The sequence below is a fragment of the Chrysemys picta genome, chromosome 20 (assembly GCF_011386835.1).
Source record: "Chrysemys picta bellii isolate R12L10 chromosome 20, ASM1138683v2, whole genome shotgun sequence".
In the NCBI taxonomy this organism is placed as follows: Eukaryota; Metazoa; Chordata; order Testudines; family Emydidae; genus Chrysemys; species Chrysemys picta.
The window spans coordinates 9845310-9913624 of record NC_088810.1 but is presented as its reverse complement, the minus strand read 5'-3'; the positions used below and the strand labels follow the sequence as shown (position 1 = coordinate 9913624).

At 55.3% G+C, this 68315-nt stretch overlaps 6 protein-coding genes across 8 annotated transcripts in view; 4 read left to right on the top strand and 2 right to left on the bottom strand.

Moving 5' to 3' along the window:
- The window catches only part of LOC101953405 (trypsin-like), an 8244-nt gene extending 8013 nt beyond the window's left edge, over positions 1 to 231 (top strand). The window contains exon 6 of the mRNA XM_024113669.3: positions 1 to 231. This exon is cut by the window's left edge and continues 33 nt beyond it. Within this exon, the coding sequence (XP_023969437.2) occupies positions 1 to 120 (120 nt within the window). The 3' untranslated portion in view covers positions 121 to 231.
- Positions 232 to 16193: 15962 nt separating this feature from the next.
- LOC101953120 (trypsin-like) lies at positions 16194 to 21071 on the top strand. Its single transcript, XM_005313614.4, has 5 exons — positions 16194 to 16270; positions 17854 to 18016; positions 19635 to 19888; positions 20066 to 20202; positions 20873 to 21071. Exons 1-5 carry the CDS (start codon positions 16231 to 16233, stop codon positions 21023 to 21025), a joined length of 747 nt encoding a protein of 248 aa, XP_005313671.1. The 5' UTR covers positions 16194 to 16230; the 3' UTR covers positions 21026 to 21071.
- An 894-nt stretch (positions 21072 to 21965) lies between these two features.
- LOC101952485 (synaptophysin-like protein 1) lies at positions 21966 to 42736 on the bottom strand. 2 transcript variants are annotated; one of them, XM_005313613.5, is made up of 6 exons: positions 42593 to 42736; positions 40964 to 41035; positions 34598 to 34716; positions 33096 to 33300; positions 28802 to 28990; positions 21966 to 25074 (listed from the first exon to the last, which is right to left on the bottom strand). In XM_005313613.5, exons 2-6 carry the CDS (start codon positions 41030 to 41032, stop codon positions 24949 to 24951), a joined length of 708 nt encoding a protein of 235 aa, XP_005313670.2. In that variant the 5' UTR covers positions 41033 to 41035; positions 42593 to 42736; the 3' UTR covers positions 21966 to 24948. The 2 variants fall into 2 exon arrangements, with proteins under 2 accessions (XP_005313670.2, XP_065430371.1); XM_065574299.1 differs by lacking the exon at positions 42593 to 42736 and adding an exon at positions 41905 to 41964.
- Positions 42737 to 44017: 1281 nt separating this feature from the next.
- Positions 44018 to 50778, bottom strand: LOC103307096 (kallikrein-15-like). Its single transcript, XM_065574669.1, has 5 exons — positions 50754 to 50778; positions 48244 to 48400; positions 47715 to 47956; positions 46056 to 46189; positions 44018 to 44170 (listed from the first exon to the last, which is right to left on the bottom strand). Exons 1-5 carry the CDS (start codon positions 50776 to 50778, stop codon positions 44018 to 44020), a joined length of 711 nt encoding a protein of 236 aa, XP_065430741.1.
- Positions 50779 to 53927: 3149 nt separating this feature from the next.
- Positions 53928 to 56060, top strand: LOC122173024 (E3 ubiquitin-protein ligase RNF19B-like). 2 transcript variants are annotated; one of them, XM_065574297.1, is made up of 4 exons: positions 53928 to 54073; positions 54196 to 54245; positions 55034 to 55183; positions 55296 to 56060. In XM_065574297.1, exons 1-4 carry the CDS (start codon positions 54004 to 54006, stop codon positions 55779 to 55781), a joined length of 756 nt encoding a protein of 251 aa, XP_065430369.1. In that variant the 5' UTR covers positions 53928 to 54003; the 3' UTR covers positions 55782 to 56060. The 2 variants fall into 2 exon arrangements, with proteins under 2 accessions (XP_065430369.1, XP_065430368.1); XM_065574296.1 differs by having other exon boundaries at positions 53930 to 54073; positions 54196 to 54293.
- Positions 56061 to 67649: 11589 nt separating this feature from the next.
- The window catches only part of SAP25 (Sin3A associated protein 25), a 7564-nt gene continuing 6898 nt past the window's right edge, over positions 67650 to 68315 (top strand). The window contains exon 1 of the mRNA XM_065574165.1: positions 67650 to 68315. This exon is cut by the window's right edge and continues 388 nt beyond it. The gene's annotated coding sequence lies outside the window, so the exon portion shown is untranslated.

The window sequence follows — 68315 nt, the reverse complement described above, 5'->3', positions numbered from 1 at the left end:
AAGCCGCAGGGCCTGGTTTCCTGGGGAGATCACCCCTGCGCCCAGCCCAACAAGCCTGGGGTCTACACCAACATCTGCAAATACCTAGACTGGATCCAGGAGACCATCGCGGGGAAGTGATGGCCCCGGGGGCTGGGACTGGGGCCAGGTGGGGCAAAGGGGGTAATTACCGACCCCAGCCTGGAGCCGGGTTCAGGAGCGACCGAGACGCAATAAATCATCTGGAACTCACCTCTCCTGCCTGGCTGCTCTGCAAAGCCCGCTTGAATAGGGCAGCGTTTATAGTCTCTGGCCCCAGGCAGGGACTGGCTGGCTCAGGGGGGTGGGGAATGGGGCACGGGGCCTTTTCCCTCTAGGGGGCGCCGGCTCTGATCCAGCCCTAGGGAGGGGGGCTGTCTGGCTGACAAAGTGGGGAATGAGACCTGGGGCCTTTTCCTTCTACGGATCGTTGGCTCTGATCCTGCCCAAGCCCCACAGTCAGAGGGCCACCTTCAAAACGTTGCTTAAAATGGGGGACTGGCCCTGTTTGACCCCTGCAAGTGGGAGGGCTTTCAGGGTGAAATGTCACACAAGGCTATGCTCCAGGCCCTTTGCATCACCCACCTGGGTGCACTGGGTCTTGGCCTTCCATTTTCCAATAGGCTGGGCTCTCGGATGGATATGTCATGCACCCAACCACCGGGATCTGGTATCCATCATGTACGTTGGACCCTCCCTTGCCCCCCCCAGCAGGTGGCATTTCTCGCTGGGTTTCATAGAATCATAGAATCTCAGGGTTGGAAGGGACCTCAGGAGGTCATCTAGTCCAACCCCCTGCTCAGAGCAGGACCAATCCCCAGACATATTTTTGCCCCAGATCCCTAAATGGCCCCATCAAGGATTGAACTCACAACCCTGGGTTTAGCAGGCCAATGCTCAAACCACTGAGCTATCCCTCCCCCCTGAAAAGGTGGAGTGACTTGTTTAAGATGCTCTAAACCAGAACACGAACCCTGACCCCTCTTTCCCCCAGCTATATTTATCAGTGATACAAGCCCATGAGTACCGTGACCTGTAATATATCCCTGCTGATCTGGGGCTGCTTGGGGCTGTGAAGTACCAGATGCTAAAATTCTGGCCTCTACGTGCCCCCACCCCACTAGAATCCTTCCCATGAGCCTCTGCCCAGCAACTCCTGCCTCCTCAGCTAGGCACAGAAGATGCCTCCCCCCCAATTATTGAACAGTCCTTGATTGCCCCCCTTCACTATGGCCCCCACTTGATACATGCTCCCACTGCCTCCCTCTGCTATGGACCCCACTTGGTATGTCCCCTCACTACCCTCCCCCTCTATGGCCCTCACTTGGTAAATGCCCCACTATTCCCCCCTGCTATTGACCCCATATGCTACATCCCCCATTGCCCCCCCCTCTGCTATGGACCCCACTTGGTACACGTCCCTTGCCCTGAGGGCCTCAGCAAAAGTCACATACCCAATCCCCACCACCTAGGCATTGGTGCAGCACACAGGGAAACTGAGGCGCACACAGCATTAGTATAGGACAGTAAGACTTACATGCAACATAACAAGGTGAATAAAACCCCACTGTGTCACATCTCTCTGTCTCCCCTCTCCGAGACTGAACTGAGCGGGGCCACTTTAGCCAGTGGCCTGGGGAAGTTCCGGCCCCCCTCTCCGGGACAAAGCATCTGCTATAACGTTGGCACTCCCCTTCACATGGACCACCTCCATGTCATAATCCTGAAGCTCCCGGGGAAGCAGCTTCTTGCTCAGGTGCACGATGGGATGTCTCTCCTCCTTCTCATTAACCTGCATCAGCACCGCGCCCAGCCCTGTGTCTGAGGCATCAGTGAACACCATGAAGGGCTTGTCAAAGTCTGAGTTTACCAGCACTGGATCCCTGACCAGCGCCTCCTTCAGAGCACAGCGAGCCCTTTGGCACTGCTCAGTCCAGACCACCTTGCCTGGCTCATCTTTCTTACATAGCTCAGTGATGGGGGCGGCTATGGAGCGAAAGTGGGGCACGAACCTCCGGTAGTGCCCCGCCATCCCAATAAAGGTCTGGACCTGTTTCTTAGACTGGGGATCGGGCCAGTCACTCAGGTATGACACCTCTGCTATCCCCATCTTGCACTTCTCAGCTTTTATAGTCAGTCCTGCATCCCGGAGCTGGTCCAGCATTTGTTTAACCTGGGAAACATGGTCCTCCCAGAGCTGGCTAAAAACACAGATATCATGAATATATGCCAGGGCAAAATTCTTCATCCCCTCGAGTAACCAGAGTCCTGACTGACTTCGTATGGAGCAGTTCCAGAGCATTGGTCCTGTGACTCCGTAACAACTGGTGGCAGAAGTGGGATGAACTGAGCATCCTGCAGTAAGTGACTGGGGACCAGTAAAACTAAGGGGGATTAGTGAGAGGTGGGCGTGCTGAAGGCTCAGAGAGGTGCGGTTCCAGGAGGTGGAGGAGCTACAGTTTAACCCCGAGAGAGAGTGGACCCCCTAGAAGGGCTGTCGCACTGAAGGGGTTCCTCCCAGGGATCATGGGGAGCTGTGAGTCTGTGACAACTTGGGAACAGCGTGGAGATGGCCTATAAGCATCTCCTTAAGAAGGACCTTGTGGAGCTGTGCAGAGAGAGGGCTGCGCATTGGAAAGCTCACCAAGGCACAGCTGATTGCTCAGTTGGAAGAGAAGAATCGCTCTAAGGAGCCAGGTCCTGACCCAGCTGCGGCCGCGAGAGAGGCTGGGAGCAGCCAGGCAACACCAGGGCCCACATCGGTTCCAGACCCAGCTGCGGCCGCGAGAGAGGCTGGGAGCAGCCAGGCAACACCAGGGCCCACATCGGTTCCTGACCCAGCTGGGGCCGTGAGAGTGGCTGGGAGCAGCCAGGCAACACCAGGGCCCACATCGGTTCCTGACCCAGCTGCGGCCGCGAGAGAGGCTGGGAGCAGCCAGGCAACACCAGGGCCCACATCGGTTCCTGACCCAGCTGCGGCCGTGAGAGAGGCTGGGAGCAGCCAGGCAACACCAGGGCCCACATCGGTTCCTGACCCAGCTGGGGCCGTGAGGGAGGCTGGGAACAGCTGGGTGACCCGGAGACCCATGTCCCCGACCAGCAGGGGGTCTCCACCGGGTTCCTTATCGGTGGATCTGAGACGGATGGAATTGGAGCTGAGATCGAAGGAGTCAGAGGACCATGAGAGAAAAGGGAAGGCATGAGGCAGAACAGCAGGAGAGACAGAGGCAGCAGGAACTGGCGATGGCTGAGCTGAGAGGCAGAAGGACCCGTCCAGGGATGAGGGGGGATGGACCTGTTGCCGGAACAGGGGCCCGAGGACAGCAACAGTGAGATTCGGTGCCCGGAGTGCTTCACGCCAATAAACATACCGGGGTGGAGAAACAATCAAAGTTTATTTGAGATCTCAAAGTGGTGCAAGGAGACAGGCAAGTCTCAAATCGAGCACACCAGCAAAAAACAGTTTCTCTCTTCTTTATACATTTTACAACTAAGCCCCCCCTCTCCCCCTCTCTACCACACCACCCCCTTTACTCCCCCTCCCCTCTCTATCAAAGGCATGTTTATACATTTAAGCAACTAAATCATTCTAGGGCTATAAATCTAGCTTGTTAGTAACTTCTCTCTAAACAGTTATTTGGTCCTGTTTACCCTTAGTTTATTACCCCTTCCCCAGCTAGAAACATGCAAACCTCATCATTATCGTTTGGTACCTGAAATGAGCAAGGTCGTAATTGCTAACTGGCTATTTACACATTCCAATTCCTGTCCTTGGCTGTTAAGGCCGATCAGAGTTAAACATGGAAGAACAGAGTTAAAACATGGAAGAACTCTGGCTCAGGCAGGCATAGTAACCCCAACAGACCCCAAGGTGCCAATTCCGCTGGGAACCTCGACACTAAATTGCTGCCCCAGGTTAAGGAGGGGTGCGGTAAAGATGCCCGTCTCGCAGTCTTCGGGAGGTTGGCAATTGGAACCAGGCTGGCCCTACAGAAAGGCTCTGGTGTCTAGCCCCCTTCCTGGGTCCCAAGGCCATATAGCTGTTTAGCCAGATGGGTGGGGGGCAGACTGGCTCTCACACCTGGCCCCAGCATATATGTCTGCGCAGACTCTCCTGGGCTCAGGCCCCTCAGACCCCCAGTGGGAGCGGAAGGTGGTCAATGGGGAGACATTCCTGGGGTGGCGAGACCCTGGGACAGAGAGAACTGTTGTCAGGCCCCGGGTGGTGCAGCCGCAGATGCTGAGGGGCTGTGTGACCTGGGTGAAGGTCCCAGGGATGAAGCCCCTCGCCCTGCCTATGGCCTGGATCCCTGTGCAGACCCAGGAGGGGTCGGGCTGGCTGGTAGTTGGGGTTCTCCAAGGTATCGGCTGTGACGTCCTGTTGGGGGATGACTGTGTCTCTTTGGGACAGGATCCAGGCCCTGCTCCTGTAATGGCCAAGGATTCAAGGGAAACAATTGTCTGAGACTGAAGTGGTGAGTGAAAATGCAAATGATCTGGCTGGCAGGGAGGAGGAGCTGCTAGGCTCAGGATACCTGCCTGTCTGTAACCAGAGCCCTGGAGCTGAGTGGGGCAGAGAGATACTTCTCACCCCCCTGCACACGGGGCAGGTGGCTCACGCTGGCTCTGATGCTGGGACAGCAGAGGCAAAACTGAGCCCAGGGGGATCGGAGACCCCAGCTGAGTGTGGGGAACTGCAGCCAGGGTGGGTCAGCTGCCAACCAGGGCTGCCTTGTCCAGAGGTGAAGAGGCCCCAGGACCGGAGGAAGCAGCTAAAAGGGTGACAGAGACGCCTGGTCAGAGGGTGGCCCAGCTCAAGATGGTGGCTCTCGGCTCTCCGCCAAAAGAGACCGAGTCCCAGTGATCCAGTCTGGAGGGCTGTGACCGCAGGCAGCAAGAGGCAACTGGTTTCACTCCCCTCTTCAGCTGCTGAATTCCAGGCCGAGCTGCAGAAGGATCCCTCTTTAGAGAAGCTGAGGGAACTTGCTGGCCCCAGTGCCATGAAGCCCCTGGGGGAAGGCTGCCGGGAAAGATTCCTACGGGAGAAGGGATTCCTGTACCGGGAATGGGCTCCCCCAGGGGAAGTGGACCCATGGGGGATCAGGAGACAGCTGGTGGTCCCCCAGAAGTACCGCCGCAGGCTACTGTACCTGGCCCGCAATATCCCGCTCTTGAGACACTAGGGAATCCAGTTCATCAGGCAGAACTTCTACTGACCTGGGGTCTTTGACTCCGTCCAACAGTACTCCAGGTCCTGTGACTCCTACCAGAGGGTGGGGAAGGTCCAGGATAAGGGTAAAGCAGCCTTCAGGCCCCTGCCTGTCATAGAGGAGCCTTTTCAGAAGGTGGCCGTGGACATAGTGAGACAACTGGGACAGAGAAGAAATACATTCTGGTGGGGGTAGATTTAGCTACTCGCTACCCTGAGGCAGTGGCTCTGTCCTCTCTCGAGGCAGACACAGGCAGACGCACTGCTGACCACCTTCAGCAGAGTGGAGTTCCCCAAGCAGATCCTTACAGACCAGGGGTTCAACTTCATGTTAACCTTGCTCCATTGTGGTGTCCAGCACACCTGGACCTCGGCGTATCCCCCTCAGTCCAACGGGCTGGTGGAGAGGTTCAATGGGACTCTAAAGTTGATGCTGAAGACCTTTATGAACCAGCACCCGCCGGACTGGGACAAATATTTACCCCACCCTGCTATTCGCATACAGGGAAGTGCCCCAGGAATCCACAGGGTTTTCCCCATTCAAGTTGCTGTACGGGAGGAGAGTGAGGGGACCCCATGGCTTGGTGAGGGACGAATGGGAGGGGAAGGCCTCTCCTGATGGAGGATCGGTGGTGGAATACATACTGACTTTCCAGGAAAAGCTCGCTGAGCTCATGGGCTTGGCCAGGGGAAACCTAGCAGGGCCCAAGAGAAGCAGAAGGTCTGGTACAACTGCTCAGCACGTGCCCGCTCCTATGCCATCGGGGACCAGGTGATGCTTCTCATCCCCGTGAGGAAGAACAAGCTGCCAGCTGCCTGGGACGGGCCCTTCAAGGTCACCAGGCAGGTAAATGAGGTGAACTACGTGGTGAAACTGTCTAACTGGGCTCACAGCCACCGAGTGCACCACGTCAACATGATGGAGCTGTACTGTGAAAGGGAGAGGCTGATACTGGTTGTGGGAGAAGCAGAGAGATGATCCCTTGGCAGATCTCTTCCCTGAGACAGGAGCCGGCCCCTCACTGGAACCAATCCCCCTCTCTGCACAGCTAACCCTGCCCAGGGCCGGCTCTAACTTTTTTGCAGTAACAGGCAAAAAAAAAGAGCGCCGCCACGCCGTAACACCCCGCCCCCCCGAGCAACACACCGCGCTGCCGAACCCCCCGCCCCCCCCGAGTGCCACGCTGTGCTCCTGAAACCCCCGCCCTCCCCGCAGCGACACGCCGGGCCGCCCAAACCCCCACCCCCTCCCGAGTGCCGCGCGGCGCCACCAAACCCCCCACCTCCGCCCCAGAGATGCGCCGGGCTGCCGAAACCCCCTCCACCCCCCCCCCCGAGCACTGGGCCGCGCCGGGCCACCCAAATCCACTCCCGAGCATCGCACCGGACCGCCCAAACCCCCAAGCGCCGCGCTGCGCCAACCCTCGCCCCAGCGCGCATCGCCGAAGCCCCTGCCCCCCCCCCAGTGCCGCGTCACTGAAACAAAAACAAACAAACAACCTCGAGCGCCGCCCCACCGAACCAAAAAAACAAAAAACCCCAAGCGCCCCCCGCCACCCCAAGATTGGCCGCCCCTTCCAAGGTGCCACCCCAAGCACGTGCTTGGTCGGCTGGTGCCTGGAGCAGGCCCTGCCAGCAGGCAGAGGTCAAAGAGGTGCTAGTTCGGACCAGCAGCTGTTTTCCAACCGGCCTGGGCTCACTAACCTGCCCGTCCACCGGGTGGAGACGGGAGCCAACCTCCCCATCAGGTGTTCCCCATTCAGAGTCACAGGGAAAATTGCCTAAGTCCTGGAGAGAGAGGTCACAGTCATGCTGGCTTTAGGGGAGATTCAGCCGTTCTCCAGCCCTTGAGCCTCTCCTGTGGCGTTGGTCCCCAAGAAGGACGGGTCGAGCCTCTCTCTGAGCACACTGTTGGCGCATTCAGCATCCCTGTTCTCACCATGTGCTTCCCACAGTGAGTCCGCCTGGGCGGGACCCCTGGGGAAGCCAAAGAGCCCTGCACCCCAACTCCGTGGCCAGCCGTGACTCTCAGCCAGCATGTAACACAGAAGGTTTATTAGTCGACAGGTACATAGCGTAGGACAGAGCTTGTTAGCACAGAAATCAGTGACTTTCAGCCAAGTCCATCTTGGGGGAACCCAGGCCAGACGCCCTGGACTCCCCCTCTTCCAGTCCCCCACAGCAGACTGCCCTGGACCCCGCTGCCTGGCCTCCAACACGCCCATTCTCCTCCTCTGGTCTTTGTCCTGCATCCCAAGCAAAGTGTCACCTGGTCGCCTCCCCCTCCTCAGTCTCAGGTTACGAAGGGCATCAGACATACCTTACTTGCCGGCAGCTGGGCAGCCTCACCTTCCCTGAGAGCCTCAGCAAAAGTCATGCACCCAATTCCCACCATAAAGGGAAACTGCAGCACACAGGGAAACTGAGGCACACACAGTATTAGTACAGGACAGAAGGACTTACATGCAACATAACAAGGTGAAAAACCTCACTTTGTCACAGGATCCCATTTGGTACATTCCTCACTGCCCCCCTCTGCCATGAACCCCATTTGGTATGTCCTCCATTACCCTTCCCCTCTATGGACCCCACTTGATACTTCCCCCAGTGCCCCTCCACTATGGATTCCATTTGGTACATCCCCCACTGCTCCCTCTGCCATGGACCCCACTTGGTACATGCCCCACTACCACCCCATGCTATGGGGGGGCAGAGTTAAGGGTGTGCAAAGGGAAGATTGAGTGGGCAGCATTAAGGTTTAAGGGGTGGAGTTAAGGTTAAGAGGCAGTGTTACCTTTGAGGCAAAGTAGTTAAAGTTGAGGGAGTAGACATAAGGTTGAGGGGACAGAGTTAAGGTTGAGGGGGAAAGTTAAGTTTGTGGAGGCAGAGTTAAGGTTGAATACCTCATTGTGGGAAGATGTGAGCTAGAGCTGTACTGTTAGGTAACTTCACTTTCCAGGTCCTCTCTGTGTGGTGGACGAGGCACATGTGCTGCATGTGTGTAACCCAGATGGTTTCACAACAAAACATCGGCTGTGCAGAAACTATTATTTCTATTGCAACAATGCCCCAAGGCTCCGTTGTGCTGAGCCCCGTGGGAGAGCTCCGCACCCTGGAGAATTCATAGTGTAATTACCTGGGGCAGACAAAGGCCGGGAGCGTAAACAAAGGCACAGAAAGGGGAGGTGGCAATGTGGGTCCATGGCAGACTGGGGGATAGATCCCAGGAGTCCTAAGTCCCAGACCTACTGCTCTAACCACTAGACCCCACTCCCTCACCGAGCTAGGAACAGAACCCAGGAGTCCTGGCTTCCAGCGTCCCCGCTGTAACCCATTAGACCCCACTCTTCTCCGAGAGCCAGATGAGAACCCAGGAGTCCTGGCTCCCAGCCCCCATGCTCTAACCACTAGACCTCACTCCTCTCCCAGAGACAGGGTAGAACCTAGGAGTCCTGACTCCCAGCCCTACCCTCCATCCACTGTCTTCTACCCCCTAGCCCACACCAATTGGCCCAGCTCCCGGCCCTGCAGCCTCCTGGATATTGGTGGTCCCCACTATGGAGCCCCCTGAGAGCTCAGGGGGGTCAAGAGCCAAGAACAACTCCCCCCCCCCCCACACACACACACACACACACCACAGGAGCAGGGAAGTTTTCGGCCTGGCATCTCGCTGCACAGCCTAGTGTGCGCCCTGCACGCGCTGGGGTGGAGCGCTGGCTCCCCCTACTGGGCCCCAGAGCCTGTGATGGGCTTGGCTAACCCAGCAGGCCCTTAGCTCCGGCTGGGAAGGCACCTGCTTGGAGAACTGTGGTTCAATCCCCACCCAGGGATGCGCTGGCAAGTCGACACCGTTCCCCAGCCTGAAGGGGCAGCTCCCTCCATGCAGCTGGCCAAAACCAAGCAACACCAACCCAGCCAGAAGGTTGCACTCCTGGGCCTGTGGAGAGGGAGGGCGGGGCAGCAGTTAGCAGGACCGCCCCGAAGATTCAGGGCGTCTGGGGTCATCGGCGGTGGGTCCCGGGGCGGAAGGACCCCCCGCTGCGGGTCTTTGGGGCACTTCAGCGGCGGGTCCCGGGGCGGAAGGACCCCCCGCCACCGAATTGCCACCGAAGACCTGGAGTGGAAGAAGCTCCAGGGGCCCGGGCCCGGGCCCTGCGAGAGTTTTCCGGAGCTCCCGGAGCGAGTGAAGGACCCCCTGCAGGGCCCGGAGCCTGGGGCAAATTGCCCCAATTGCCCCCCGCCTGGGCGGCCCTGGTGGTTAGAGCATTAGCCGAGCAGTCACAGTCAAGGCCCTGCTCTGCTGGCCTCCCTGTGCCACCTTGAGGAAGTCACTTAGCCTCACCGTGCCTCAGTTTCCCCCCTGTGCTTCAGTTTCCCTCTCTGTAAGGGAAGATAAAAGCACTGCCCTATGGGGCATATGGGAAGGGGAGGGGAAACATGAGCGAGGTGAGGGGTGGAATCAGGGCCCAAGTCTCGCGCAGTGCAGTGCCTATAGGCCGGGGAGCAAAATGCCACTGAGCCCAGGGCCGCCCCGGGGGGGAGGGGGCAAGTGGAGCAATAGGCCTGGACCCTGCAGGGGCCCCCATGAGAGTTTTCGGCAGGTCTTTGGGGGCAGGTCCTTCAGTGCCGTCGAACACACCCAGAGCTTCTTCCGCTCCGGGTCTTCGGCGGCGGGTCCTTCACTCGCTCCGGGACGCGCTGCTGAAGTGCCCCGAAGACCTGGAGCAGAAGGAGCCCCGCCGCCGAAGACCCCAGGCCCCCTGAATCCTCTGGGCGGCCCTGACTGACCGAGGCGAGGAATCGGAGACAGCATCAAGCTGGCCTGCCCCAGCATGAGCAACGTCTCTTATGTGCATTACGGTAGCCGCCCCAGCTGAGATCAGGGCCCCATTGTGCCGGGCGCTGCACAGACACACAGCAAGAGACAGTCCCTGCCCCAGCTGAGATCAGGGCCCCGTTGTGCCAGGTGCTGCCCAGACACAGCGAGAGACAGACCCTGCCCCAGCTGAGATCAGGGCCCCGTTGTGCCGGGCGCTTCACAGACACAGCGAGAGACAGACCCTGCCCCAGCTGAGATCAGGGCCCCATTGTGCCAAGCGCTGCCCAGACCCAGCAAGAGACAGTCCCTGCCCCAGCTGAGATCAGGGCCCCGTTGTGCCGGGCGCTTCACAGACATACAACAAGAGACAGTCCCTGCCCCAGCTGAGATCAGGGCCCTGTTGTGCCAGGCGCTGCCCAGACCCAGCAAGAGACAGTCCCTGCCCCAGCTGAGATCAGGGCCCCGTTCTGCCAGGCGCTGCACAGACATACAGCAAGAGACAGTCCCTGCCCCAGCTGAGATCAGGGCCCCGTTGTGCCGGGCGCTTCACAGACACACAGCGAGAGACAGTCCCTGCCCCAGCTGGGATCAGGGCCACAGTATGCCAGGCGCTGCCCAGACACAGCCAACCAGGCCCTTCCCCAGCTGAGATCAGCACCCCAGTGTGCCAGGTGCTGCCCAGACACGCAGCCAGAGACAGTCCCTGCCCCAGCTGAGATTGGGGCCCTGTCACTGCCAAGACACACAGCGAGGGACAGTCCCTTCTCCGACACGCAAACACACAATCACACTCGCCCGACAGCATGTGCCCTGCTCGATTCTCTAACTTCCTGCTACGACGCAACTAGCCAGCGGCTCCATTAGCGCCAGTCTGGCGTGCCCTCTAATTTCAGGGAGACCTACACAAATCATCCCTGCTTCGCCTGGTGCAACCCCGAAAATATGACAGCTCTGGCTTCCCTCCCCTGCATCTGGACCATGTGAGCCGCCCCTAATCCCCAGCTTGCGTGGGCCCCACAAGGTGACAACACCCCTTATCCCTTTTGCCGGTGACACCCAGGCTTTATTTGATGTCAAGGCAGGGTGAGAGAGGGTTAATGACAGGCTGAGAGGCGTGGGCCAGCCCTGCCCTGCACGCTCCCTCGGGGCAGCTGGTTCCAGAGCCGAAGGCAGGTTATAAGCCAAGCACACGGAGGATCCAGCAGAGAGGAGACTGTGGGCACCAGCCAACACGTCGCCGCTTGCTGGGGAAGCCAAGGTGCCAGGGGAAGTTCCTCCACCCAGTGCACGGATTACCTAGCTCCGGTGAGGGCAGATTTCTGGTTGATCTCTGGGCTGAGCCAGTTTGGGGGGCCCACAGTGGAGAGGGATGCCAGGACGGCTCGGTGGCCGGTACAGATTGGTGAAGGGTAACGCTGCCGCTGCTTCATCTCGGTTCACTCAGGAGGGGAACCACACGATGGATGATTCCTGTGGCCTCCGCTTGATGGAACTCTGGGCCAAGTGCTCCGGGGCAGACCCTGCTCTGTTATCGGATTCGTAGACTCCAAGGCTAGAAGGGACCACTGTGATCATCTAGCCGGACCCCATGTATGACCCAGGCCGGAGAACTTCCCTCACTTAATTTCTGGTGGAACCAGAACAGAGCATCTGGCGAAAATGGCACATCGTGATTGCAAACTTGCCACTGATGGAGAAGCCATCAACAGCCCTTTGATGAAGGGCAAGGGAGTGGTTGTGGATTTGTGTTTGGTGCTCGGTTAACAATATGAAGGATTAGCTCAGATGATCACAGAGGTTTCCATCTGGCTTTATAATCAGTGAAGCTAGGAAAATCGCGAGATTGGCATGAAAAATCATGAGATTTAACACCAATAATAATCCAGGCAAATGAAATCCTGTTGTACAAAATGGGAGCATGAAAAAAAATCACTCTGCTTTGAAAGCAAACAAAGGAACTGTTTAAATAACATGCAAAAAGCCTTTTAGCATTGAAAATGGTTTGGTTTTAACACTTTCCTGTTTTGAAAGTTTCTGAAATTGTTATTTTTTTAATGTGGTTTTGAAATTGCTGCTTAATTGATAGACACCCAAAAAAATCAATTCTGAAAATTGCTTATCTTGGAAATAGAAGTCAAGAAATGTTTCAAAATGGAAAAAAAATGGTACTAAATTGCAGTTAAAAATTGTCATGGAACGTTTCAAATGAGGCAAAACTGTTCCAGTTTGAAGAAAAAAAACTATATGAAAACGGTTTACAAGTTTTCAAAACTTACCCAATGTCTTGCATCCCCCCGGTGAAATATTTAAAATGTCCCACAAATTCTTGAACATTCCCCCTCAAAATTTGCAAAATTTTCTCAATTCTTGACATTTTCTTCAAAAATTTTGAAAATGTCATCTAAATTCTTGGAATTTTCACCAAACGTTTTGCAATTTCCCCCAAAAATTTTTCCTTTTTAAACGTTTTGTGTAGTTTCTTGAAATTTTCTCCAAAATCCTTGAAATTGTCCCCAAAATATTTGAATTTTTCCCAATATTTGAAATTTTCCTTCTAAGTCTCAAAATGTTTTCTAAAAAATCTTGAAATTTCCCCCATGTTTGATATATTCCTACAAATTCTTGAAACGGTCTCCAATCGTTTTTGAAAATTTCCCACCACAATGTTTTGAAACATTTCCTGCACATTTCTTGACATTTCCTGCTAATTCTTCAACAGTTCCCACAAATTCTAGAAATTCTGCCCAACTTTTCTGAAATTTTCTCCCAGGTTCTTGCTATTTCCCCCCAAATTCCTGAACTTTTCCCTCTCAAAACTCTTGACTTTTATTTTCCAAAATTCTTGACATTTCCCCCAAAATTTCTGATTTTTTATTTTTTTTAACTATCTCCAGTGGTCAGACTAATTATCAGCAGCCTGTTGAACAGGGAACCCCTATTGCCTAACAGCTAAAGCTGCTTCGACGTTGTTTGCTCCAAAGTCTTTCGTAAGTAGCTTTTCACTTCTATTCCACACCCATCTGGTGGCAAGCGGAGGGTTGGGAAGAATCTATCTCAGTGTCGCCAACTGTTGCTCTTTTATCACAAGCCTTGTAATACTTAGCGATTTCCTAAATCTCCAGCTCCTGGAGGCATGGCATGAAGGGAGAACTCCTAGATTTTACTGTGAGGGCAGTGAGCCTTCATTGGGGCCATGCTTGTAGAGTGGGAATGGGGGCACACAGAGCCCCTGGCATGGGGGGAGAGGGAATGGGGCACACAGAGCCCCTGGCATGAGGGAGGGGAATGGGGCACACAGAACCCCTGGCATGGAGGAGGGGAATGGGGGCACACAGAGCCCCTGGGATGGGGGGAGGGGAATGGGGGCACACAGAGCCCCTGGCATGGGGAGGAAGGGAAATGGGGGCACACAGAGCCCCTGGCATGGGGGGAGGGGAATGGGGGCACACAGAGCCCCTGGCATGGGGGGGAAGGGAAATGGGGGCACACAGAACCCCTGGCATGGGGGGAGGAGGAATGGGGCACACAGAGCCCCAGGCATGGGGGGAAGGGAAATGGGGGCACACAGAACCCCTGGCATGAGGGAGGGGAATGGGGCACACAGAGCCCCAGGCCTGGGGGGAGGAGGAATGGGGCACACAGAGCCCCAGGCCTGGGGGGAGGAGAATGGGGGCACACAGAGCCCCTGGCATGGGGGAGGGGGAATGGGGCACAAAGAGTCCCTGGCATTATGAGAGTGGGAATGGGGCACACAGAGTCCCTAGCATGGGGGGAGGGGAATGGGGCACACAGTGCCCCTGGCATGGAGGAAAGCATGGAGAGGTTGTAGCAGGAGATGGGAGGTGGCCCCATGTGCGTGGGGGGCTGTGATGCCCCTGGTGAGCGCAGTGAGAACTCAGGGGGACACAAGCACCGAAGCACACGCACCCTCCAGCAACACGGGTCAGTTTTCTGCCCAGACGGGGCTGCTGCACTGGCCGGGGTTCTCTGCCGGAGAGACATGGTTTCTCTCTCCCTTGGGTTTTGGGGAGCTAGGCTGGGGCAGGCGAGCTCCCAAAGGCGCAGGAGCCCGACACCCAGTGACACTGCCCATCGGTTAAAAAAAAAAAACCCACAGCTCCCGTGCTTTGGGAGCCCCATCTGGGGATTTCTGGAGGCCCAACGGGTCAGTCTGGCAGACATCAGGCCAGCGAGGCAGGTCCTTCCGTTTCTACACTGCCCATCTGAGTCATGGGCTCGGGAGATCCCCACACCCTGGGCCAGACCTGACCTTCATTTGGGCATGAGCTAGTCATGGCAGGCCCTGCCACCCAGAACCAGATGCAACAACCATTCCTCTGGCTTGGCTTTCCAGGAACCATCCAACCGGGAGGGCGTGGAAGAGCGAGACGCTGCTCCCTCTTCTGCTTTAGTCCTGGGGGCTGGACACGGAGTGAAATCTTTGGCGGAGACTTTCAGAGCTTCCTAGGGAGGTTAGATGGGTCCATCCTGTTAGGGGTACCTAATTCTCCAAGATGTGTACCTAACTCCCCTAGAGAGCTCTGAACACTGAGACAGAGTAGATAGATAGATAGATAGATAATGTGTAAGTATGGAGATGGAGGGGGATGGACACGTATATGGATGGTGTTTGGGGATGGAAGGGTGGGTGGATGGAGGGATGGGTGGATGGATGGATGTGTATGGGGATGGTGGGTGGGTGGACGTATTTGGGGATGGAGGGGTGGATGGATGGACAGACATGTATGGGGATGGGTGGATGGAAATGTTTGGGGATGGAGGGATGGGTGGACAAATGTATGGGGATGAAGGGGTGGGTGGATGGACGTGTATGGGGATGGAGGGGTGGGTGGACGGATATGTTTGGGGATGGAGAGGTGGGTGGATGGATGGACGTATATGGGGATGGAGGGATGGACGTGTATGGGGATGGTGGGTGGGTGGACATATTTGGGGATGGAGGGATGGATGGATGGATGGACATGTATGGGGATGGAGGGATGGGCGGATGGACATGTTTGGGGATGGAGGGGTGGGTGGGTGGACATGTTTGGGGATAGAGGTGTGGATGGGTGGATGGACGTGTTTGGGGATGGAAGGATGGGTGGACAGACGTGTATGGGGATGGAGGGGTGGGTGGGTGGATGGACGTGTATGGGGATGGAGGGATGGGTGGACGTGTTTGGGGATGGAGGGGTGGGTGGGTGGATGGATGTGTATGGAGATGGAGGGGTGGGTGTGTGGATGGACGTGTTTGGGGATGGAAGGATGGGTGGACGGACATGTATGGGAATGGAGGGGTGGATGGACGTGTATGGGGATGGAGGGATGGATGGATGGACGTGTTTGGGGATGGAGGGGTGGGTGGGTGGATGGACGTGTTTGGGGATGGAAGGATGGGTGGATGGACGTGTATGGGGATGGAGGGGTGGGTGGGTGGATGGACGTGTATGGGGATGGAGGGATGGGTGGATGGACGTGTTTGGGGATGGAGGGGTGGGTGGGTGGATGGATGTGTATGAAGATGGAGGGGTGGGTGGGTGGACAGACGTGTATGGGGATGGAGGGTTGGGTGGGTGGATGGACGTGTATGGGGATGGAGGGATGGGTGGGTGGACATATTTGGGGATGGAGGGATGGATGGATGGATGGACATGTATGGGGATGGAGGGATGGGCGGATGGACATGTTTGGGGATGGAGGGATGGGTGGATGGACGTGTATGGAGATGGAGGGGTGGGTGGGTGGATGGACATGTTTGGGGATGGAAGGATGGGTGGACGGACGTGTATGGGGATGGAGGGGTGGGTGGGTGGATGGACGTGTTTGGGGATGGAAGGATGGGTGGACGGACGTGTATGGGGATGGAGGGGTGGGTGGGTGGATGGACGTGTTTGGGGATGAAGGGGTGGGTGGATAGACGTGTTTGGGGATGGAGGGATGGATGGATGGACGTATTTGGGGATGGAGGCGTGGGTGGGTGGATGGACGTGTTTGGGGATGGAAGGATGGGTGGACGGACGTGTTTGGGGATGAAGCGGCATCTAACCCAGAGCAGGTGGTGGATGTTGGTGGGCGGAGTCTGTTTTGAAGGGGTGAGTTATTTGTTAATTTTCCCTTTTCCTTCTCCCCCCACCACCGAGCCAGCTGCCGCTAGCCCTGTGCATTACCGCGCCTGAGCCCCATGGAGCTGATGGCTATCGCGCTGCTACTGGTGACTGCAGGTGAGGGGGGTATATAGGAGTGGGGGGCTGTGGGAGGGGAAGAGGGTGTGCAGGGAGGAGGGGGTTGTGTGCACATGGGGGGCTGTGTGCGCAGACAGGGACAGAGGGCCCATGTTAGGGGGGTGCATGTGTGCAGGGAAGGATTGTGTATGTGGAGTGGGAAGGGGAGGTGTGGGGGGTAGGGAGGGGGTTGCAGGGAAGGGGAGGTGTGGGGGGCAGGGATGGGGATTGTGGGAGGATGAGGAGTTGTGGGGGCAGGGATGGGGATTGTGGGAGGATGAGTAGGTGTGGGGGGATGGGGTGGGAGGCAGGGAGAAGGTTGTGGGGGGATGGGGGTGAGGGGCAGGGAGGGGGCTGCAGGGGGATGGAAAGGTGTGGGGGGCAGGGAGGGGGTTGAAGGGGGATGGGGATGTGTGGGGGGCAGGGATGGGGATTGTGGGGGGATGGGAAGGTGTGGGGGCCAGGGATGGGGATTGTTAGAGGATGAGTAGGTGTGGGGGGATGGGGGTGGGAGGCAGGGAGACGGTTGTGGGGGGATGGGGGTGAGGAGCAGGGAGGGGGCTGCAGGGGGATGGGAAGGTGTGGGGGGCAGGGAGGGGGTTGCAGGGGGATGGGGATGTGTGGGGGTCAGGGATGGGGATTGTGGGAGGATGGGAAGGTGTTGGGGCCAGGGATGGGGATTGTGGGAGGATGAGTAGGTGTGGGGGGATGGCGTGGGGGGCAGGGAGAGGGTTGTGGGGGGATGAGAAGGTGTGGGGGCAGGGAGGGAGTTGCAGGGGGATGGGAAGGTGTGGGGGGCAGGGAGGGGGTTGCAGGGAAGGGGAGGTGTGGGGGCAGGGAGGGAGTTGCAGGGGAGGGTTGTGCACAGCTGTAATTTCTGAGGGTGACTGGCCCTGACCCTCGCCGGCAGTGGGAGGGCGGTCGTCGGCAGTGGGGACTGAACAGGACTGACCCATCTTAATGCATGAGCCACTTTAGATAGATAGATGGTGTGTGTGGGGATAGATAGATAGATAGTAGTGGCGTGGTGGGGCTGGATAGATGAATATTGGCAGTGTTGGGATGGCTAGTGGGGGGGGATCGATAGATAGAGGGAGGTGTGGGGCTGGCTAGACATATAGAGGGGGTGTCAGATGCTGGAACTAGGGGCTCTAGGGGTGCTGCTGCACCCCCCATCTTGAAGTGGTTTCCATGTTATCCAGGGTTTACATTTTGGTCCAATGGCTCTCAGCCCCCCACTATACAAATTGTTCCAGCACTCCTGGGGGCGTTGGGATGGATAGATAAAGGGGTGGGGGATGGCTAGATAGATAGTGGGGAGGGGATTGTGGGGCTGGATAGATAGTGGGCTGTTTGGGGATTGATTGATAGATGGATCAATCAATGGATCCTCTCCCATGACTCCAGCAGCTGGGGATTTAAGACCCAGACAAAACACGGTGCCCCTTGCCCTGCAATCGCTGGAACCGGCCCCACGGCCCATTGCAGCAGCTCTGCCTGTGACCCCAGCACCCTCCTGGTGGCCCTCCTCCAATCTCCCCCCCGCTCCGGGCCCCTCGCGCTGACGTGGAGTTTGCCGACAGGTGCTGCAGTGTCCGCCCAGGATGACGGGGGCCGGATCATCGGCGGGTACACGTGTCCCCGCTACTCCCAGCCCTGGCAGGCCTTCGTCTACGGCCCGCTGCAGTGTGGAGGCATCCTGGTTGACAGGAGTTGGGTGCTCTCTGCCGCCCACTGCTACAGACCGTAAGTGTGTGTGAATGTGTGCGTCCCTGCCACCCACTGTTGGAAGGGCTGAGCTCTGCACTGCATGCTGTGTGGGTGTGTCCCTGCTGCCCCCTGCTGGAGGGACTGAGTCCTGCACTGCGTGGTGTGTGGGTGTGTCCTTGCTGCCCCCTGCTGGAGGGGCTGAGCCTTGCACTGCGTGCTGTGTGGGTTTGTCCCTGCCACCCCCTGCTGGAGGGGACAGGCCCTGCTCTGTGTGTGTGTGTCCCTGCTGCCCCCTGCTGGAGGGGATAGGCCCTGCTCTGTGTGTGTGTGTGTCCCTGCTGCCCCCTGCTGGAGGGGATAGGCCCTGCTCTGTGTGTGTGTGTGTGTCCCTGCTGCCCCCTGCTGGAGGGGATAGGCCCTGCTCTGTGTGTGTGGGTGTGTCCCTGCTGCCCCCTGCTGGAGGGACTGAGTCCTGCACTGCATGGTGTGTGGGTGTGTCCTTGCTGCCCCCTGCTGGAGGGGACAGGCCCTGCTCTGTGTGTGTGTGTCCCTGCTGCCCCCTGCTGGAGGGGATAGGCCCTGCTCTGTGTGTGTGTGTGTGTGTGTGTGTGTGTCCTTGCTGCCCCCTGCTGGAGGGGCTGAGCCTTGCACTGCGTGCTGTGTGGGTTTGTCCCTGCCACCCCCTGCTGGAGGGGACAGGCCCTGCTCTGTGTGTGTGTGTCCCTGCTGCCCCCTGCTGGAGGGGATAGGCCCTGCTCTGTGTGTGTGTGTGTGTCCCTGCTGCCCCCTGCTGGAGGGGATAGGCCCTGCTCTGTGTGTGTGTCCCTGCTGCCCCCTGCTGGAGGGGATAGGCCCTGCTCTGTGTGTGTGTCCCTGCCGCCCCCTGCTGGAGGGGATAGGCCCTGCTCTGTGTGTGTGTGTCCCTGCTGCCCCCTGCTGGAGGGGATAGGCCCTGCTCTGTGTGTGTGTCCCTGCTGCCCCCTGCTGGAGGGGATAGGCCCTGCTCTCTGTGTGTGTGTGTCCCTGCCGCCCCCTGCTGGAGGGGATAGGCCCTGCTCTGTGTGTGTGTGTGTGTGTGTGTGTCCCTGCTGCCCCCTGCTGGAGGGGATAGGCCCTGCTCTGTGTGTGTGTGTCCCTGCCGCCCCCTGCTGGAGGGGCTGAGTCCTGCACTGCATGCTGTGTGGGTGTGTCCCTGCCAGCCCCCTGCTGGAGGGGCTTGGCCCTATACTGCATGGGGGGTGGGAGTGGGGGTGGTGTGTGTGTGTGTGTGCGCGCGCGCTGCCCCCTGCTGGAGGGGATAGGCCCTGCTCTGTGTGTGTGTCCCTGCTGCCCCCTGCTGGAGGGGATGGGCCCTGCTCTGTGTGTGTGTCCCTGCCGCCCCCTGCTGGAGGGGATAGGCCCTGCTCTGTGTGTGTGTGTGTGTCCCTGCTGCCCCCTGCTGGAGGGGATAGGCCCTGCTCTCTCTGTGTGTGTGTGTGTGTGTGTGTGTGTGTGTGTGTGTGTGTGTGTGTGTGTCCCTGCTGCCCCCTGCTGGAGAGAATGGGCCCTGCTCTGTCCAGTCTCTCCCCCATTCCCAGGAGGGCGGCAGCAGTGGGGGTGGGGGGCCCGTGGGGCCAATCCTCTGACACAGCTCCCTCTTGTCCCTGGCGGCTAGCGGCCTGCGGGTGCGGCTCGGGGAGTACAACCTGGCGGTGCGGGAGGGGCCGGAGCAGGACCGAATCGTGTCCGGCGCCATCCTGCATCCCGGCTTCAACCGCTTCACCCTGGACAACGACCTCATGCTGCTGAAGCTGGCGCAACCGATCAACATCGGCCCGACCGCCCGCCCCGTCAGGCTGCCCACGGCCTGCGCGGCCACCGGGACCACCTGCCTTATCTCGGGCTGGGGCACGGTCACCACTCCCCAAGGTAGGACCGGGGCCTGGCCGGGGAGGGACCGGGACCATCAATCGGGAGTGACTCCCTATATGTCTTTGGGGCTGACACCAGGGTGATTCAATCAGGAGTGACCCTGTGCAGGTCTCTGGGACTGATTCAATCCGGTGTCACTCAGGAGTGACCCCACTGTCACGGTATTTTCCCCAGCCACGTTCCCCAACCTCCTGCAGTGCGGAAACGTCCGGATCGTCTCGCCCCAGAGCTGTCAGGCTTCCTACCCCGGCCGGGTCACCAACAACATGGTGTGCGCGGGCGTCATGGGTGGAGGCATAGACTCCTGCCAGGTGAGGGGGCAGGGCCAGGGAACCTCGGGGGGGGGGGGCTTAGCCCACTCCCCTGGGTCTCTGCCATGACCCTGGGAAGGGAGGTCTCAGGGTGGGAGTGGGGATCTGGAAGGGGATGGGGGATAGTTGGGGGGAGGGGCAGGCACTGCCCCATGGAGGTGGAGGGGAGTATGGACTCAGGGCGCATGGGCAGCATCTGTTGGGGGAAGGTCTGGCTCCACCCAATGGAGGGGGAAGGGACAGGGGGCACACACTGGGGGAGGGGTGGCCTGCCCCACAGTGTGGGGGCAGAGGCGGCCCAGATTCAGAGCCATGATTTGCCACTTGTCATGGCAAAAGGCAGGATGGGGGTGGACACCCAGTGGGGAAGGGGAGGAGCTGGGGGGGCTGGGTTTGCAGAGGGGATTGGAGCCCCACAGATCACACTAGCTCCCCTCTGGGCAGGGGACCATGGACTGGGTCTACCGGTGCCCCTCACTCCCAACCCCCTGCTAGCCCAGCCCTGGGCTCCCCACAAACCCTCCAGCTCTGCCAATGCCCCATTCCCAACCCACAGCTCCCCCCAATCCCTCCCCCTCACTCCTAACACACAGCCCCCACTAGCCCAGCCCTGGGCTCCCCCAGTCCAGTCAAGGGGGGCTATTATGACGCAAGGTGGTTCTCTCCACAGGGTGACTCCGGTGGGCCCCTGCTCTGCGCTGGGCAGCTCCAGGGCATCGTGTCCTGGGGGCTGCAAACCTGCGCCCAGCCCAACAGGCCCGGCGTCTACACCAAGGTCTGCAACTACGTAGCATGGATCCGCAGAGCCATCCAGATGAATTGAGGATGGTGCCGGGGGGCAGAATCCATAATAAAGCCCGAGCAGCAGAGTCTGTGTCTTGGTGTCTCATCTCCTGGGAGTGGTTGGACCCAGTTTCCACCACGCAGAACCTGGCCAACGGCTCCTGTTTCTTCCCCCCCTTCAACCAGGCACGTGAGCACTGCCCTTTGGGCCCCAACCAGTACCTAAAACACCAACATAGCAGGGAAGTTTCTCTCCCTTGGATCTGCAAGCAGTCGGTGCCCCTCACTCCCGACCCACAGCCCCCTGCTATCCCAGCCCCGGGATCCCCCCCCAGCGCTGCCGGTGCCCCTCACTCCCGACCCGCAGCCTCCTGCTATCCCAGCCCTGAGATCCCCCCAGTGCTGCCGGTGCCCCTCACTCCCAACCCGCAGCCCCCTGCTATCCCAGCCCTGAGATTCCCACCCGTAAGGCTGGTGCCCCTCACTCCCGACCTGCAGCCCCCTGCTATCCCAGCCCTGAGATCCCCCAGTGCTGCCAATGCCCCTCACTCCCGACCCACAGCCCCCTGCTATCCCAGCCCTGAGATCCGCCCCAGCGCTGCCAATGCCCCTCACTCCCGACTCACAGCCCCCTGCTATCCCAGCCCTGAGATCCCCCCCAGTGCGTCTGGTGCCCCTCACTCCCGACCTGCAGCCCCCCGCTATCCCAGCCCAGGGATCCCCCCCAGCTCTGCCAGTGCCCCTCACTCCCGACCCGCAGACCACCGCTACACCAGCTGTTATATGTGTAAACACCCCTTCCAGGTTTGCAGGAACTACAGCTAGTGGGAAAATTATCCCTCCAAAGCTTTTTTTCAAACAAAGACTTCTCTAGCTAAGTCCTTACCTGGCTCCCATCACCTCTTTAATGCATTTAACCTCACCCCGCCCCTAGCTAGCTCCGGCCCCAAGGGTTAGGGTGGCAGCTCAGAAAATTCCGCTGAGATAATTGGTTTTTATTATCAAGTCGGTGGCATACAGGACATACATATTTCTTGAACAATTCGTAAGAAAAAGTGTAAATAAAAAAATTAAAAGCCAGGTCCAGCTTCCACCTGTCATGACCTTAAAGCCGAGCTTCGAACCTCGATCGCAGGCAAATACACACCAGTGACGAGAGCAGGGTGAGAGTCCCACGCGCATCTGCATCACAACCGAGCCCACAGGCAAAGTGAAATATTGGATCACAGACATAAGAGCTGGTTGGGAGAGATTTTTCCCTCCGGCATAAATTTTCAAACTTTCAATTCCCTCCCCTCCATCCAAAAGCCAAGATTTCCAAATTCTTCAAGCAATGAATTTCTGGGCGCAACGCTCATTTGAGCTCGCGCCAAACGATTCTGACCTTGGGGTTTTGTCCAATCTCACACACTTATTTCGAAAGAATATGTTGCTTCAAAACAACTAACGAAAATTTTCAAAACGAATAATGAAAAACGTGACCAAACCGGAGATTTTGACGTTTGCAAAACTGCCCTTGGTGTTTTTTTAATCTAAACATTGTGTCCAAAATCGCTACAATTTCGCAAAAAAATTCCATTTGGGGCAAACCGCATTTTCCCACTGAAAACCATTTAGCAGAAAATTTTCCAATCGGCTCTTAATTCAGATAGTCATCCAGTCTGACCTTCTGCATAGCGGATGCTGGAGAATGGCCAGCCCAGATCTGGGGGTCGAACTAGAGCCCCCTTAACTCTGCCCACAAATTTCTGCAAATATGTGACACCAAGCTAATGGGAAAGAACAGGAGTACTTGTGGCACCTTAGAGACTAACAAATTTATTAGAGCATAAGCTTTCGTGGGCTACAACCCACTTCAAGCTTATGCTCTAATAAATTTGTTAGTCTCTAAGGTGCCACAAGTACTCCTGTTCTTTTTGAGGATACAGACTAACACGGCTGCTACTCTGAAACCTGTCCTAATGGGAAAGGGTAGCTAGCAAAGTGAGATTCCCACAGGTCTAAACTGGCACTCACTGTGGAGTTAATCTACGCCGCTTGAGGATCTGCCAAGTTTGCTTCCTTCTATAGTTTTTCCTTGTCTACCAATCAGACTCAAACACAATTAACTTCAGAGATGGATTTCTTGTCTTCTGCTGAGAAGAATGCAGAGAAGGCTTTTGCTCTACAGGGCGTACATCTTGGAAGCAGCCACGTAGCATAAAACAGAGAGAAATGCAAAAGAGATTTTACTTGCAGGCAGAGAGAAGCGGGGCCAGGAGCTCCCTTTCAAATCAGCCAGGTGTGATGTTCAAACTCCAGGGAAAGCGTCTGCTAAAAGTCAGCCCTGGACGGGAAGCCTAGAAGCTAATAGTGGGAGGGGAAATATACAAGAGTGACCGAACCAAAAATAAAAATGCAGTAGCGCTCTCCAAACCTCTGTTTAGATTCATAGAGCGAGGAGAGAATTTTTGAGATCAACAAGTTTTCCTGTCCTGATTTGGGATGAAAAACCCAGATCTCGACAATTTTGGTAAGTTGAAAAATACAGAAAAAATTTCAGTTGGGGTCAAAACATTTCATTTCCATGATTTTAAAAAGTGTTGTTTTGAGGTCAGCTCTTTTGAAGCCCACTTTTACTAAAATTTCAAACCAAAAGTGACGACTCAAAACCCCCAAACCTTTTCATGCTGAAGGTGTGGACAATTTCTAAACTTTCTGCCCTCCGATACATTTTCTGCGTCAGGAGATTCTTCCAAACCCAGAGCGTGGCGTATCTGGCTTGGTTTGGACAAATCTCCCAACTTGAAAAAGTTTCCGTTTCGATGAGTCTGCATTTTGCAGTGGGGAAAAAACGGTTAGTCCAAAAAACTCCCGACCGGCTCTGCCCTGAGCGAGCGAACGCTGAGATTCTGAAGCTCGTCTTTGTAACGAAGAATCGGTTCGGGTCGATGACAGAGGAAGCCTGGTGCTAACGCAGGTTTTCAAACCAAGAGAAGTTGTGTGTGTCATGTACAAAGTGAGAATAGTGTATTTCAAATGCAGCTTCCCTCCCTGCCATGTGCCCCAGATACAAACCGTCCCCCATCAGAGGGGTGTAAAAGACAAAAGGCACTTCTTGAAATGCAGGGCCAGCCACTCAGCTGAGAGAAATCAGCAGCAGTCTGCTGCAATGAACACCTTGATACTGACATGCACGCGCTCTAGATCTGTCCCAATTAGCACAGATCTACTGATTACAGCTGGCCAACAGATCGCTCTCTGTGCCCGTCTGCAACTCAACTGCTCTCTCTGCGATCGGTCACTCGCTGCACCAGTCTGCACGCACCAGCCCTATCTGCAATCAATAGTTCCATGCCAATCCGCTGCCAACTGCGCTATTCGGTTCACCAGAGCGCTGCTGGGTCACGCCAGCCAAGGGCTAGGACCCCAGACCAGGGTTCTCAAACTGGGGGTTACAGCTCCTCAGAGGGTCACGACGTTATTACATGGGGGGTTGCGAGCTGTCAGCCTCCACGCCAAACCCTGCTCCGCCTCCAGCATTTATACTGGTGTTAAATATATACAAAAGTGTTTTGAATTTATAAGGGGGGGGCCGGGGAAATCGCACTCAGTGGGAAAGGGGTCACCAATACAAAAGTTTGAGAACTACTGCCCTAGACACTACAGATATTTTGCCAGGCCACTGTTCTCGCGAAGAAGCTGCCCCTCTCCCTTGCCGACAACCAGGGTAATATTTCAGTAGAATAAAGCAGAAAAAAACCCAAAACAAAACCAACCCACCACCGCCACACCCTGTGAAAGCACCGCTGCCGTCAAAACTCAAAGGCACCTGCTCACAATTGAAAGCCGAGCTGTCTCTGCAATTCCCACCCGCCCCCAGCCGGTTGAAACGGTGACTACACTTAGGACAGATGAACCGCGCTGATGCCAAGTTGAGGCCGAGGGGTCGTGCGTGGCGCTGGTGCGTCCCAGCGGGGCCGTTTACATTCCCGCGGGAGCCGGAGTGCCGCCTGGGGCCGGAGTTTCTGGGGGATTGTGCAAGTTGGTTTCCTTATACACGAACCAAGCGTTGCCTGCCCACAGAATGAGGTTCAGGAAGCCGATAACCTAAGGGGTCCAAAGGAGGGGGGTTAGCTGCAGTATCTAGCTTCCAGGGTCAGCTTCTGGTTCAGCTGGGAGACGCCCCCTCCAGCTCTACATGGAGCATTTCAGCCCACCCAGCTTGACAAGCGCATAGCCCCAGGCCAGAGAACCTTCCCCAGGGAATCCTGCCTGCAGCCCAGATCGGATGGTCGAGCTAGAGTGCCTTAACTCCGCCCCCTTGCATGCATGACCTTTACTCTGCCCCCTTTGTAGATTTCAAACCCAGATCCGGTGGTTGAGCTATGGGTCAATTCCTCTGTGTGACTAAAATTCACTTCTTTCCAATCTGGATCTGTCTGGCTTCATTCCCCAGCTGTCGGCTCCCACTCTGCCTTTGTTGGCTGGATTAATGAGTCCTCTGCTCCCCAAAATCTCCTCCCCACGGAGGTGCTGTCAGACCGGGATTAAATCCCCTCTGAACATTCTCTGGGAGAAACTAAATAGATCAAGCTCCTTCATTTAATAAGTGTTTATTAGATCATTTATTAGCTGTACTATCGTAGCATATGGGACCCCCAGGCATGGCTAAGACTCCTTGCGCCAGGTGCTGTACAAACCAAACAAAACAGTCTCTGCCCCAGACGCCGCCAGTCTATGGGTTTGGTTACATAGGGACAGTCAGGAAAGTTAATCTGAATTAATTGAGGGCTTGTCCACACACAGAGTTACTTCAGAATAGCAGCTCCTAATGAGATTTTTTTCAGTTCACCAGTAATTCAAAAAAGGAGAAAAAACTACTAACGTTTTTCAAAATTGCTGGTGAAACCGAAAAGTCGAAAAAAATGGTGTCGGGCAAACTCACTTCGCTTTAGAAACTCTTTTATTGGGGGACGGATGTTTGGAAACTGAATCTGCTTTTTCTGCCAAAAGACGTTTCATCTGGAAAATTTCACCCACTGCTACTCCTGAATGGTTTCCCCGGTGGCTACCGGTGTGGATTCAGCCAAATCAGGACAAGGCATTCGTACTCCAGAACAACAACATCCACGCATGGAGTTAATCAGGAATAACCAAGGCTTTAAATTCACACCCAGCCTTAATCCAAATTAAATTTCAAGTGTAGACAAGTCCTCACTGGTGTGAATTTAAAGTGAATTAGTTAAACCGCATCGTGGATGCTCTCATTCTGAATTAGAGTGGTCCTAATTGAGTTTAGTTTAAATCACTATGACTTAAGAATGAAGGTGACTTTAATTCAGAATAAGAACATGCATATTTTAACCAGTTCCGAGTTTCCATCAAATCCACAATCTGGTCTCAGACCCACTCTCCGAGATTCATAGATTCTAAGGCCAGAACAAACTCCTGTGATCAGCTAGTCTGGCCTCCTGTCTAACAGAGGCCAGAGATCTTCCCTGAATTAATTTCTGTTTGAACGAGAGCAGATCAGTTAGGAAACCATCCAGCCTTCATTTTAAAAGTGCCAGTGAGGGAGAATCCACCACACTCCCTGGTAAATTGGTCCAAGGGTGAATTACTGTAAATTTTTAACAGTCACACCTTATTTCCAGTCTGTGACTAGCTTCAACTTCCAGCCATTGGATCTAGTTAGACCTTCCTCTGCTAGACTGAAGAGCCATGATCAAGTATTTGTTCCCATGTAGGAACTTAAAGATGAGGATCAAGTCACCACTGAAACCTTCTCTTTGTTAAGAGAAATCGATTGAGCTCCTTGAGTCTATCACTATAAGGGAGGTTTTCCAATCCTTTAATCATTCTTGTGGCTATTCCCTGACCCCTCTGTAACTGATCAACATCCTTCTCGAATGATGGACACCAGATCCAGCCACAGGATTCCAGCAATGGTCGCACCAGTGCCAAACGCAGAGGTAAAATAACTTCTCTTCTCCGGCTCTGAACCCTCTACGAACACCCTACAGGAACCAATCCATTTCAAACTAGAGCTGTCAATTAAATTGCACTTAACTTCAGTGATGCCAGCAAAGCAAATTAACTTGTCTAAAAAAATTTATTGCAATTAATTGCAGTTTTAATCGCACTGTTAAACAATAAGAATAACAATTGAAATTTATTATAAATATTTTTGGATGTTTTTCTACATTTTCAAATACACTGATTTCAATTACAACACAGAATACAAAGTGTACACTGCTCACTTTATATTTTTTTTTATTACAAATATTTGCACTGTAAAAAAGATAAAAGAAATAGTATTTTTCAATTCATCTCATACAAGTACTGTAGTGAGATCTCTTTATAAGTGCAACTTACAAATGTAGATTTTTTTTTTGCTTCATAACTGCACTCAAAAACAAAACTATGTACAAGTTTAGAGCCTACAAGTCCACTCAGTCCTACTTCTTGTTCAGCCAATAGCTAAGACAAACAGGTTTGTTTCTGTTTATGTAATGCTGCCCACTTATTTACAATGTCACTGATCACATGGCACTGTTGTAGGCAGCGTTGCAAGGTATTTATGTGCCAGAAATGCTAAACATTCGTATGCCCCTTCATGCTTCGGCCACCATTCCAGAGGACACGCTTCCATGCTGATGACGCTTGTTAAAAAAAAATGCGTCAATTTAATTTGTGACTGAACTCTTTGGGGGGGAAATTGTATGTCTCCTGTTCTGTGGTTTTAACTGCTTTCTGCCATATATTTCATGCTATAGCAGTCTCAGGTGACGACCCAGCACATGTTGTTCGATTTAAGAACACTCACTGCAGATTTGAGAAAACGCAAAGAAGATACCAATGTGAGATTTCTAAAGATAGCTACAGCACTCGACCCAAGGTTTACGAATCTGAAGTGCCTTCCAAAGTCTGAGGGACGAGGTACAGAACATGCTGTTGGAAGTCTTCAAAGAGCAACGCGCTGATTTGGAAACCACAGGACCTGAATCACCAAAAATCAACCTTCTACTGGTGGCATCTGACTCAGATAATGAAAATGAACATGCGTCGGTCTGCACTGCTTTGGATTGTTATCGAGCAGAGCCCGTCATCAGCATGGACGCATGGCCCTTGGAACAGTGATCAAAGCTTGAAGGGGTATATGAACCTTTAGCACATCTGGCATGTAAATACCTTGCAATGCCAGCTACAACAGTGCCATGCGAACGCCTGCTCTCACTTTCAGGTGACATCGTAAATAAGAAGTGGGCAGCATTACCGTCCATAAATTTAAACAAACTTGTTTGTTTTTGCGATTGGCTGAACAAGAAGTAGGACTGAGTGGACTTGTAGGCACTAAAGTTTTACATTGCACTCAAAAATAAAATAGTTATGTAAAAAAAAAATTCTACATTTGTAAGTTGCACTTTCACGATAAAGAGATTGTATGAGGAACTGAAAAATACTATTTCCTTTCTTTATCTTTTTTACAGTGCAAATATTTGTAATCAAAAATAATATAGTGAGCACTGTACACATTGTATTCTGTGTCGTAATTGAAATCAATATATTTGAAAATGTAGAAAACATCCAAAAATATTTAAATAAATGGTATTTTATTATTGTTTAACAATGCGATTAAAACTGCGATTAATTTTTTTAATTTTTTGACGGCCCTAATTTAAACTCTTAATTTGGATTCACTTCCCTTCGCGTCCCCATGTAGACAAGATCTCCGACCACGGGATCGGTGCCAAGCACACGCCCCTGAGTTTCAAGGGAGGCCCGCCCCGTGTCTCAGCGGCACAGGGGAGGGGAGGGCGCCGGCCAAACGTACCACGGACACGTTGAGGGAGCCCATGCTGCTCACTGCACCGAACAGGCAAGAATCTGGGGCCGAATGGCAGAAAAGTATATCCGACATCATCGCAGGCCCGGTGGATACTTTGATGTCAGTCAGGGCTTTGGCCCAAGCCGAAGTGCTGATCAGCCAGAGAAGCGTGACCACCATGGTGATCACAAAGTCCTGCAGGAGGGGGAGATGGTGGGTCAGGGAGTTACAAGCCGAAGGCCACCAGGAGAGAGAAACACAATGGAGGGGACAGATTCCCAGGCACCTACAATGGACACGCTGAGGCCAACCCTCCGACGGAGCTACGGCCCATTGACCCCAGCTTTGGGTCTAGCCCCACTGGCTTTAATGATGGAAGTGTTATTATACCAGGTGATGGACACACAAGGCCACACCCTCGCACAGCCACTGAACTCACATAAGTGTCGATTCCACCTCGGGGCTTGGGGCCGCTCAGCGGAGATGTGGGCACTGAACAGCCCGGTTGGGGGCCCCCAGTCTCAGTCATGAGGGAGGGTGGGGGGGGGGGGGGTCTGTGAAATGCCTGGCACGTGCCTCCCAAGTGCTTTCAAGAGACTCCGGATTGCGGGTGCCCAACTGGAGATGCCAGGCGGCGAGTCTGGTTTTGACGGGCACTTGGCGTTCTCTGAAATCCCGTCTCCTTTTACCGTGTCACGAGTCGGGCACCCAAAACAATCCAGCCGGCTCTTTGGACTGAGCAGTGCGGAGCCCACGGCATTCTCACAAGCAGCCCAGTAGAGAAGCTGGACCTTCCTCTGTTACACGGGAGGTGGACCCCCCGAGCTACAACATGCAGCCCCGGGTCTAGACTCTGGCTTTAGGCTTGGATTCCCAAAGGATCGCACAAGGCGCTAAATTCCCCCGGCAATCAAGCCACTAGGCTCTAGGCCTGGCCAAAAATGCCACTCATTGCAAACGCTTCATCCGCTCACAAAAGTTCAGGATTAATTTCATCACTTCTCTTCTCTGCAGTACTATTCCTTAGGTGTTTGTGATGGGGCAGCTGCCCCTCACTGGCTAGCAAAGAGTTAATAGCAGCCCTTGGAGCGGCTGCGCAGAACCCAGCCAATCAGAGGAAGGCTTAGAAGCAACCAATCAGGGCCAGCATGGGCCCTATAAGAAGGGCTGCAGGCCAGAGAGGAATCAGTCGCTCCCTGGAGCTTGAGGGAGAAGGACTGGCTGCTTGTGGAGAGAAGTATCTGGGACAGAACAGTGCTGGGCAGGGTCAGGGGAACAAGCGGAGCTCCAGCCTGGCTGGCTCCAACTGTGGCCTTGATACAGGGGCCGAATAGGTGCTGGGGAGGTGGCCCAGGGAAAACGGCCCAGGGAAAGCACGTAGCAGCAGAGGGGAAGGAGAGGCAGTGAGTGGCTGCCAGCTATAAGGTCCCTAGGTCAGGGCCCAGAGTAGCAGGCGGGCCTGCCCCCCCCCCCTCCCCTTTGCCCCACTGGCTGCTGAAGGACTGCAGTTTGCCCGAGCGAGGGGCTGGACTAGGGGCTGCAGTTGGCCACTGCAGCGACAGGCCAGGCCAAGGACTGCCGGTTCCCCCGGAAGGGGGGAGACAACGGAGTTGGGGCAAAGCCGCAGGGCCGTGCCCTGAAGAGGACGCTGCAGTTTGGGAGCGACGTGGGTCCCCACAGACAGCGGAGACGGTGGAGAAGCAGCGACAGTGAGTGAGACACCACAAGGGGAGGGCGCCCTGCTGAGGGACAGAGCTAATTCCTGGAGCAACCACCAGGAAGCGCCACAGTGGTGAGCACAACCCATTAGTGTTATTCTGGTAGCATCCAATGGACCCAGCTGAAATCAGGGCCCTGTTGTGCCAGGTGCTGCCCAGACACACAGCGAGAGAGAGTCTCTGCCCCAGAGAACTTACAACGTACACAGACAATGGAATGATCACTATCTCCATGTTACAGATGGGGAAACTGAGGCACGGACTCACCCAAGCCCTGTCCAAGGCTCTTGAACCCAGGTCTCCTGCCTTCCAGTTGGATCTAACTGCTAGCTCACCCCTCCTTGCTAAGGGAAGCTGTTCCTGGCAAACCCTGATTTCGCTGCAACTTTAGCTGCATTAGAGAATGCTGGGGGGGGAAAGGGGGACAGTGCCCCACAGATCTTGTTGCGCCCTCCCCATTCTGGGGACACATCCCCAGAGCTCTGATACAATCAGGATTTTCCCTCCGCCCTCCTCCTCCCACAACCCCCTCACCCCACGCTTGGAAGCTGGGGTTTGCCAATTACTCTTGAATAACGTATCCGGGCAAGCAGATCAGCACCAATGTGGGACCAGCAGGAGATGCCCGGGCACTTACCGCATTTCCCAGCCCTCCGGGGAGGCGGCGCAGCAGGGAGAGAAGAGAAAAGGGGCAACTGTTTATCAAGTTACAATAATCCTCTCCCGCTCGCGACCCCTCTGCCGTCCAGAGCCAGGGGCTTTGATTCACACGCCAGCACGGAGCCAGGGCACTGTGCCAAAGATTGGGTCTCACGGCTCTTAATTAGAGCCAGGATCCAGCCAGCGGGTGAGCCAGGAATTACACAGATCACCGCAAGAACAACTGGGCGGAGCCTTCGCTGGTGTGAATCGCCACAGATCCACTGGACTAAATGGAGTGACGGCCGATTGACCCCCAGCTGGGATCTGGCCCCATTGACTCCAATGGAGCTACGGCCCATTGACGGAAGCATGGTGTTTTGGGAAAACAAAAATTGCTGAAAAGTGTCATCAGAAAACAAAACCCGTCAAGCAGAACGTTTTAAAAGGCCAAGGCAAAAGGGAAAAACCAAAGGCAGATTTTCTCCAACGAAGCAAAAAACGTTCTTGTGCTGTAACTCGACCTCAGAAAGCCAAGATGTGTATTGCACAAAACCCTTTTCATTGCAATTAGCCTGTTGTTTTTCCTCTTTTTAAGGGGAAAAATGGTTTTAAAAAGAGGAGGTGGTTTGAGCATTGGCCTGCTAAACCCAGGGTTGTGAGTTCAATCCTTAAGGGGGCCATTTAGGGATTGGGGGGGAATTGGGGATTGGTCCTGCTTTGAGCAGGGGGTTGGACTAGATGACCTCCTGAGGTCCCTTCCAACCCTGATAGTCTAGGATTCTAAAACGGGAGGTTTCCCCACTAAAAAAAAAAAAAAATACAAAAAATGTAGCTGAACAGCAAGAAAATTTTGATCAAAGATTTTCCCATGAAAGTTTCCACACTGGCCAATAAAAAGAGTTTGTTAATCTTTTTGTGGTCCCAAAAAACCTGGCAATGCCAAGATTCTGAGCAGATCTGTGGAGCGCTTGGAGATCTAGGTTACAGGACACTCCTGGCTTAAGAGTAGAGCTCACTGAAAATTCTTTGTTATAGCTGCTTTTTGACAGAAAATTGTTGTTTCAACCAAAATATTATTTGTAACATACGTCGTCTTCTCACGGAGAATTTCAACTTTTCAGTGAAAATTGTTTGTCCGAAAACTGAAACGTTTCGATTCAAAATGACATAGTGGTACACCATGGCAACGGTAGTTCTGAATACCTCGTGAGCCAATTTTTCTCTATGGGCTGGGCTTTCTGGTTGGACCATATTTCCCATGATGCACCACTTCCTCGCCTCTTGCTGATCCATTATGGTGCATGATGGGAGTTGTAGTTCGGGTATCTCATTTTTATTCTCTTCTCTTGCCTGGACACTCTGGCTGGACTACATCTCCTACAATGTGCCACTCTTCCCCCTTTGGGCGGGTTGTGTCATAGGAATCTCTGGACATGGTACATCATGGGAGCCTGAGAGCCTGGACCATAGAGAAGAATGAGAGCACAGGGCACCCAGGACAACTACTCTCATGAGGCATTGCAGCCACAGACACCCATGACACAACCCCTCTCCTGAACATGAGAGGAAGGGTGCATCCTGGCCCACGGAGAACTGAACACGAAGCACCCAGGACTACAACTCCCATAATGCACCACAGTGACTCAGCAAGAGAGGTGGAGTGGTGCATCATGGGAGATGTAGTCCAGCTAAAGAGCCCAACCCATAGGGGAGAATGGGAACCCGAGGCAATCAGGACTACAGCTCTCATGAGGCACCGCAATGTCATTTTGAATCCAAACATTCCAGGTTTCAGTGAAATGTCAATTTTTTCCCACCACGAAAACGAATAAAGATTTCAATTTTTGTCTAAATTCTCCACAGGAGATTCCCCCTCCGCCCCACTGCTCCCAATTTCCCTCCCAGCCCCCATTAAGAGCAAAAGGTTACATGTCACTTACGATCATGGGCAGCTTGCCAGCGCCACGGTAAAGATGCAGATACCCCACGTACAGCACCAGCGCCGCCATGCAGTAGAGGAAGACCAAGACGGCGAAGGTGACGAAGAACTGGGCCGAGGAGGAGAAGTCGCCCACGAGGTGGGTCGGGTGCCATGTGTTGTTACATTTTTTTGAATCCAGGTCTTTGAATAACACAGTGTTCAGCCTGCCAGCGGAGACAAGAGAAGTTTGAAGCGTTTCACTTTGACACCAGCAAGACGAAGTGCTGGACCTCTGGGGCGAAAGATCCACATCTACCCACCCGCTCTGCCCTCCTGCATAGCCCAGGCCGTAGAAACTCCTCCAGGATCCCTGGTTCTAGTCCAGATCTGGGAGTTGAATGCCCTTAACTCCACCCCTTGCATGCATCCCCTCAATTCTGCCCTTTCATAGATTTCAAGTCCCTATCTGATAGGGCAGCTTTTAAAGAGATGTCAGATCTCGATGGAAAGACTCCAAGGGATTTAGAATCGGCCCCATCCCTGGGGCAGTCGTTCCAAGGGTCAATTCTCCTTGTTAAGAATTTGCCTCCTTATTTCCAGTCTGGCTTCATCCCCCATGCGTCAGTTCTCGCTCTGCCTTTGTCAGATGGATTAAAGAGCCCTCTGCTCCCCAAAATCTCCTCCCCAGGGAGGTACTGACAGACCGGTTTCAAGTCCCCTCTGAATCTTCTCTGGGAGAAACTCACTAGATCCAGCTCCTTTAATGTCTTGCTCTCAGTCAGGTTTTCCAGCCCTCAGCTTGTTCCCGTCGCTCTTCTCTGACCCCTCCCTGATTTCCCAATGTCCTGTTTGACAGGCGGCCCCCCAGAGCTGGACGCAGTCTCAAGTCATTGTCTCTCCAATGCCGTACTGGGACTTCACCCCCCCACCACTACCACCACCCTTTAGATCCAACCGGACACTGTGCATCTTGTGATAGTTGGGGCTTTTCCTTTCCTTCCATCTCCAGCTCCCGGAGTCATGGCATTTCTGGGAGAATCTCTATTAAAATGACTTATCTTCAGAGTTGGGGCAGGGGGATGGGAAACGAGCCCCCTAGAAGCTAAAAAACCGGAGGGGAACAGACCTAGCCTGACGCTGGTTGCTTGTTTAAAAACAACCTGTGATGTTTAAGCCAGTCCCAGGGTGTTTTGTTCCCAGGGGCTGGGAGAATGCAGAGGAGGAGGAGGAAGCAAGGGTCATGTGGGAATGATTCATTGATTCTAAGGTCAGAAGGGCCCACCGTGATCAGCCAGCCAGCCCTTCTACGTCACACTAGCCAGAGAATGTCCCTGAATTAATTCCTGTGAACACCGTCCTCCCGGAACTGCAGCCACCAGGACTGGACCATGGGATTGCAGCAGTGGTTGCAGGTATAACCACCTCTCTGCTCCGCGTCTCGGGATCGCGTTAGCCCCGCTGGCCACCGCATCCCGTCACGAGCACAGATTCAGCCGATTGTCCGCCCAGGGCTACACTCACCGGAACGGATAGCCAAAAGCCGCTTCAAGGGTCTCATTTTTAGTGTCCAAACAGCTGACTTTAATGGAGGTATGGCCACTGTACCCTCCACAGGTGGCGAAAGCAAAGATGGAAAAAATCTAGAGACACGGAGAGACACAGCATTAGAGTCGTAGATTTCAAGTCTGGAATTTGTGCCCATCCAACCTGCCCTCCTGCAGAGCCCAGGCCAGAGAACCGCCCCCAGGGATTCCAGCGTCCAGCCCCTATCTGGGGGTTGAGCTAACCCCGATCTTTTCGACGCCCCAACTCCATTTCAAGCTCAGCACATGCACTCCAGCCAGTGTCAGAAGGGTCCCGTTAAGGAACGCCAGCGGTGCACACAATTCGCATCAGCTGATCCCAGCACTCTCCGCTGGCATTCGCCCAGCAGAACAGCAGCTGGGTTGGCATGCGCCACTAACTCTCAGCACGATTCTGATCGTAACAGGGTCAATTTTCTGCTGCCACCTGGCCCATTAAAAACGGTTCTAATGAAAATTGAAAGCAGAAGAGGCCAGATCGTGAGCTAGGGTAAACTGACTCCAATGGGGATCTGGCTCCATTGGCAGTCTGGGCCAAGGACCACACCACTTTCTGTTGGCACAGCTAACTGGAGACGAAACACCTCTCTCAACACCCCTCCCGGCTTCCGCAGACCTTGCCAGAGTCTGGGAATAATCCCTCGCCTTCATGTGCTCTCCATGCACAGATCTCAAATGGTTGTGGCAAGGAACATGCACAACGTTATCACCAATGGGGAAACTGAGGCACAGAATGTCACCGTGACTTGCAGGTCACTCAGCAGACCACAGCTGGGACAGCGCCCCTCCTCTTTAACAGCTGCTAACGTCCGGAGCTATTGCCCATTCCCTGTGCCCATTCACAAGCTAAACACAAACAAGAGGTTGAAGTTAACACACAGCTTGAGTTCCACTTCTGTCACTCTTGTTTCCCAAGGGACTTACACTGACTGGAATATTTTCATCAACGCATTTTTCCTCCCCATGGAAAATGACATTTCTACTAAGAAGGAAATTTTAATGATTCACAGATTCCAAGGACGGAAGAGACCATTGTGATCATCTTGTGTGACCTCCTGTGTAACACAGGTCAGAGAGCTGCCCCACGATAATTCCTAGAGCAGAGCTTTTAGAAAAACCTCTCTCCCTTCCAGACTGGACCATCCCTCCTAAAGCAAGGTGCAAAGAGATCCCTGATCTCGGTCATATGGGGGGGCGGAGGGGGCTGTGCAGCGCCTGGCACGACAGGGGCCCTGATCTTGGTCAGGGGTGGGATGGGGGCAGGGAATCTGTGTGGCACCTGGTATGAGGGGGTGCCCGATTTCAGTCAGGGACAGTCTGTGCCGCGTCTCGGAGAGGGATAGTTCAGTGGTTTGAGCATTGGCCTGCTAAACCCAGGGTTGTGTGTTCAATCCTTGAGGGGGCCATTTAGGGATCTGGGGCAAAAATCTGTCTGGGGATTGGTCCTGCTTTGAGTAGGGGGTTGGACTAGATACCTTCTGAGATCCCTTCCAACCCTGATATTCTATGATCTCGGTTGGAGGGCGGAAAATCTGTGTGGCACCCAGCGTGATATTATCCCTGATCTCAGTCGAGGGGGTGTGTGTCTGTGTGGCACCCAGGGGGAAGGGGTCCCCCATCCCGGTCAGGATCACTGTGGCACCGAGTACACCGGGGGACGACCTAGCTGCTGGCATCGAAATAATAATTCTCGCTTAAAGCCTCCAGCCGGGCCGCAGATCTCTGAGCCTTGCAGTGAATTCCACAGAACAGGCACGTCTCTCTGTAGTCACTGCACTCAGCTTCCCTTGCTCCCAGTCAGGCCCGGCGTCGGTGGGGTACTGGCCAGCTTAGTTCCCCCCCCCCCACCCCGCCCTGGGCACCATCGGCACATGGTGCCAGCAGCTCCAGTTCTGCAAGGTTTCTTAAGGAGGAATCACTCCGAGCGGGACAATGTCCAAAACTCCCCTGTGCTCACGCAGCCCGGATTTGGAATCTGCCGCTCCTCTAGTTACTAAACCTGGCCGTGACCTTCAAGGCCTGGAGCCAGATCCCCTGGCTGACAATTCGTTCACTTGTATTGCGTTATTCTGCCACTACGGAGTGTCTGCCAGCTGTACAGGCAGGGGGTCGAATGGCCAAAAAAGGTTTTCCTGGGGAAAGTTTGCAAATTTTTCCTAGGGTGTGTTTTCTTTTTTTTTTTTTAATCTTCAAAATTTCCCGGGAGAATCTGGCTGTTTTTTCAGCTCCACATGGTTCCATTGTGGAGCACGGGTTGTGGTAACATGTTCGTATTTTGTTAAAAATCCAACTAAATAAACACGGAGGGTTTTCGTTTTCAAAAAACGGTGTTATTGAAAATGTTCCTGAGATCGGTATTTCCAAGACTCCAACCCCAATTCAACTCCAACTGGAATTAACAAACAAATCTGATTTCCCCCATCCTCAAACGTTTTGTTAACTGAAAAAATGAAAAGTTAAATCTCAAAGTGCAAATTTTCAGCTAAACCAAAAAATGTTTTCCTGAGAGCAGTTTTTGATAAAAAATGGTTCTGAAAAGTAAAACTCAATTTTTAAAAACAAAACCAGAGCATTTTTAGTGCAAACTGAAGTCTTCACCCCAAACTGCAAATTTTAACGTAAAAGTGTGGGGTTTTTTAACTAATGTTTACTGAGAATGGATTTCAATTCAAAATTTTGATTTTAGAAAACTTGAACTTAACTTTTAAACCAAACCATAATGTTTTTACTGGAAAAAAATTTTGTAGCCTACAACTGACCATTTTTGTGACACACTTTTATGGGGGAAGTTATCAATGTTTTTCTGATTTGTGATCAAAATAAACTTGCCCTTTTCCACAGCGGTGAGAGTAATTACCCATTGGAACACGTCGCCAGTCTGGAAGGGAGAGAGGCTGCGCTGGGCACGGCAGGTGGGCATCACAGGGGGCTCAGAATGAGGTAAAGCACAAGGCTAGTGCGTTCTCATCACGTTAGGGCTGGGGAGGTGGAGGGGGGGGGGGGGGAGAGCCCAGCAGACCCACAATCTCTTCCCCCACTCCTCCCAGACAGACCAGCCCCGCCACGCCCCCAGCAGCGTTGAGGAAGCAGCCACAAGAAGCCGGCTGCCTGCGTCGGCGCTGCAAACCCAGATCACATCCCCACCGGGCCACTGGTCCTGCCCCACGCGGCAAAGGATGGAAACGCAACGCTGTGTCTGCCCCGGCCGCAGGATAACGGAGACGCGCTCACGGTCAATGCCCCGCTCTGAGGATTGAGATGAAGCGGCCAAATTTGCAAATCTTCCATTGGGAAAAAGAAGGGGATGAAAACAGTCAAAACGGCAGATTTTCCAATGAATAAAAACTGGGCGAAACAGTAAAATTTGCAGGGGGGCAGATGACATGGCATAGACTTTCTGTGGGCATGGTTTTGAACTGTGCCCAGAGATGCCAGCACGCCGTACCCTCAGCAGCTAGCACCAATTAGCCGGGTGAGGTATCAATCTAGGTATCGATCTGGCTTTTGTCTAATTGTCAAAAATCCCCCCAAGGACAGGGACGGGTCTCCCTTCTCTGCGTTTGTACAGCGCCTAGCACCACAACCGCAGTACAGCTCATAACCCTACGTCGCAGCTGGGGAAACTGAGGCACGGGACAGATGAAACTATTTGCCCCAGGCCGGGGGGGCGGGGGAGAGAGAGCCAGGATTTGACCCACGATCTCCGCACATCCCACTGCGCCGCTCTGCTACAAGTGGCTGGGCCCAGGCAGAGGGAGTGGCCACGTGCCCAGTGATGGGTACGCAGGTGGGGTGGGTGCAAAGAAGAAAGGGCTGCTTATGTTTTTCAATCAGCAAAATGACAACTCTGCTGTCTCTGGCAACATTCTCGCAAACCTCTTGCTCCTGGGGGGCTTTTCGTAAATCTCCAGCTCCTGGAGTCAGGACACAATCCCAGCTTTCGCCTTGAAACTCAGGCTTCCAGCTTTGGGGAGCTAATCTGGCGAACGTGGCCACTCCAGGTCAGAAACGGGTGGCAAAGATTCAGCCTCCCCAACTACAAAACACAAGCGTTGTTGTTTGTTTTTAAATCTCGTGATTTTTTTACCCCAACCTTGGGATTTTGGCGGGGCTGACTTGGGATTGGACACAGCTGGCGCTGCTCGGCGAGCCCTGGCTTTTTTTCCCCTTCCCCAGGTCCTTTTAAAGGCCACCGACAAGGGGTGACAGGAGCATGCCTTCGATTCAACTTTTCAACACCATTCAGGAGAAAATGTTTTCCCGTTCCTCCTGGCTGTCCAGCAACAGCCGTTTTCCCAATGCTGCAGGAGAAAGAAAGCGAAACTAAAGCCAACTTTCCCTCTGATGGCACGAGGGCGGAAAATAACCCCGGAGAAACAGCGATGAAAACTACAACAGAGGCTGGCAGATGTGGGAGTATAGATAAAACTCCCAGGGGTGGCTGGCATCAGCTGATTCGAGATCGGGGCTATAAAACTGCAGTGTACACGTGCAGGCTCAGGCTAGACATGGGCTCCGGGGGGACAAGTGTCTTTGTGTTCCAGGTCTGTACAGCACCTAGCGCAACAGGGATTTGATCTCGGCTTGGGGAACCTATCAGCTTGGTCTGGGTTTTGCTAACTTCTGTCTGGGTCCAAACCTAGCAGGCCCAGGGCGCAGTGTTGCAATTAGCCGATCGTAGCAGCCCTGAGGCTGGCACGGTTGCAGCTAGCCTCCACTGTCTGCCATTCTCTCTCAATGCCCAGCGCCGGGAGCCATCGTGGGTCACCAGGAGAATGGGTTTCAATTCTCACCCTCACGGCATGGGGGGCAACAACTGGGGACCCAGGAAAGGGCTCGGAGGCCAACAGGCAAATCAACCGGATTTGGTCACAATCGCGCAACCTCCCAAGGCTTTTTTTTTTTTTTAAACACTCAGGATTAGGCAAACGGAGGAGGGAAGATTGAATAACGGCCCTCTCCACACATTCTCAAGAGCTGGGACTAGAACCCAAGAGTCCAGGCTCCCAGTCCTTATCTGGGGGTCGAGCTAGACCTCCAGATCCAGGCTGCCAGGCAAATGACCGCAGTGGTGGAAGGGCCCAGCTGCTCCCTGCCACCAGCCCTGGCGCTGCCCTTCCCACCAAGCCCCCGGCCATCCCCTTGGAGAACTCTGTTTCATTAACATCCAATATTACCAAACCACCGGAAACCCACAAACGGACGCAACTTCCCCTACAGCGTCAGGGCCTCCTCTCTGTGGTCCCCTCCCAGGATGACACTGGTGGAAGTGCACCAGGATAGGGTGGCATGGCCAGCAGACAAGGAGCTGGAGTGGGAGGCAGGATGGCTGGGTTCTCTGCCCAGCTCTGGGAAGAAAGTCCATCCCCCTCACACAAGCACTGGCCGTGCGCAGACCTGATGTAAGTGCCAGTGCATGGGGGAGTCAGCCGAACAACCTGGGGGTGCTGAGAGAGATCACCTAGGGGTCAAAATATGGGCTAGTGGGTGGGGACAGGTGGGGCTGGGTGCCTGGGCTCATGGGTTCTTTCCCCAGCTCTGGGAGGGGAGTGGGGTCTAATGGTTAGAGGAGGGGGGCTGGGAGACAGAACTCCTGGGTTCTATCCCTTGCTCTGCCACTCCCTTTTTCTTGCTGTGCCTCAGTTTCCCCGCCCACTCTTTGTCTATTCACAGTGGAAACTCTTTGGGGCAGGGACTGTTTCTGGCTGTGTGTCTGTGCAGCGCCTGGCACAACAGGGTCCTGATCTCAGCTGGGGCAGGGCCTGTCTCTCGCTGTGTGTCTGGGCAGCACCCGGCACAACGGGGCCCTAATCTCATCTCACAGCGATGTGCCCTGGGTTACACAGGGGTTTATACCCCAAAACCAGGATGCACCAGAAATCGGCTCATAGAAAGATCTGTCACTGGCCAGATCAGGAAACGCCCTCATGAGCCATTAGCCCTGGGGCCCGATCCACTGGTGTCCACGGGCCAGAGCCCCCTTGGAGTCAGGGGGCACTGGGGTACTGGGCAGGGGGTGGGACCAGTCCAGAGCAGCAGCCGTTTCTCCCACTTCTCCCCACCACCCCTCGGATACCCCCCAACCCCTTGCCTTCCCCATTCCCTTATCCCACCCATGTACCCCAACTGCTCCACCCAGCCCCCCACACAGCTGGCCCTCGGCCCCCCAACTCCAACCCCCCTGCCAGGCCTCCTCACCTCCAGCCCTTCCCCCAACCACTAGCACCCCCACCCCTCCCCATGCACCCCGTCCCTGCCAGCACCCAGCCCATTGTCCCCCCCCCACACACACACACACACTCACCCACTCCAGGATCTTGATGAACCCCAGCGGCTCCTTCAGAGGGCCCAGGTTGAACTGGAGGCCGGACATTTTCTGGGGAGAGGGCAGAGGAGGCATCAGGAGAGAGGGGGCGGGGGGGAGCGGAAGTTTGCAATGGGAGGGGCTCGGGGGGAGGAGAGGTTGCAATGGGAGGGGGGCAGGCGGGTTCCTGGGGGGAGGGGGGTCCCTGGCGGGAGTTTGCAATGGGTGGGGACGGGGGGAGAGGTTGCAATGGGAGGGGGGCAGGCGGGTTCCTGGGGGGAGGGGGGTCCCTGGTGGGAGTTTGCAATGGGTGGGGACGGGGGGGGGGGAGAGGTTGCAATGGGAGGGGGGCAGGCGGGTTCCTGGGGGGCGGGGGTTCCCGGGCGGGACTTTGCAATGGGTGGGGGCGGGGGGGAGAGGTTGCAATGGGAGGGGGCAGGCGGGTTCCTGAAGGGCGGGGGGGTCCCTGACGGGAGTTTGCAATGGGTGGGGGCGGGGGAGAGAGGTTGCAATGGGAGGGGGCAGGCGGGTTCCTGAAGGGCGGGGGGGTCCCTGACGGGAGTTTGCAATGGGTGGGGGCGGGGGAGAGAGGTTGCAATGGGAGGGGGCAGGCGGGTTCCTGAAGGGCGGGGGGGGTCCCTGACGGGAGTTTGCAATGGGTGGGGGCGGGGGAGAGAGGTTGCAATGGGAGGGGGGCAGGCGGGTTCCTGAAGGGCGGGGGGGGTCCCTGACGGGACTTTGCAATGGGTGGGGGCGGGGGAGAGAGGTTGCAATGGGAGGGGGGCAGGCGGGTTCCTGGGGGGCGGGGGTTCCCGGGCGGGAGTTTGCAATGGGTGGGGACGGGGGGAGAGGTTGCAATGGGAGGGGGGCAGGCGGGTTCCCTGGGGGGAGGGGCGGGGAAGCTCGCAAAGGACGGGAGCGGGGGGGGCCGCAGCGCCTACCTGGCTCACGCGCTCCATGCCCCGGATGCAGGCGCGCGCTGACCTCACCAATCTCCACCCGCCCCCGGGGGGGGCCGCAGCGCCTACCTGGCTCACGCGCTCCATGCCCCGGATGCAGGCGCGCGCTGACCTCACCAATCTCCACCCGCCCCTCCACGTCAGGCCCCCACCCCCCCGGCCTCTAGCTGAGCTAATGAGCTCATTTGCATACCCCTCCTTGCAGGGCCGGAGCCCCCGGCTGCTGGGTGCGGCGCCCTGGAAGGGTCCCACTGCAGTGGGGCAGCCCCCCCCACCCCATCGCGGGGTCCTGCTCGCCCCCCCCCAAGTAGCTCTGCCCCCCCCCGGCTCCGGGGGGACCCATGTCTGCCCCTCCCCCCCGGCCAGCTGCATTGCCCAGCCGGCCTGGCACCCCTCGGCCCATCGGGGTCCTGCCTGCCCCAGATCCCCCCCACTCCGCTAGGTGTCGATGGCCAAGGCCGGGGGGTGTTCTCGGGGGGGTTCAGCCGGTCCCTTCACGCCCCAGTTGTTCCGCCCCTGGCAGCCTGGCCCCCCCGCGCGGATTTCATCCGGCCGCCCCCGCTGGGGAGCAATCCCGAGGCCAGGAACAATAGTACAGAAAATTCCCACTGCATCCCAGCTGGGCGGGGCAGGGCAGCCGGGCTGAGATCCCCCTGCAGGGGGGGCATACCTGGGGGCAGAGGGGAGACGAAGCCGCTACGCAGTCCTAAGGGGGCAACTGCCCCCAGTGTGACCAACCCAGCGATGCTGCCTGAGTCTGCAGAGAGCCTGAGCCCCTCGCTGGGAGAGGGGCAAGTTCCCCAAGCCCCCACATAGCCCAGGCCAACCCCAGACTCCAGAGCTGCACCATGGTCATTTGAACAGTTGGACACTATTATGTCTCGGGTGGGAGGAGCTTATTTAGTGGGTGGCGCTTAGAAGAGCCCCATCTCCTTTTCTCATCCCCCTCCCCTGCCGGATCAGGCTGTGTCTGCCCAAACAGAGGGGAAATCTCTCCTCCCTCCTCCTAGTCATACATCCCGCCACCTCTCTCCCCGGAAGGAATTCCATGGGACAGCGCCTTTCAGCCAGTGCCAGAGCCAAGGGTCAGTTGGTGTAGCATAGGGGCTTCTCTGCCCCCCCCATTCCCATAGCAGCTGAGCCCCTCACGCTCTTTAACAACCTCCCCAGGAGGAAGGACAGGGCTCTTGTCCCCTTGGTACAGATGGGGAAACTGAGGCATGGAGTTGGGCCTAAGGTCATCCAGGGAGTGTGTGACAGAGCAGGGAATTGAATCCAGGCTTGCTAAGGCCCAGGCCGTTGCACTAACCACTGGGCCGTCCTACCTCTTAGCAAAAGGCTCTTTGTTTTTCCTTTCTACACCCCACTCCAGCCCAGCCCCAAATGCCATTTCATCGAAATTTACTGCTGGTGGAAAAACGCTCTGTCGGGAAGCACCTGGCCACCTTCACTTCATAGCCTTCAAACCTCTGCAGGCCCGGCGTGTGCTGAGCACACCTGAGCCCCGCTAAAGTTCTTGGAGGTGTCAGCCGCTTGCCGGGGTAGGGGTAATGACGTAGCCCGAGAACCCCAGGGTCTGCCTCTCGCTGATCCCCTCAATAACTCCGCCCCGGCGTGTCTGCCCTTAACTCCACCCCATTGCGTGTCTACCCTTAACTCTGCCCCCTCCATGGATTCATACCATTTAAGGCCAGAAGGGCTCATTGTGACTATCCAGTTTGACTCAAGAGAACGGCCTAGGGTGATTTCCAGTAGCTGGGCTTGAACAAGAATGTTTCTCATCTCCAATTTCCAGTGATGGAAATTCCACGAAACCCACCCCTATCCGCACCCCTCTATCCTATCCATCCCTCCATCCATCCCCATACACCCCTTCTATCCATCCATCTCTCCCTCCCCATACACCCTATTCATCTATCTATCCATCCATCTCGCCATCCGTCCCCATACGTCTCTCTCTCTCTCTGATGTGCGCAGAGCAGGTTGATTCCCCAGCTGCCAGCCCAGCAGCCCCATGCCACTGCTAGGGAAGAAGACGCAGAGACCCAGTGGGCTGCTGCCCCGGGTTTATTGTGACGGGGTCCCTGTCCCAGCGTCAGTTCTCCCACATGGTCCTGCGGATCCAGCCCAGGAATTTGCAGACCCTGGTGTAGACCCCAGGCTTGTTGGGCAGGCTGCACTCTACCTCTCCCCAGGAAATGACACCCTGGAGCTCTCTGTCGCAGACCAGAGGGCCCCCGGAGTCACCCTGTAGAGACACAACCCAGCAGGAAGCAGAGATGTTAGGGCCAGGGTTGACCATTGCACCACGCAGCCTGCCCTCTTGCCTACCCCAGGCTGGAGAACCTCCCCCAGGGATCCCTGCCTTCAGCCCAGATCTGGGGATTGAGCTAGCACACCCTTAACTCTGCCCCTGTGCATGTGTGCCCTTAACTCTTCCCCTTTGTAGATTTCAAGCCCATATCTGGTGGTTGAGCTAGATTGGAGCTTTTCGAGAGAGACGCCCGATCTCAATGGGAAGACTCCCCTTGTTTCTAGTCTGGATTTGTCTCACTTCCCCCCCCCAGCTATCGGCTCTTGTTCTGCCCCTGTCAGCTGGGTTAACGTGCCCTCTGCTCTCCGAAATCTGCTCCCCAGGGATACGCTGACAGACCGGGATCAAGTCCCCTCTGAAACTTCTGTGGGAGAATCTCCACCGATCGAGCTCCTTCAGTCTCCAGCTCTCAGGCAGGTTTTCCAGCCCTCGGATTGTTCCTGTCACGTTTCTCTGATCCCTCCCCAACTTCCTGTTTGATATTTGGCCCCACCAGAGCTGGGCGCAGTCTCCAGTCAGGGTCTCCCCAATGCCATATCCAGAGGGGACCCCACTTCCCAGCTCCTACTTGCTATTCCCCTGTGTCTTCAGCCTAGGGTTGTGCTCGCCCTCTTAGCCACAATGTGTGTATATATATTTCCTCAATATATGTTCCATTCTATATGCATCCGAAGAAGTGGGCTGTAGCCCACGAAAGCTTATGCTCTAATAAATTTGTTAGTCTCTAAGGTGCCACAAGTACTCCTGTTCTTTTTGCAACATCACCCAGGAAGCTCATGGGCCATTGGTCCTGGGTCCTTTCCAGAGTCGCTACTTTCTAGGGCCTTGGCTACACTGGCGCTGTACAGCGCTGCAACTTGCTGCGCTCAGGGGTGTGAAAACGCACCCCCCCCCCAAGCGCAGCGAGTGCAGCGCTGTAAAGCGCCAGTGTAATCAGCGCCTGCAGCGCTCCACGCTTGCTCGCAGTGCTGCAAGCTATTCCCCTCGGAGAGGTGGAGTACTTGCAGCGCGACTACACTTGCGCTTCACAATGCTGCCGCGGCAGCGCTATGAATCCCCAAGTGTAGCCAAGGCCTTAAATACAGCCCCCAACCTTGAAGTGTGAGCTACAATCATTCTAATGGCCTCCTCCTACTCAATGGTGATCTAAAATAACTTTAATCTCATTTTAATCCCTTACTCCATCCCCTTGTGTGTTTCACCTTAACTCCTCCCCCCTTGTGTGTTTCACCTTAACTCCTCCCCCTTCAGAGATTTTTCCGAGACCAAAAGGGACCATTGTGATCATCTGGACTGACTTCCTGAATAAGACAGGCCAGAGAATTTCACATGTAGTCTGTGGTGTGTCTTCCTCACCTACTGAGTCAATGTTAGAGCTGGGTAAGATTTTTCAACCAAAACTTTTTTTTGGCAAAAAAATACAGATTCTGTGACACCAAAATATTTGGTGAATCTGTGCTGGTTTCACTGGATTGTTCATTTCTGGGGGGAGGAAACAATTGCCAAAACAATCCAAATGTTTCCTTTTGACATTTTTCAAATGGAACAGGCCAACTTTTCGGTGCAAAGAACCAAAATTCCTTGCTTCAAAATTCCCTTCCATGCTGTTGAATGAAAAATTTCAGAAAAGTGTAAAAATGCTCCGAATTGACCCAAAATGATTTTATTTTGACTTTTCAAGGATCTGAGAATTTTGAAAATCTCTGTGTTTGGGCTGACCTGAAATTATGTATTTTTTTCAATGTTTTGAACTCCCCCCACATCCCAGCAGCCCTCCCTCCTCAGTGATACCCCTGGGGAACCCCCACCTCCACCTCACGTGGCAGGAGTCCCCACCTCCGTCTTTCACCCCCGCACACAACATGTTGTCAGTCACGCCCACAGGGTACGCCGCCTGACACTCTGCTGAGATCGTGTTCATGTCTGTGCAATGTAGGACGTCGGAGAATGTCGCTGGGGGGAGGAAGCAGAGAAGAAAGGGTTAATTGTCAATTGCTGATGGACAATTGCCGATCAATAAATATAAACTACAATGTTCTACTCCCTATTTATCAATATAATGCATAATTAATAGGCACTAATTAATAGATGTCATTAGTAGCTAATAATTTTGAAATTAATAGTGATCAGTGTAATTTATAGTAATTTGTCATAATTAATTATTTCTAATCAACAATTATCAACATAGCGGATAATTAATAACCAATAATTAATGGGCACATTAGCCACGATTAATAGCAAATAGTTTCTAAATTAATAATTATCAATAACTTTTTAAATAATTGATTGATGGTCATTATTAACTAATTACTTCTAATTAAGAGTGTTCAATGTAATGGATAATTGCTCTTCAATAAGTAATTGGCAATATTAACATCCATAATTAATAGCAAATAATTTCTAATTAATAGTGATCAATATAATGGATAACCAATAACCAATAACTAATGGGAAATATTAAGTCATACTTAATAACAAATAGTTTCTAATTAATAGAATGTAATGGATAATCAATCATCCATAATAGGTCATATTAATTGCTATAATTAATAGAAAATATTTTCTAATTAATAGGGATCAATAAAATGGATACTTGATAATTTGGGGAAATATTAACAACTATAATTAATGTAAAATAGTGTCTAATTAATAGTGATCAATATAATAGCTAGTTGATAACTAATAGGCAATATTAACAACCATAATTAAAAGCAAATTGTTTCTAATTGAGAATAATCAATATGTGGATAACCAATTAACATTTATTAATGGGTAATTTCAATGGCTTTACCTACGAGCACATTGTTTCTAATTAATATGATCAATATAATGGATAATTGATAGCCTGTAACTAATATGTATGTTAACAGCCATAATTAATAGTGATCATTTCTAACAGTGATCACTGTAATTGACACGGTGTGGGTGACATTCAGTAACTAACAGTTTCTCCTTAATACTGACCGGATGCAGTAACAGTGGATGACTGACATATAATAACTGTAAAAGCAGCAAAGAGTCCTGTGGCACCTTATAGACTAACAGATGTATTGGAGCACGAGCTTTCGTGGGTGAATACCCACTTCTTCAGATGCATCCGATGAAGTGGGTATTCACCCACGAAAGCTCGTGCTCCTATACATCTGTTAGTCTATAAGGTGCCACAGGACTCTTTGCTGCTTTTACAAATCCAGACTAACACGGCTACCCCTTTGATATATAATAACTGATCACTTTTCATTCATAATAATGATCATTATTAGGCAATGGGCAGTGGGCAGCTGGCAATTAATAACCAGTAATTAATGAGCAAGAGACTGGAAGATTGATAATGAATAGCTAATCATCACTTAGAATCCCACTCGATCCAAGCCTCAATCATGAACAACTGTTCGTGTGTCATTAATAATCAATAATTGATCCTGGATAGCTGATAACGATCCCCCCACCCACCCACCCCGCAGCGCTAGCCCCGTACCTGGGGGGCTGGAGGTCGTTCCCCGCCCCAACACCAGGCAGCGCCGGCCGGGAGGGACACAGCGCGTGGCCAGCGGCAGGGGCCACACATACTCGTTGATGGCAGCAGGGGGCGCTAGCTTGAGCAGCAGGAGGTCACTGTCTTTGGTGCGCAAGTTGTAATGGGGGTTGCGGATAGCACGCACGGCCCCTGAGCGGCTAGCCCAGGGCGGGTCGCCGCAGGTCACGAGCCCCTCGGCGCACCTGGGTCAGGCTGGGGGCAAAAGAGCAGGTCTCAGGGATCCTTGCAGGCCGTCACCCTGAATCCCAGCCCCGCTGTTCTAACCACTAGATCCCACTCCCCTCCCAGAGCTGGGGATAGAATTCAGGAGTCCTGGCTCCCAGCCCCCCGTGCTCTAACCTCTGGATAGCCACATACACGGCTTGATGAGCCTGTTACAGCTCTACCTAACACAGGCAGTTCTTTTAGCTCATGCCGTATGGTCTCCTGCGGTCAGATCCGGAGGTCCCAGGTTCATTCCTTGACCTACCCGGTGTGGCAGTGCACCGCAGTGAGCACCCACTCTGGGCTGATCAGGGTCCCCCCGCAGCTGAAGCCCTGGGGGGCGTAGAGGGCAGCCTGCCAGGGCTGGGAGTGGGCCACGCAGGGGTGACTCCAGACCAGCCTCTCCACGCCCGGGGCGGCGGCTGGAAGATAAAGCCATGGAGGGGCATGGGGGCCGGTGGCGAAGGGAGCATGGGGGGGGATGTGGGAGGGAGCCCGTGAGATTCAAATTTTCATAAACAGCAAACATCAGAGGCATAAATGGGTCGGAAGATGAACAGTTTTCCCTGCAGAAAAAGTAAAAAAGGGAGAAAAGTGTTGTGGGGGGAACCCACAAAGATCTGAACTAAAAAAAACAAACAGCGTCCGGCGTTGCTTAGAGTTGTACTCATGCTTTTTTAAGGCCTGATTCATGCTGGGTTTTTTTAACACTTTGGGTTGACGAGACCAAAACCCAGCTTGCCGAGTGGCACTCTGCAGACAGTGTCACTCATTTAACCCAAGGCGTGAATTTAAACTGTTAGAGTTCAGTTCAGGCAGTGCTACAGGATGAGATAATTTGGGTTAAAAGGACCTGAATCCAGTTCATCAGGGAACAGTTCGAGCTGGCCAAATGTTTTCTGATGAAAAAGGTTTTGTCTTTGGAATGTCAGGGGGGGCTGAAATACCTCTGAAGGTCGGGGCCCTTCTTTCAGTAGCAAAGACAATGCTGGTGGGTGCTTTGGGAATCGCCCCCCAGCGCTTTCGAGCAGCAGAAAAGAACTCGCTGGGGCAAGTTTGTGGTGTTTTATTCTTTCCTCTCTCTGCACTGAAATGTCCTCAAAACATGCCTGAGCTGGAGATACAAAAGCTGCCGGCTTTCTTATGAAGCCTGGGACCTTCCTGGCTTTGTCTGGGCGCTTTCAGTGCATTGAAAACAGGAAGAGCAGCGGGAAAACGTTTTTTTTTTAATAACTAGGACCATCGGACTGGCCAGACAGGCTCAGCCCAGAGGCCCTTTGCGCTGTGTCCCGTCTCCGATAGTGACAGTACCAGATGGTTCAGAGAACCCCACAGTAGCAGGTTAGGGAGATTCTGACTCAGGGACAGTTCCTTCCTGACAGTTGTAACCCTTCTGCCCATCTGAGTTGGCAGCAACAAGGGCCGGTTCTGTATCTAGGGGTTCCGTTTCAATACCGCAAAGCAAAACCGGCTCGAGCCCCCACCCCGTGACCTGGGACAATTACATACCACCCCCCGGGCGCCTCTAAGAGGCAATACTTCCCCTCTCGCAAGCACGGAGTCTGAGTGTAGCAGAAAATGTTTAATAACATGAGGTAAACGACATCAGCATTAAATTGGGAAAACACCACAAACAGGATTCATAACACAAACCATGAGCAAAAACCCACCCCCAAAGTTCCAAAAGTCCAACACCCCAAAAGTCTCTTGAGTCCAGCAACCCAAGAATCAACCAAAAGTCTCTGTCCCTGGTCAGTGCAGCCCCAGAGTTCAAAAGTTTATCTGCAGAGTCCTACCCCCGCTCCCCCAGGCTGGGTGGAAATGGGGTGGGGGAGAAAGGGGCACACGGGGTATTAAGGGGCACCTTACATGGTCTGAGGCCAACTGCCCCGCCTCTCCATGGGGTTCTGCAGCAGCCTTCACCACAAACAGCTTTCACCACAAGCCACTCCACTCCTCCAGCTGTCCTGTGAGTCCCTCCAGCTATCTCACAAACTGCCCTACTCTGCCAGCTGTTTAGCAATAAATCTTCAGGCTCCCCCACTAATTAACACAGGATCCAGTGATTTCAGCTCATAGGAGATAAGCCCTAGTGCTAGTACACCATTGGTCCAAAGTGAATTCAGCATAACAGTCTGTAACTAAACTCTTAATAGAATCAAAATTAGTTCTGCTATTCAACAGAAGAAAATGGTAAAATTGATGTTTCAAGCCCTCAAAAGGGGCCCATACCACAAAGTACAAATTTCTGTCCACAACCTCTCTCAAGTCACTTGGTTTTGGAACCCATGTCCCTCATCTAGCGAGTGCTACTTAGGTAATGGTGAGACCCTCTGTCATACAACAGTTCCACTGGCCTTGATTCACATAATGAGGGTAACAACACTTTGGCCTGGTCCCCACTAACCCCCCACTTCGGACTAAGGTACGCAAATTCAGCTACGTTAATAACGTAGCTGAATTCGAAGTACCTTAGTCCGAACTTACCGCGGGTCCAGACGCGGCAGGCAGGCTCCCCCATCGAGCTGGAGTACCGGCGTCGACGGCGAGCACTTCCGGGATCGATCCCAGAACATCGATTGCCTGCCGCCGGACCCTCCGGTAAGTGTAGATGTACCCTTTATTCCTCCTGCCCCAATAACAGAGAAACTGGGGATCCCACAGCAGCCAAAGTGACCATTTTGGGCTGCCGTGGGCTCATGCTAGGTGGGGTGGGTGTGCCTATGCAAACAAGATCAGCCCCTGAAGTTCTTTTCCACACTCGCCATAATTCACCACCAGATGCCAGGATAGCGCTCATCCTGACTCTGCTTACACAGCCATTAGTTACAGGCAGGTTCATGCCCTGGAGCATGAGAGTGTTTAATCTTTTCAAACTTAAAAACAATTCTCTAATGTCATTCTGGCTCTCCTCATTAGCCATATGTCACATCCCTTTTCTGGATCTTGCTGGGCTATCGGCTTCAGTGAGATCATGTGGCAGTGAGTTCCACAGACAAATTCTGGGATTAAATGAAGCAACATTCCCTCTTCTCCATTTGAAAGGGGCTGCCTCTCAGTTTCATTGCACGCCCTCTTGTCCTTGCACTGCGGATCCAGCTGGGGAACCGCTTTCACCCCCTCACCTGCGCTCTCCGCTTTGTTTCCCAGCCCCGTGATGCTGTCCCTGTTCTCCGGCACAGAGAGCGAAAGGCAGACGCTCATATGTGCCAGCCAGTCCCTGCACAACTCCCTGCAAGGATACATCTCGGCCACCCGCGCGCTGCTCCGCATCCTCAACCAGTACCTTGGCACCAGCGTGCCTTTCAAACTGGTGGGGGGCAGCGTCGGTGTGGGAGAGAACCTTGAGCACCTGGTGTGGATAGCGCAGGAGATACACGCCGCAGCAGAGCAGACGGACAGACACGTGCGGAAGAACGCCAGCCGGGACGCCCGCATGTACGCCCGCATGGCCTCCCCCCACACCTTGCTGCAGGAGAAGGGGGCCATCATCTGGGACTTCCACCAGGCCACCACGGGGATCTTTGGCAGCGTGGGTGGTCCCATGGCGGCCATGCTGCTGTTGAACGCCGGCCTCCCGGAGCGGCTGGAGGCAGCAGAGACCTCCCCGGTCCTGCAGTTGCCGATGGATGCCCTGCTTGAGAGCAGCGAGATCACCAGGGATGTGTCCACTCATGCCACCTGCGGGGGCCCAGCCAGGGAAACGGCTGCAGGGCCCCCCAAGAACAGCCCTTTAAGGGGGGAGGGATAGCTCAGAGGCCCCCCACCTCTGCACAAACTCAGCTCTCCCTCCTCTGGGGGCAGCATGAAGCCCTGGCTCCAGCGCCCTGTAACAATAGCACTGCACGAGCCTAACCCAGGCCAAGCCCAGCGCAGGTCCTGCAGTGGAGGTACACACCCTCCCTCCCCCCCCACAGCATGCAGACCCCCTCCCCCGCTTGGCTGGACTCACAGCGACTCTCTGCCCCCCACCCAGGCCGTGCGCTGGCAGCTCGCCCTGATGGGCCCGTTTCATGGTTTCAGCCCCAATCTGGGCGTTTACACGGCGTCTGCTCCAAGCAGCTCCTGGTTCAGGTGCCTGCTGCCCTTGCTCAGAGCTCCTGCCTTCTGCCCCCTCCCCCTGCAGGGAGCCCTGATGTCGCTCCTCGCCCCCCACAGCCCCTGGGGGTGCACAGAGGAACAGCGTTTGGGGAGGAGGGAGAGAGATCAGCAATGCCAGCTCCTCCATGCAGTCAGGTCAGTTTCCCCACATGGGGGCAGGGGTTAGGGGAAAAGGAAGGGTGGGGAGCCCATGGGGGCCAGGGGCAATGGGGGGGGGGGTGCCGCACCCATGGGAGCCAGGGTTGCCAAAATACATGTTCGACCAGGGTGCCTTTTTCTCTAAGACCAGCCCTGCTCCCCACACTCTAGCTCTGCCGGTGCCCCTCACTCCCGTCCCGCAGCCCCTGCTACCCCAGTCCTGGGCTCCCCCAACCCCCAGCTCTGCCGCTGCCCCTCACTCCCGACCCGCAGCCTCCTGCTAGCCCAGCCCTGGGCTCCCCCAACCCCCAGCTCTGCCGGTGCCCCTCACTCCCGACCCGCAGCCCCTGCTAGACCAGCCCTGGGCTCCCCACCCCCCAACTCTGCCGGGGCCCCTCACTCCTGACCCGCAGCCCCTGCTGGCCCAGCCCTGGGCTCCCCCAACCCCCAGCTCTGCCGGGGCCCCTCACTCCTGACCCGCAGCCCCTGCTACCCCAGCCCTGGGCTCCCCCAACCCCCAGCTCTGCCGGTGCCCCTCACTCCCGACCCGCAGCCCCTGCTAGCCCAGCCCTGGGCTCCCCACCCACAGCTCTGCCGGTGCCCGTCACTCCCGACCCGCAGCCCCTGCTATCCCAGCCCCGGGCTCCCCCCGCCCCAGTTCTGCCGGGGCCCCTCACTCCCGACCCGCAGCCCCTGCTAGCCCAGCCCTGGGCTCCCCACCCACAGCTCTGCCGGTGCCCGTCACTCCCGACCCGCAGCCCCTGCTATCCCAGCCCCGGGCTCCCCCCGCCCCAGTTCTGCCGGGGCCCCTCACTCCCGACCCGCAGCCCCTGCTAGCCCAGCCCTGGGCTCCCCACCCACAGCTCTGCCGGTGCCCGTCACTCCCGACCCGCAGCCCCTGCTAGCCCAGCCCTGGGCTCCCCCCGCCCCAGTTCTGCCGGGGCCCCTCACTCCCGACCCGCAGCCCCTGCTAGCCCAGCCCTGGGCTCCCCATGCCCCAGCTCTGCTGGGCTAATGTTACAAACTGCTTTGCTCACACTGTGCTGCTGGCAGCAGTTACTGACAGCTGGGTGAGAGCTGCAGCTGCCCTGCACAACCGGCTCCTGTCACCTTTCCTCAGCCTCTGGGCCAGGAACGTAATGCACCTGCGGGGCTGGGCTAGCAGGGGCTGCGGGTCGGGAGTGAGAGGCCCCAGCAGAGCTGGGGGTTGGGGGAGCCCAGGGCTGGGGTAGCAGGGGCTGCGGGTCAGGAGTGAGGGGCCCCAGCAGAGCTGGGGGTTGGGGGAGCCCAGGGCTGGGCTGGCAGGGGGCTGCGGGTCGGGAGTGAGGGGCACTGGCAGAGCTGGGGGGTGGGGGGAGCCCAGGGCTGGGCTGGCAGGGGGCTGCGGGTCGGGAGTGAGGGGCACCGGCAGAGCTGGGGGTGGGGGGAGCCCAGGGCTGGGCTAGCAGGGGCTGCGGGTCGGGACTGAGGGGCCCCGGCAGAGCTGGGGGAGCCCAGGGCTGGGCTAACACGGGCTGCGGGTCGGGACTGAGGGGCCCCGGCAGAGCTGGGGGTTGGGGGAGCCCAGGGCTGGGCTAGCAGGGGCTGCGGGTCGGGAATGAGGGGCCCCGGCAGAGCTGGGGAGGGGGAGCCCAGGGCTGGGCTAACAGGGGCTGTGGGTCCGGAGTGAGGGGCCCCGGCAGAGCTGCGGGCCTGGGCACCGCGGGGAGGGTGAAAGCGAAAGCGAAAGCTGCCGGGGGGGCGGGGGGATTTCCCAGCCCAGGATACGTGATCCCGGCAGCCTGCGATGCCGTCGGGGCCGTGGCGGACGCTGGCCGAGCAGTTCCAGGTGATCTGCCCCCCCGGGGGGGCCCCAGGTGAGACCCCGGCCCCTCCTCTCCCCCCGTGAGGCCCTTTGGGGTGACCCCTGGGGAAGGGCGGGATCAGCCGAGCTCCGGGGGTCGGGCCTTGTCTCACCCCGCCCCCTCTCTCCCTGCAGGTGCGGGGTCCCCCGGGGCGCTGGGACGGAAGATGACCTGTGGGCACTGGGTGAGCGCGGCTGGGCTGCGGGGCTGGGTGCGGGCGCTGCTGGACCAGGTAACACCCCCCCCCCCCGCGCGCTATGGGCAGGTGGGCGCGGGGCGGGGCCCTCCGGGGGGAGGTATCGAGGGGATTGTGGGGCGGGGCTGGAGCTTCAGAGCAGATTTTGGGGCCAGTTGAGGGAGTGCTGGGGAGGGGGGTTTGCTGGGGGGTGCCAGGGGAAGGGAAGGGGAGGAGGTTCAGGGGGAAGGGTCAGTTGGGGTGATGGGGAAGGGGAGGGGTTAGGGGATGCTAGGGGGATTGGATGTAGAGTCACAGGGGAAGGGGTTCAAGGGGGAGGGGTCAGTTGGGGTGATGGGGAAGGGGAGGGGTTTCAGGGGATTCAAGGGGGGTTGGATGCAGAGTGACAGGGGAAGGGGAAGGGAGTTCAGGGGGCTGAAGGGGGAGGACAGTTGGGGAGGGGGGTTTGCTGTGGGGGTGCCAGGGGAGGGGAGGGGGTTCAGGGGGGAAGGGTCAGTTGGGGTGATAGGGGAGGGATTAGGGGATGCTAGGGGGATTGGATGCAGAGTGACAGGGGAAGGGGCTCAAGGGGGAGGGGTCAGTTGGGGTGATGGGGAAGGGGAGGGGTTTCAGGGGATTCAAGGGGGGTTGGATGCAGAGTGACAGGGGAAGGGGAGGGGAGTTCAGGGGGCTGAAGTGGGAGGGCAGTTGGGGAGGGGTGGGGGTGGGGTAGGTGGGTGGCCGGGGGCCGCAGGGGAGAGCTGGTGGCTGATCCGGGTCCCCTCATTCACGTCCAGGGCATCACCTCATTCCGCTGCCCACGCTGCCCGGACACCCCTTGGCTCTGGCAGGAGCTGTGCAAACTCGGGCTCTTCTCAGACGAGGACCGGGCCACGCTGGAGGCCCAAATCCTGGCGCAGGACGGGGCTAGGGGCAGTTACCGCCAGGTGAGTCCTGGGGGAGGTATGGGGGACCTGATCCCCTCTCTCCCGGGCCTGGCTCAGGCTGGGATGTGAGGTGGGGTCTCAGTAGCTAACACATCCTCATTCTGCCCTGCAGTGCCCACGCTGCCAGCACCTCGTCCAGCGCCTGGATCCCGGGACCCTGCGCACCCCTTGCCTGCCCTGCTCCCAGCGGGCCGGGGCCCTGTACTGCTTCTGCTGGGGCTGCCGCACGGAATGGAGGGACCCCTCATCCCATGCTGACTCGCGATGCCCCCTACAGGCCGCGCTGCATGACGCCCCCAAGATCCATGCCCCAAGATCGTCCGTCCACAGCTGCCCCTCGCTGCGGGCCTGTCCCCATTGCCACGCCCTCCTAAGCCACACCACGCAAGGCTGCCCCATGGTGGTCTGCCCTGAATGCAGGTGTTGGTTCTGCTACCGCTGCCTGGGTCTGTCGGGGGGACACCTGCGTTCCTGCCCCATCGCTGACCCGCAGCTGGTCTGCGGGAGTGGGGATGCGGTAACCCCAACTTCCAGGGGCAGCCGTGGAGTGCCCGGGATCATGGGCTTGATCCTGGGGCTTTGGGGAGGGTGGATCTGAGACAAGGGGGGGGCTGCTTTGACTCCCCTCCCAGGGCTGTCAGGACTCCAGGCATCGGGGGCAGGGGCTTCCTTTCCCTTTATCAGTGCAGCACTGGCACAGTGAGGTCCCTGGCATGGCTGGGGCATTTAGGTGCCACCACAATGTAATGGAATTGTGTAAGGTAATTGTGTGTCTGAATGAGTGAATCAGATCGGCAATGAATGGACGGGGGGAGAACGAGAGGCCTTAAATCTCTTCTAATATTACTATTAAAGGAAGGAAATTCTAAAGCTAAAATCTTTGGTGTTATTGTATAATGGTTAAAGTATCAGTCATTGAAATGTATGACACAGAGAGAGATGTGGGTATGTGAGAATGGGTGTGCATGGGGATGGATGGATAGATGGATGTGCATGGGGATGGATGGATGGAGGGACGGATGGATGGGTGTGCATGGGGATGGACGGATGGATGGGTGTGCATGGGGATGGATGGATGTGTGCATGGGGATGGATGGATGGGTGTGCATGGGGATGGAGGGAGGGATGGATGGTTGTGTATGGGGATGGAGGGATGGATGGATGGGTGTGCCTGGGGATGGAGGGAGGGAGGGAGGGATGGGTGTGCATGGGGATGGAGGGATGGATGGATGGATGGGTGTGTATGGGGATGGATGGATGTGTGCATGGGGATGGAGGGAGGGATGGATGGATGGATGGGTGTGTATGGGGATGATGGATGTGTGCATGGGGATGGAGGGAGGGAGGGATGGATGGGTATGTATGGGGATGGATGGATGGAGGGACAGATGGATGGGTGTGCATGGGGATGGACGGATGGATGGGTGTGCATGGGGATGGATGGATGTGTGCATGGGGATGGATGGATGGGTGTGCATGGGGATGGATGGATGGAGGGACGGATGGATGGATGTGCATGGGGATGGATGGATGGAGGGATGGATGGATGGATGGGTGTGCATGGAGATGGATGGATGTGTGCATGGGGATGGATGGATGGGTGTGCATGGGGATGGAGGGAGGGAGGGATGGATGGATGGGTGTGCATGGAGATGGATGGATGTGTGCATGGGGATGGATGGATGGGTGTGCATGGGGATGGAGGGAGGGAGGGATGGATGGGTATGTATGGGGATGGATGGATGGAGGGACAGATGGATGGGTGTGCATGGGGATGGACGGATGGATGGGTGTGCATGGGGATGGATGGATGTGTGCATGGGGATGGATGGATGGGTGTGCATGGGGATGGATGGATGGAGGGACGGATGGATGGATGTGCATGGGGATGGATGGATGGAGGGATGGATGGATGGATGGGTGTGCATGGAGATGGATGGATGTGTGCATGGGGATGGATGGATGGGTGTGCATGGGGATGGAGGGAGGGAGGGATGGATGGATGGGTGTGCATGGAGATGGATGGATGTGTGCATGGGGATGGATGGATGGGTGTGCATGGGGATGGAGGGAGGGAGGGATGGATGGATGGATGGGTGTGCATGGGGATGGATGGAGGGAGGGAGGGATGGACGGATGGGTGTGTATGGGGATGGATGGATGTGTGCATGGGGGTGGATGGATGGATAGATGATTGTGTATTGGGATGGATAGATAGATATTAAATTAAAACAAAAATGAAGGCAATTCCCAGCCAATACCCTTCTGACACTGGCTGCAATTAAGTCCCCAATTATAGTGTTTTTTGGGGCGTCTCCGACTGGCTGGGCAGGGAGCCACAGCAATGGGATATGGAGAGCTCAGAGCTCGGGGCAATAGACTCGTACCCAGTGGTCAATGCCTCCCACATCTCCCCCCCGTGCCCATGCTGCCAGTACCTTGTCCAGGTCCTAGACCCCAGACCCCTGTGCGCCTCCTGCCTGCCCTGCTCCCAATGGGCCGGGGGGCTGTAGTGCTGCTGGGGCTGACTGGACGCTCCCCCACCCCAGAGGGAATCCTGCTCCGACCTCCAGTTCTCGCTACAGGCCCCCGTGCTGTATGACACCGGGATCGTCTGTCCATGGCTGCCCCCCACACCACACCGTGGTGTGCCACACCAGGCTAGGCTGCCCCCTGGTGGCATGGTCGGAGTACTGCATGCCATTCTGCTACTGCTGTCTGAAGACGGCCATGGCACATTGTCTGCAGCACGGCGACCTCGTGCATGGTGGATACGGATCCCACCACTGCCCTGTGAGCCCGAGGCAGAGCCTCTGCGGGGAGAGCAGGGCCTGCTCACGATGGGCACGAGGAACTTGCTCTGCGTTCGGGTGAGCATCATAGCCGAAGGGCTGGGCCCCCATCTCAGCATCTCACCGTGGTTACCAGATCCTCCCCTCGGCCTCTCATGGCTCTTCAGGGCCAGGGCTGGGTCTGTCCAGCACTCGGCACGTGGGGGAAAGTCAGAAGAAAGAACCATAAATGGTGTGTCTGAGTCATGGATTTAGAGGGGTGTCCCACCAGTTAACCCCACTGATAACCTAGTGTCAGGGAGTCCCACTGGTTAACCCCACTGATAACCAAGTGTCAGGGAGTCCCACTGGTTAACCCCACTGGTAACCAAGTGGCAGGGTGCAGTGTGGGACAGTAGGACTGCTGTGCCCCCTTTACAGACCGAAACCAGTTAAAACATTTTAAACAAAGGCGTCAACGCAGACCCCCCATTTCCTTTATTCCCATTCCTTATTAAGGGTTTGTCATCATGCCGTGGCACTAAAGGTGTGATGTCCATGCACGTAAGTCACAGCCCCCAAAGCCCCTGTGTGGACGCGCTCGTTCAGAAGTAAAATTGCCATTGCCAAACGAAGGGCATCAGGGCAAACGTCGAAGGTGTCAGGCATCCCTCCCCCAAACGCTGTTAGTCCTCAGGCCTTTGACCTGCCTGGAACATCTTTAGAGTTTAGCACAGTCCAGGTGTGACCCACATGTGATGTTTGAAGTCCAATGAGAAGGAGCGAAGCAGCGGGGCCGTCCTCGGGATTGCCCTCTGTAGAAAAGCCTGGGCAATAACTCACAGGTATCAATTTTGGCCTGACAATGGTTCAATAAATGGTTACAGTTAAAAATTGAAGATGTTCTCACTCCTTCTCTGTCTTGGGCAGGTCAGGACATCTTTCCTGAGCCGGAGAATGAAGGCCTGAATGGCACGGTAGATCGTGCTGTGCACTCAGAGGATATTGGCCTAGTTGAACAGGGATCCCCTCTATAAACCATGTACGTAACCCGGTGGAATGCTTGTCCTATTAGAATTAATCAATTGAGCCAAATTTTGGTCTTTTTATCTGTGAAGATTCCTCTCTGAGCTCAGCCGCTACCTCTTCACTAACCATGACGTAAACCTTCCCTCTTACTATGTGCGCCTAGGGAAAGTGAACTTCCGAACACAGCATTGTCTCCTACACCGTCCTGACATGAGGATGGTACTAGTAACGGGTCCAGCCGTGCGATATCCACAGGGGTGTGAGGACCCCGTCAGACGGGTTTTCAGCTTGCTTAACACATTGCGCTGTTGTGTCTCGGCGCAGGTACAGAGCGCAGGCTGATCACCTGGCCCAGAAACAGGGCGCAGCGGTTACTCGCTAGGCTCCATATTGATTTCTGAAGCTGTGTGGGGTGTTTTCATTGGAGGGGGCCGTCTGGCGGGTCGCACCCTGTTGTCTCATCAGAGGGCTGAGCCAATTAGAACTCAGGGGTCAAGTGTCATCAGTAGGGTTAGCAGGATTGGGTATAAATCAATAGAGGTCAGTAAATGTCAATTGCAGCTGACACTGAAATTGACTAAAAAAGTTTCCATCACCCGAGTGGGGTCTCCCCTGTCGCACTGGCAGGGATGGGGCATCACCGCAGAGCAGGGCCCTCTGCAGCCCCACTGCAGGCAGGAGGCCACCCCGGTACTGACTGGCTCCTGCCTGGGGTGGTCTCCCCGCAACGGGGGGGCTCATTCTCCTACTGCTCCTCGCAGCCCTGCCTGGAGGTCTCTGTGCTGCCCTCCAGCATCACAGCCTCCCCTGCACCTTATGTCCTGGGCTTTGCAGCCATTCAGGCCCCCCGGCAGCTGTGCCCTCGGTGCAGCCCTAGCCCCAAGGCTGCCCCCAGCCCGCTTCAGTTCCAGCACCTGGAACAACAGTTACACAGTAACAAAGAAAATAAATTAAATTAATACAAATAAAAATTGAATCTTGCCAAACTGAGCTGTCAGCCCAGCCCCTGACGCCGGCTCTGTGGCACCTGCAGCTGATCCGTGCAAGAGCAGGTGTGTGGCTGTGGGAGAGACCACTTTGCTGACAGCACCGAGAAGGGTTCGGATCAGTAGGGTTGCCAACTTTCTAATCGCACAAAACCGAACACCCCTGTCCTGCCCCGAGGCCCTGCCTATGACCCACCCCCTTCTCCAAGGCCCCGCTCCCCACTAGCTCCACCCCCCCTCCCTCCATCGCTCGCTCTCCCCCACCCTCACTCACTTTCACCAGGCTGGGGTTGGGGTGTTGGAGGGGGGTGAGGGGTCTGGCTGCGGGTGCGGGCTCTGAGGTGGGGCCAGGGATGAGGTGTTTAGGGTGTAGGAGGGGGCTCCGGGCTCAGGCAGGAGGTTAGGGTGCAGGGGGCGGTGCGAGGTGCAGGCAGGGAGTCTGGCTGCGGGCTCTGAGGTGGGGCCGGGGATGAGGTGTTTAGGGTGTAGGAGGGGCCTCCGGGCTCGGGCAGGAGGTTGGGGTGCAGGGGGCGGTGCGAGGTGCAGGCAGGGGGTTGGGCTGCGGGTGGAGGTTCGGGGTCCCAGCGGCACTTACTGCAACCCCTAGGCACAAGGAGGCTCCGCGTGCTGCCTTTGAGCCTGCAGGCCCCGCCCCTGCAGCTCCCATTGGCCATGGTTCCTGGCCAATTGGAGCTGCAGAGCCGGCACTTAGGGTGGGAGCAACCGCTTCCGGGAGCCACGTGGAGCCAGGCAGGCAGGGAGCCTGCCATAGCCCCGGGTACCTGCTGCGCCGCCGTGCCAACCGGAGTCACCAGGGTCCCTTTTCGACTGGGCAGTTCAGTTGCCTGGCAACCCTACTGAGCATGCGCATGGCTGCGGGGAGGGCCGGCTTTGCTGACAGTGCCGAGAAGGGTTCGGAGAAGGACGATGCCAACGTTGGTACCAGGGGCTGAAGAAGCCGGGCGCCCGCACTACATATTATGGCCACGTGATAGAGGCTTAGGGCTGGACTCACAAAGGTTTAGGTGCCTAAATCCCAGCTTTAGGCTCCACGGCAATTCCCAAAACTGTCAAACCCATTAGGCCCCAAAACTCAGTGCCTGCATTCGCCGGGTAATGGGCCCCTAGGTGCCCAAACTGCTGCCTTGCTCCAGGCATCTGGATGCCTGTCTCCTGCCTAAGCCCCAGAACACCTCACGAAACAGGGAAGGTAGGCGGGCAAACATCTGTCCTGCATCCAGGACCCGATGGGAGGCATGCTCAGTGGCCACCTGTTGGGTCAACATCTGGCCAGAGAAGGAGGATGTGGTGCGACAAAGTGGGAATTTTCTGTAATGTTGTTATGAAGCCTGTGTGTGCCTCAGTTTCCCCTATACTTTGCACGGCTGCCCAGTGAGGGTGGAGGGAAGGGTTAAGTTTGCTCTCAGGGCAGGCTAAGAGATGTACCTGTGTGTATATGAGGGGTGTGTGGTGTCATGCTACCTGTCCCAGGGCAAGTCTATGCTGAAAATGTGACAGAGATGTTCTTCAGTGAAGATGCTATGTATGCTAACTGGAAGGCTTCTCCGGTTGGCAGAGCTCCTCCTCCTCCCGGAGAGCTGGTAGTGAAGTAATGGGCCAATTCTCCCACTGATTAGGGCCATCGATTCTGGAGGGCAAGGTCACTTTAACTGTGTTGCTGCATTCTGAGACCACAGCTCTACCCCCCTGAGCTATGGAGCCAGGCCACGGGGCCCCTTTGCAGAGAGAGGTTAATGCTGAGGAGAGTCCGAGTTGGCTACCCAAGGCCCCTCAACATTTGAGCCAGCAACCAATCCCTGCCTTCCAAGAGCACTGCTCAAAACCCCTGAGGTAGGGTGCTGGGCCCAGCGTACCCTCACAAGAGGGAAGTTAACCCTGAGGAGAGATGAGTCACCCAGGAAGAGACATGAACCATCAGTGAGGAAGTTCTGAGTCCAAGACTGCTCGCCAGTTCCCTGTGAGAATTGAACTGCTGATCCCTGCTTTCCAAGAACACTTCTCTAACTCCCCGAGCTATGGAGGGAGGGTAAGGCTGAGGAGAAATGGGACACCACTGAGGAGATTCCAACTGTGAGTTGGCTACCCAGGGCCCTGCGACATTTGAACCTGTGACCCCGGCTCTAACCCCCTGAGCTATGGAGCAGGGCCACAAGTCCCCTCAGCAGAGGGAGGTTAATACTCAGGAAAGACAAGCTACCAAGGATGGAGAAATGAATCACCAGTGAGGAGATTCCAAGTCCAAGACCGCTCCCAGACCCCCACCAGACTTGTACTGGCAACCCCTGTGCTCTGAGACCACTGCGCTATCCCCCGGACTATGGAGCCAGGCACCAGGCCCCCTCGGCAGAGGGAGGAGGTAGGTTAACGCTGAGGAGAGATGAGTTACTGAGCATGTAGAGATGAGCCACCCAAGGGAAGGTTCTGGGTATGAGAACGCTTCCCAAGCCCTTGGGAGACGTGTACTGGTGACCCCTGCATTCCACAATCACTGCCTGAACCACTGGAGCTGGGCCATGCATCCTTTCGGCAGAGGGAGGAGACAGGTTAACACTGAGGAGAGACAGGCTGCTAAGGGAGGAGAGATGAGTCACTAAAGAGGAGTGTGCAAGTCTGAAACCGCGACCCAGGGCACCGTGAGATTTGAAAGGGCAACCCCTGCAGTCTGAGACCACCGCGCTAACCTACAGAGGAGGGTCCTAGCTTCCCTTGGCAGATGGAGAAGGTTGGTTAATGCTGAGGACAGATGAACCGGCAGTCAGGAGAGATCGAGTCTGAGATCGCTACCCAGGCCCCCCGCAAGATTTGAACCATGACTCCTGCATTCCAGAAGCACTGACCTGACCTGACCCTCAGAACTAGGGAGCCAAGCTGGGACATTCTGTATCTTGGGGGAAAAGCCCTGTAACCCCCATATTCCTCATTTATATATAATTGTGATCTTGCATGTAAAGCATGCCACGTGAGGTATCGGGGAAAGGTTATGAGCTGCCAAGGGGACCTGGTGCTCAGTAGATTGGGGGTTAGCACAGTGGTCTGTGAAACACAGGGGTCACCAGTTCAATCTCACAGGGGCTGGAGTGGCCATTTCAGACTCAGAATCCCACACTACTGGCTTGTCTCTCCTTCCTCGGTAGCTTATCTTTCCTCAGCATTAACTTACCTCCTCACTCTGACAACTAGACCTAGGGTGCAACCTGTGACTGTGGGATCGCTGTGCCCCCTTAACTCTCCAGCCTGGGCTGTCTCTCACAATGCCTTGCTAGTGACCAGCAGCAAACCCCTCCAGGAGCTGTGATCACTCAGCACAATCGCATGTGGAGCCCCACACCCAGCTAGATTGCATGAAGCCGGGAATGGGCGACAGGGGATGGATCACTTGATGATTCCCTGTTCTATTCATTCCCTCTGGGGCACCTGGCACTGGTCACTGTCGGAAGACAGGATACTGGGCTAGATGGACCTTTGGTCTGACCCAGTCTGGCCGTTCTTATGAATGTTCCCAGAGCCACTCATGAATCACACAGAGAAAGCCAACAGCCAAAACCCCCAGCTCCCAGCACTGTACCTCAGGAATAGACCGTCTTGTACTGCTCAAGACAAGCAGTGAAAATGTATTAATTGGTTCACCACTTCATCAGTGGAAAGTGGATACACACCAGCCTTTGTACACCTGAGCAGATTCACCAAACACTTCAGGCAAACTCACTGGTAAAGATAAACAGTAAAACAAGTTTATTGATTACAAAAGATAGATTATAAGTGATAAGCAAAAAGAGTGGTTACCAAAAGAAAAGAAAATGTAAGCACGCGGTCTAAACTCTCAACTCTATTAGACTGGGCAAAATCTAGATGAAGCAGTTTTTCTCACCCCACTGGATATTGCAGTCCTTAATATACAGGTTTGTCCCTTAAACCTGGGCCTATCTCCTCTGTTGGAGTCTTCAGTCTTCTGAGCGTCCATGTTGATTGCAGTGTAGGTGGGGACAGGAGAAAGGCCCAGCATGGAGCCCCCGTGTTCTGTTTTATACCCTCAGTCCATGTGCTTGGAGAACATAAATCCAGGCATGTCTGGGGGGCACTGCTGAGTCACCAGGCAAGGCTGAGCAATCCCCCTGGTAGGGCCTTATGCGGGTGAGTCATTGCATTGTAGCTCCCTTGCTGGACAATGGCTGTTGATGGGTTGTTTGACACCCACCCGGGTGTTGGTTACTTTCCTGGCTATTGTTTCTGGGGAGCTAATATCTGGCTGATTCCCCAATTTACAGTGTGGTTTAGTGACAACCATACTACACAATTCTCACAACTTCACATGCACTAAAGATACACATATTTAGATGGAACAGTGGGTTTCAGCAGTTCACAACCTTTCCCCTGATACCTCACATGGCCAGCTTTATATGCAAGATCACAATTATGTACAAGTGAGGAATCTGGGGGCTACAGGGCGCTCCCCTAAGGTATAGAATGTCACAGGATGTTTGTAAAAAAGTGAGACAAATAGAGGGAAAACAAACTCAATTTTACCGCTCCCCCTTTTTCCAAAAGAAAAAAAAAAGGGGGGGGGTTTAAAAAGTAAAAGAAAGTGTGACCCCCCCTCTCCGCGCCCCGACACGCACTCACACTTTTTCTTCTTCTTTTTTTCTTTCTTTCACTGGAACAATGTCTGTGTTTGTTTTTTCTTTCCTAGATTCCAAAACCAGAAAAGACACCTGTGATCATCTAGCCTGACCCCTGTATGACACTGGCCACAGACCTGCCCTGAGTTAATGCCTCCTGTTTGAACTAGAGCAGATCTTGTAGAAAAACGTCCAGTCCGGATTTAAAAATTGCCAGTGATGGGAAATCCACCCCCACCCTGGGTAAATTGTTTCAATGGTTCATTACTCGCTCTGCTAAAGATTTCCATCTTATTTCCAGTCTGAATTTGTCTAGCTTCAACGTCCTGCCATCGGATCGTGTTCGGCCTTTCTCTGCTCGACTGCAGAGCCCATCATTAAATATTTGTTCTCCAGGCAGGTACTTACCCATCCTTTTCTTAAGCGAAATAGATTCATACATAGGCCAGAAGGGGGCACTAGTTCCTTGCACTTCAAGAGAGCGTTAAAAAGTCAGAGTGCGTCATTTTTAGAAAGTAACATTTTCAAAACTTCCCCCACACACCTGACACTAACTGGTTCCTGAGGGGAAGGGGACAGGAATCTACTGGGAGGGGAAAGGAAACCCAAGCCTTTGAAATGAGTTGAGTCCAATTTATACTGAGACCTGGTTGAAATTTGTCAAATATTTTTCCCATTAAAAATAGTTTATTTGAAAATGAAAGGTTTCAGAGTAGCAGCCGTGTTAGTCTGTATCCGCAAAAAGAAGAACAGGAGGACTTGTGGCACCTTAGAGACTAACAAATTTATTAGAGCATAAGCTTTCGTGGACTACAGCCCACTTCTTCGGATGCATATAGAATGGAACATATATTGAGGAGATATATATACACACATACAGAGAGCATAAACAGGTGGGAGTTGTCTTACCACCTCTGAGAGGCCAATTAATTAAGAGAAAAAAAACTTTTGAAGTGATAATCAAGCTAGCCAGTACAGACAGTAAGATAACAAGTGCGAGAATACTTACAAGGGGAGATAGATTCAATGTTTGTAATGGCTCAGCCATTCCCAGTCCCAGTACTGTCTGTTAGTCTCTAAGGTGCCACAAGTCCTCCTGTTCTTCTTTTTTTGAAAATGAAAATTTCACACGGACAAATTTGTTTTTCAAAATGTTCTGGGTTTCTTCTGACAAAAATGATTTTTGTTTTTTTATTTTCCAGTTTTTCTTTTTCTCCCCCTTTTCCGGCTTTTTCCTCTTTTCAGCAGCAAAAGGGAAGCAAGGGGGAGGCGGCCGAGAGGGAAAAACAACAAAAAATAAATTTTCAATAAAAAAAAAAAAAAAATTAGCGACACAATTTTAAAACTGAAAAGTTGGTTGTTTTCGAAAACTTTTTAAAACATCCGATTTCCCAGCCAGCTCCTCCTCAGGGGACGAGCTGTTTGCTCTCAGGTCTAGCACAGGACTGGCTGTTTCTGTGAGACCCCAGGACAGCTAAGGATCCGGCGTCCACACAGTCCGCAGCAGCGCGGTGCCCCAGCTGACAGACTCAGGCTAGCCAAAGCCGTGTAGACATTTGGGCACTGAGGCCTGGGGAGGGACGTGCAAGTTCAGGCCCTGAGCTGCAGTGTGGACACAGCTGCCGCTGGCTGTGTAGACAGACCCTAAAGAGCTCTTGGGGTGCCTGGGCTCTAGCACCACAGGCCTGGACCCAGGCCCAGATGCACCTGGGGAGGGGGTGACAGACACACAGGACAGAAATCACTAGTGGGACTGTCTGGAAGGAAGGAGCAACGTGGCCACAAGGAGGTGCTGTTGCAGCACGCTCTCCTCTCCGGGCTGCTGCTCCTCCGGGGTTGCGGGCGGAGCTGGAGCCAGGCTGCAGAGCTCCCAAGGCAGAAAGCAAATGCCCAGGCTGGGGAATCGGCCCGAGGGCTGCTAGAAACAGATCCGCTCGGTGCCCCAGCGCTGCAGCCAGCCCAGCCCAAACGCAGCAGCGTGCACCAGGGGACAATCCTAGAATCCTAGGACTGGAAGGGATCTTGAGAGGCAGGGCCGGCTCCAGGCACCAGCCTAGCAAGCAGGTGTTTGGGGCGGCCAATTCAAAGGGGCGGCACTCCGTCCGGTATCGGGCAGGCACGTCCGGGTCTTCGGCGGAAATTCGGCGGCGGGTCCCTCAGTCCCTCTCTTCCTCTTTGAGCTGCCGCCGAAGTGCCGCCGAAGAGGAAGAGAGGGAGGACCCGCCGCTAAACTGCCGCCGAAGAAGCGGCACGATTGAGCTGCCGCCGAAGTGCCGCCGCTCGTCTTTTTTTTGCTGCTTGGGGCGGCAGAAAAGCTGGAGCTGGCCCTGTCGAGAGCTCATCTAGTCCAGTCCCCTGCATTCCCGCACAGCCGATGGGGCCCGTGCCCAGGGTCCCCGGCCCATTTGGGGGTCCCGCAGGAGTGGCTGGAACTCTGGCCCCACCCTCTGCTCGTCCTCTTCCCCCCCATTGCAAAGACCAGAGACGCTGGGTTCATAGCACAGACATACAGGACAGAGCAGACACGCTCGGTGCACGGCACAGACACACAGTACACGGACCTGACATGCTGGTGCATGGCACAGACACACACAGGACAGAGCAGACATGCTTGATCCATGCCACAGACACAGTGCAGAGACCAGACACGCTCGGGGCATGGCATAGACACAGAGTGCAGAACAGACATGCTCAGGGCATGGCGCAAATACACAGTGGAGAAACCAGACACACTCAGGGCACGGCATGGACACACAGTACAGACAGACGTGCTCAGTGCATGGCACAGACATAGTGAAGACACCAGACACACTCAGGGCACGGCAGAGACACGTGGTGCAGTGACCAGACATGGTTGATGCATGGCACAGACACACGGGGCAGAGACCAGACATGCTCGGGGCACGGCACAGACACACGGTGCAGAGACCAGACATGGTTGATGCATGGCACAGACACAGGGGCAGAGACCAGACATGCTCGGGGCATGGCACAGACACACCGTGCAGAGACCAGACATGGTTGATGCATGGCACAAACACACGGGCAGAGATCAGACATGCTCGGGGCACGGCACAGACACACGGTGCAGAGACCAGACATGGTTGATGCATGGCACAGACACAGGGGCAGAGATCAGACATGCTCGGGGCACGGCACAGACACACCGTGCAGAGACCAGAGACGCTGGGTTCATAGCACAGACATACAGTACAGACCAGACACTCTCGGGGCACGGCACAGACACACGGTGCAGAGACCAGACACACTTGGGGCACGGCACAAATACACAGACACACTCAGGACATGGCACAAATACACGGTGCAGAGACCAGACACGCTCGGTGCACGGCACAGACACACGGGGCAGAGACCAGACACGCTCGGGGCACAGTACAGACACCCCGTGCAGACACCAGAGACGCTGGGTTCATAGCACGGACATGCAGTACAGACCAGACACGCTCGGGGCACGGCACAGACACACGGTGCAGAGACCAGACACGCTCGGGGCACGGCACAGACCCACGGGGCAGAGACCAGACATGCTCAGGGCACAGTGCAGACACACCGTGCAGACACCAGAGACGCTGGGTTCATAGCACGGACATACAGTACAGACCAGACACGCTCGGGGCACGGCACAGACACACGGTGCAGAGACCAGACACGCTCGGTGCACGGCACAGACACACGGGGCAGAGACCAG

What these genes read in the sequence shown, in the direction of transcription:
- LOC122173024 (XM_065574296.1), top strand. Translation starts at nt 54,004, where the DNA reads ATGCCGTCGGGGCCGTGGCGGACGCTGGCCGAGCAGTTCCAGGTGATC. An exon ending in CCCCCCCGGGGGGGCCCCAG is followed by an intron (nt 54,074 to 54,195) that starts GTGAGACCCCGG and finishes CTCTCCCTGCAG; the next exon opens with GTGCGGGGTCCCCCGGGGCG. An exon ending in CTAGGGGCAGTTACCGCCAG is followed by an intron (nt 55,184 to 55,295) that starts GTGAGTCCTGGG and finishes TCTGCCCTGCAG; the next exon opens with TGCCCACGCTGCCAGCACCT.
- LOC103307096 (XM_065574669.1), bottom strand. Translation starts at nt 50,778, where the DNA reads ATGAGCGCTATCCTGGCATCTGGTG. An exon ending in CGCTATCCTGGCATCTGGTG is followed by an intron (nt 48,401 to 50,753) that starts GTGAATTATGGC and finishes TTTATCTTCCAG; the next exon opens with CCGCCGCCCCGGGCGTGGAG. An exon ending in GCGGTGCACTGCCACACCGG is followed by an intron (nt 47,957 to 48,243) that starts GTAGGTCAAGGA and finishes AGCCTGACCCAG; the next exon opens with GTGCGCCGAGGGGCTCGTGA.
- LOC101952485 (XM_065574299.1), bottom strand. An exon ending in TCATCAAGATCCTGGAGTGG is followed by an intron (nt 34,717 to 40,963) that starts GTGAGTGTGTGT and finishes CCGTGTCTCTAG; the next exon opens with ATTTTTTCCATCTTTGCTTT. An exon ending in GCTCCCTCAACGTGTCCGTG is followed by an intron (nt 25,075 to 28,801) that starts GTACGTTTGGCC and finishes TGGACCCCTTAG; the next exon opens with GTTATCGGCTTCCTGAACCT.
- LOC101953120 (XM_005313614.4), top strand. Translation starts at nt 16,231, where the DNA reads ATGGAGCTGATGGCTATCGCGCTGCTACTGGTGACTGCAG. An exon ending in GCCGCCCACTGCTACAGACC is followed by an intron (nt 18,017 to 19,634) that starts GTAAGTGTGTGT and finishes CCTGGCGGCTAG; the next exon opens with CGGCCTGCGGGTGCGGCTCG. An exon ending in GAGGCATAGACTCCTGCCAG is followed by an intron (nt 20,203 to 20,872) that starts GTGAGGGGGCAG and finishes TTCTCTCCACAG; the next exon opens with GGTGACTCCGGTGGGCCCCT.